The 72,089-nt window shown below is 35.6% G+C and overlaps 3 protein-coding genes across 3 annotated transcripts; 1 reads left to right on the forward strand and 2 right to left on the reverse strand.

Annotated features, from left to right (window-relative positions):
- Positions 1-10,040: 10,040 nt before the first annotated feature.
- On the forward strand, positions 10,041-11,384 carry LOC131029003 (uncharacterized). Its single transcript, XM_057959383.2, has 3 exons — positions 10,041-10,563; positions 10,676-10,891; positions 10,994-11,384. Exons 1-3 carry the CDS (start codon positions 10,059-10,061, stop codon positions 11,236-11,238), a joined length of 966 nt encoding a protein of 321 aa, XP_057815366.2. The 5' UTR covers positions 10,041-10,058; the 3' UTR covers positions 11,239-11,384.
- A 963-nt stretch (positions 11,385-12,347) lies between these two features.
- On the reverse strand, positions 12,348-19,045 carry LOC131068476 (uncharacterized). Its single transcript, XM_058003656.2, has 4 exons — positions 18,732-19,045; positions 14,374-14,651; positions 13,557-13,950; positions 12,348-13,425 (listed from the first exon to the last, which is right to left on the reverse strand). Exons 2-4 carry the CDS (start codon positions 14,540-14,542, stop codon positions 13,047-13,049), a joined length of 942 nt encoding a protein of 313 aa, XP_057859639.1. The 5' UTR covers positions 14,543-14,651; positions 18,732-19,045; the 3' UTR covers positions 12,348-13,046.
- Positions 19,046-33,040: 13,995 nt separating this feature from the next.
- LOC131068462 (exocyst complex component EXO70A1-like) lies at positions 33,041-34,219 on the reverse strand. The gene has a single exon (XM_058003645.2). The coding sequence runs from the start codon at positions 34,217-34,219 to the stop codon at positions 33,041-33,043; it is 1,179 nt and encodes a 392-aa protein (XP_057859628.2).
- Positions 34,220-72,089: the final 37,870 nt, after the last annotated feature.

A 72,089-nucleotide genomic window follows, 5' to 3' on the forward strand; every position in this document is an offset into this window, starting at 1 on the left:
ATCTTAGACTTCACAAAACAACTCACCCAAAGTGATAGGATGAATCAACAAGTGTCACAACAACCTGATGAAATACTTAATTCCGAGCAAATCCCCACACAATTTAGCCCATTAGTTAATTAGGACTTACAGCCCAAAACTTGGTTAAAATCTGAGGAACCTTTACCTATACAATCTGCACATTAAACATCATGAGCAACATTTACTTCCACAAATTGTTTTCAATATAATATGCACCCCTATGACAAACAAACCCTAACAGGAGATATTGGAAAATACCAAAGAGTGAAAATTATGCAATACTCACAACTATTGAATCTGTATATCTACACTCTTCTAATCTCAATTCTTCGAATTTTCAGATATAATGTCTCAATGCTTTGATATCGATATAACCAATCCTGAATTTTAAGGAAGATTGAAAACCATATAACCATACTTATGCATAATCATAAAAATGTAATTACATCACATAAAAGAGAAATGTCGGCGTTTCAGCAATTATAGCAATCAAGGACTCGATGTGTCCATACCATACTAGAATTTCAAATTTCCAATCAAGTGATCCACATTCAATAACCACTGATACATTGGTTATGGTATTAATAATTTATTTGTAAGATATAGTATATATCTAATAAGAAAAATTTAATGATAAAAACAAAATGATATTTTAATTAGTTTTTTTATTACGATAAGCAACAAAACGAGGTGTTGAAACTGTATACAAACAGCAGATAGATGACATAAAAGAAAGGGAGCAAAACAAGGGTGCTGACCCTATACAAGCTTAGGTCAAGCAGGCCAATAACAGCATGATCAGAAGACCACTATTAAAAGGCCTACCCAACCAACAACAGCACAAAAGCATAACCCACCTCAAGAGTGGGGAGAATCACCCAAAACTCAACACAAAAGAGTTTTTTGGGGGGGGCCTTGCCTTTACGCCTATGAAAACAAGTCCAAACAATACTATTATTAGGAATATCATTACAAGAGGGAACAAGCGGGGAAATCCCCTCAGAGTGTCTGTTGACACCTGGAGCATATTGTAGCTGCAAAACAATATTGGAGCAAACTCAACAAGAGCAGACTGTTGCTATAGAACAGGAGCAACAAAAGTAAAACCCTTAAGGCCTGAGGAAGCCACACCGGTAGGATCCAGGGTAGCAATAGAGGCCAGAGCAACAATATGAGGCACAACCTCATCCCGGGAGGAGTCAATATTAGGCATGTGAAGCGTCTCAAAATCAAGAACCTTGACACTCAAATGATAACACTAGCATTTTTCCACCAAGTAGCAGCACCTTTCTGACGAGAGAGAACAATCCGAAGCTAGGTGACCAGTTGAGAAGCATCTACAACAACGAAAGGGGGTGCCCCTCATAATCCAACGATTCGAGTCCATGGCCTATCCACAACCATAAGAACCACATCTCCAAGGAGAGGCATAAAGATGTCAATGTCAATTAAAATGCAAGCAAAAGTAGAATAAATCATGAAAGACATGGAATCGTCAACCTTCAAGAATCGGTTGATAGAGTTGCCAATGGCCTCGTAACAAGAATGCTCCTGAAAATGAAGAGGAAGATTGGGAAGGCACCCACACCGGACGCACATTGAGTGGTTTAGTAAGAGGGTTAAAAGAAGCTATCCAGGGTTTGATCGAGAGAGTTAACTCCCCGAGTCCATAGCTTACCCAGCACCAAATCACAATCATCAAAAGAAGCAAAGAAAAAACTCCTAGCATGAGGGAAAAGCTTAATGTTACCAACAACCAACAGCTTCCAAGAATCACTCACCCAACGATGAATATCAGGAAGAGAAGGCCAGAACCCAACAAATCTGCACACCAACCCACAACATTGGTAGAAATCAACATTTTCAAGCACATCTTGGCCACAAACCACAACAAAAGAGGTTTTAACACAGGGAAGAGGCTGAAATTTTCCCATGGGAGGACGAGCAGCCACAAATCTGGCAACACGGGCAAAGCTCCACCAACCAGCAATAGAAAAAGGTCCAGGAGGGGCCTCAGCACCCATAGCAGCAGACACAGGCAACATGGGCAAAGCTCCGCCCACAACCATTAGAAGCCCTAGCATGACCACCATTTGAAGCAGCAGGAGCAGCATCACCGCCCACGAAAATTGACGCAAAGGACTCAGGCCCAGGCCCCGCCTCACCTGAAAGAGGCACCCAGGTAGAGCAGGCCCCGAACCAAGCAAAGTAGCTGCTGCAGGAGCAAACGCAACAATCGCAGGAGGGGCTGCAGACTCTGCGAAAGCTGCAGGAGCTGCGATCGCTGCGGGAGTGGCAAGAGCCATTTCAAATTCTAATGATATTTTAATTAGTTAGATGAGCTATGTTGCACGCTAATAAAATAATTTTAAACCCACTCCATAACATTTATAATAAACTTTTAAGTTTTAACCTTTACTGGAACAGGAGATCAAAAAATCTGCTCCTTAAGACCATCTACCTGACCACTATAATCATATAATGCAGTCATAAATTATCAAACTCACAGCATATACTTGAGCAGAAAATTACATTGGAACCATGGCAGGCTCACAAACAGCACCTAGCAGGTACTGATAACAATAAACATAACTAAACAACCAATTTTTGTTCTAGTCGGAGCTTTGAGAACACAGTTGCAAGTATGAGTGATAAAAACATTGATGTTCGTAAAAAGGTCTAGCTAGCATCTCAAGTTGCTACCTCCTTTCATAAACATTGTTACACCTACAAATTTATTTTTGCTACTCCTAGTTCTGCCTAAATGCAGCAAACTATAATTAAATGGTTTTCCCGCCACTGCTTTTTCCCAGACAGTACATATTTGTTTAGAGTAATTTCTCTTAAATTAAAAAGTTCCAAGGAACATTCCTGAGGTTAGGCTAAACCTTGTGACTTTTAAGTGCAAATGGTTTCCACACCACTCTTCTTTCCAGACAGTATATATTTGTTTTGAAGGACAATCCTGAGGTTAGACCAAACCTTGTGACTATAAAGTGTACTAGCCCTCTTACTTCTTGAAGGTGCGGTGTCTGGAACAGAGAAAAATAGCTGTACCTATAAATTGCCTCTTGGATTTGATTATTTCCTGAATTCTTCATTATCTATATCTGTCTAGCATCCCTCACGTTAACAAACTTGATATCACACATGATTTAATTAACATTCTTTTCATTGCACTTCAATGCAAATGCAAATGTGTTTCCAATTCCCAAAACATGCACATGATAAAAAGATATCTTAATAGAAATTCCCTTTGGCGCATCTCAGGACCAAAACATGGTCATGATAAAAAAATCTTCTTTGGAATTCCCTTTGGCACATCTCAGAAAAAGGAGGAATCCAGTTCCATTTCCACTGGGCAGATGCATTATACCATGGTAGAAAAAGAATCGAGGGATAGAAAATGAACCTGAGGCGAAGGAGCTGATAAACAGATTTATCTTCGAAATGAACTGAGGAATTGTCCATTACAAGAGATAGCGTGCAGACAAATGATTGCCTTCAATCAAAGTTCTTTGTAGTCTTTCAATTCCTGTAATGAAGATAAAAATCAAAACTTCTCACTTCCCACAGTAAAATGGTCAGCATAAACTTGTGAATCGTGCAAACAAATGATCGCATCCTAAAGAACCATAGGTCCATATGACTAAAAAGTAACCCCTCAACAAGTTCAGAGTGCACAACTACAATATGGAAGCAAAAATCAGTACTCAAGGGATTTTTCACTTCAATGATTTTGTCAACGCACTCTCTAGAACTTGACCATTGAAAACTTCATCACAACAATTACTTCAAAAGAACACATCAACAAACCACATTCCTACATTCCACTCTTCACCTTGAATAACAAAAACATAATCTACACTCTACTTTTAATTATAGATAGGGGAGAGGACCCAGTAGTTGAACACCCTAACTTCATGCTTCTCAAAATACTATGTGGAAATTTCAAATCACTCCCAATTTTTTACAGCAGCTTACTTGGCAAGTGCCCTGCTTATAACTAAGGTTTCAAGGCCACGTCATCAAATATGATGTCACATCAGCATGCTTTTTGCCAATGTGTCCAAAACAGCACAAAAAAAGGTGAGACCAATGGTCATGCAGCTGATGTGGCATCACATGATTGGTTGCTTTTAACAACTATGGGTAGTTATCATTATCAATAACAACTTTAAAATCACAACTATTAGTGCAATATTGCTAAAAAAATGGACATTGATTCAACAAATGTGGGTATTAAATTAACGACTAACTATCACAGCCATTAGAACGCGCTCAAGTACTAGGTCCCCTCCCCTACTCTAACAATCTTTCTTACAAGTTTAACCACTCGTTCTATGCAAGTTTCTCTCACTTGGCCAAATTCACTCTTCTAATTCAAAAAGCCACTCGCTATCTCTAACAATGTCCCATAATATTATATTACCTTTGTTACAGGAGGGAAGATACACCTTGCGGTAAGGTGGATTACAAAATTCCAAGAATTGACTTGATTTACAAGCTACACCATTGTTGACAAATGAATTCAAGCATCAACGTCCGAAACATAAATGGCTAAGCAATTTGACAGGAGTTCACCATATGGAAAGTTACACTTCATGAAACATGTCTCAAATTTGACACTAATACAGGGAACAAATTGTGCAACCTTATAAAACCATATGTTTGAATCCAAATTAGCAGGAACATTTTCCATTTTTTCTCCTTGAAGCTCTCTTGAACCATACAGTGGTGAGATTTTGATTTGAGGCATCCTACACTCTGAGCCCTAAGGAACCTTCCATTTGCAATAGATAATATATTGACATATGATAGTTTAAAATAAAGAAAAAGACGCTTATTAGAGAGCTTCAGAAAAAGTAACTCTCAATTTGGGAGATAGTTTTGTCCATCCGCACAAGATATCTATGAAATCTCAACAAAGATAAGTTATTGTTTTTCCCACTAGAGAAAATGTATGTTAAATATGTTTCTTTACAACCAAGTAAGCATAGGGGCAAGCAAATACGGATAACTTCGATTACCGTAGGAAATATCACATATTTCCTAAACAAAGCCTCAAAATCATATGTTAACTTTAATGATGTCTTATCACAAGAGGCACACAGACAAGAGTATGATGGATAGGAGCTCTACAAAAAGTGCATCATTGATATGATATTTTGGAACATGACAATCACAAGACTGCGGTTCCTGTTCTTGTTCCAATAACCCCCAGAACCTGCAGCAGAGTTACTTTCATTAACTTTTCTATTCCAAGTTTTGACAGCATCATATCACCAATACTCAGAAAGACAAAATCATAATCAAACATCAGGAATACCCACATATGGTTCAGTCATGACAAACTGCACAACATCTAAACATGAAAATAACGCAATCAAAACTCAGAAAACATTCCGTATGCCTCAAAAAGATCATGTCTTAACAAGTGCAAACTGCAAAATCAAAACTCAGAAAACATTCCGTATGCCTCAAAAAGATCATGTCTTAACAAGTGCAAACTGCAAACAGAAGACCATGTTTTATTCAACGATTGCCATAATTTTTAACTTTTTACTTTTCAAAAGCTACCAAAGGACTTTGGGGTTTTGGCTATTTGTAAATTTGATATTATTGAATATCAATTATTTTTGTCTTTTGACCCATTACTGGCATTTTAATCATAGATGCTATAACTTTAATGTCTACAGACCATATTTGGCATTAGCTAGCACAATCTTTTATTTTATTTTTTGTTATTTTTATCAATACTATCACTTCTTAATTTGTGATGTTTTGATGTGATTTATCCATTTAAAACCAAGGTAATTGAAACACTGACATTTCATCACGTAAATGAGATGTTATTATTGACATCATTCTAAATATCAAGCAACTCGATCTGATTGTTTTGCAGTCTTCAATCCTAACACTATTTCCAATCTTGGCAATAATGTAAATCTCAAAACAGACACTTAGCAGCTTGGCAAGTACCTTGATTTGCACTAATGTTAAATTCAAGACAACAGACTTTCTCCATCTTGAACATACAGACCAACTCAAGAAACATTGTCTACATATACATTAAATTACTAAACAGAAAGTTTCACAACGTATTGGTCAATTAAACACCTCCATCAAATAACAGATCCAAGATCCTAAACATATACTTCAATTGAAGTTCACTGTAGATTATTCACGCAACTTCAATTTGCAACAAATCTAGCATCAAATGATTATTTAGAAAATTATTCTAGTCTGCCTCGAATATTAAAATTTCAAAGCAATTTAAAGAAGAAAGGCAAAATTCAACAAAAAGGGCTTTCCAAAATATCCATCATGATAATATCAAACTTCTTCTAGTTAGTTTAGTCTAGGTTACCGGGTTCGCCTCTGGGCCCCCCTGGTACAGGTCCGGGTTCGACCGGGTCCGTGGTAGGGGTCCAGTTCGACCTGGGTTCGACCTGGGTTCGAAAAACCCAGAGTGGGTTCGACCCTGATTGAACCTAGGCGGACCCAGTCGAACTCAGGCGGCTGGACGGCCCGTAAAGTCAAAAAACAATGCAAATTTAATTTTTTTTTCAATTCCACCTTGTAAAAAGTGAAAGTTATAACCTAAAATTGACTTCTAAAACATTTTATTGACTCATTTCACCTCATTTGTGTTGCAAACAAAAGTTTTATGAGAGCAGGTTGAAGAAAGGGTGAACAAAATTATGTTTGTTTTGTTGTTTATATGATGCTATGTGACATGCAAATTTTAATTCATGCTTATAGGCTTCACAAATATCAAAATATATATATATATATATATATATATATATAAATTACATGTTTTTGTACTAACGAACCCAAACGAACCCAAACCCCTTTTCAAAATTTTGCCGTACCGACATACCGGGTTCTTCGAACCCGAACCCGTGCCCGAACCCGTGCCGGTAACTTAGTTTAGTTATATAGTCTCGTGTGCCAAAAGATTAAAAAACAATGTAGTTATCACAAAATACATGGGCATTCAAATCACAAGTATTCAAAAAAAGCAAGTGATTTTGATTTCTGTAAAGAACATGGCATCACTTTTAAGGGTAATTCAATGGCCACACTTTTAACCTAAATTGCCGAGTCGGAATTATAATCGGGTACATGGGTACAATACACTGGTACAGCAAAAAAAACTGGTTGGGTACGTTTGGTTACGTCTGTGCATAAAATATAAAATATCACTATGTTATATATATAAAATTAAAAATAAATATAATTTATATTTAATAATGTTATATATACAAGTTTTAAATTTATAATTTAAAAACAAAATTAATTATTTTTATTATATAATCATTAATATATAATTAATAACATTAAAATTATAAAAAACTATATTATAATATCAATTATTATAATATTTTTAATTATATATAAAACATAAATGAAACCAGTGAAACAATGATCGGGAAAAAATCGCGATCGATCGCGATTAATCGGGAATCGCAGAGGGTCGCGTTTTTTTCCCCGAAAAAATCGCCAAATACGCGTTGACCGCGGGTCAACGATTTTTTCCCGTTTAAACGCGATTAAGCCCGATTAATCGACAGGTATTAATCGGAAAAAATAAAAATCGCAATTATTTGCACGAAAACCCTAAAAACACGAAAAAGGTGCAAAAGTTTCGGAAAAAAATCTACAAATGGACGCCGCCTCCCTATTGTTTTTCGTCCAAAGTTTGCAGGTGGGAAATTTGAAGTCCGTTCGTAATTATTCGGGCTTCCGATTTTCCGAGATTGATTGTCCGAGAAGGAGATCACCAAGCCGGACTGTTTCTTACAGTTTAGCGCGCCATCACTGCATTCATCGAGCCTTCCAGGTAGGGTATTTACAGTTAAATTTTTGTTTTACAAATTTTGTTTTTATAGATTTTATTTAATATTATGTTCGTTTTATTTAATTTCTTAGTTTAAACTTTATTTAATTTCTTAGTTTGTTTTAACAGTATATTAAATTTAACTGTTAAATATACTGTTAAATTTAACAGTTAAATTTAATATACTGTTTTATTAAATTTAACAGTTAAATATATTTAACAATATATTAAAATTTAAATATACTGTTTAATAATTTAACTGTTAAATTTATTATACAATATACAGTATATTTAATAGTTAAATATTAACTATTAAATATAGTGTATATTGTCTAATAAATTTAACAGTTAAAGTTAAACTATATAATAAATATTAAATATAGTTTAATTTAATTTATTAGTTTGTTTTATAGAATTATATTTAACAGTATATTAAATTTAACTTTTAAATTTAATATACTGTTACATTAAACTTAACTGTTACGTATATTAACATGCTGTTAAAATTTAATTGTTAAATTTATTAGTATATATTTAACAGTATATCAAATTTAACTGTATATATTTAACAGTATATTAAATTTAATATACTGTTAAATATATACAGTTAAATTTAATATACTGTATAAATTTATTAGTATATATTTTCAGTATATTAAATTTATTTACTGTATATATTTAACAGTATATTAAATTTAACTGTATATATTTATATACAGTTAAATTTAATATACTGTTAAATATATACAGTTAAATTTAGTATATATTTAACAGTATTTTAAATTTAACTGTATATATTTAACAGTATATTAAATTTAATATACTATTAAATATATACAGTTAAATTTAATATACTGTATAAATTTTCAGTATATTAAATTTAGTAACTGTATATATTTAGCAGTATATTAAATTTAACTGTATATCCCTCAAAAGTTTAAGATTGAGTGTAATGTTTTTACAGATCTGATTCTTGATAATGCCGCGTCAAAAAGACTTTGCATGGACACATTGCACAGCAGTTCCGGGTAGCACGAAGGTCAAGTGCAATTGGTGTCTAGAAGAGATCAGTGGTGGAATTTATCGTTTCAAATGGCATTTGTCCAAAGAACGAGGAAATAACACCGTGATATGCAAGGCATGCCCTGCAGATGTCTCGTATCAGGCAAAGCAATCTCTTGACGGGATTGCTGAGAGTAAGGCCAAAAAGGCAAGAATTGGGGTTGAACTAGGTTCTAGTTCTGCAGATCCCAGGATGAACCATTTGGGTGAGGAGGATGGTGAAGATGGGAGTTTCAAGGAATCTGGGTCAACACATAATTCTATAGCACGTGGACCAAACACAGGTGGAGGAAACACTAATGCTTTCTTCCAACCTCGTACCACAGCAGGATCACAAACCACTTTGGAGAGTACAGGATGGAGGAAAACTGTCACTGAACAAGCAAAGAAGGCAATTGCTAATTATTGGTACTCCTCTCACACGGCATTTCATGCTTCCAGAAATCCATATTGGCAACCCATGATAGATGCTATTGCAGCTGTAGGTCCTGGGTTTCAAGCCCCATCTTGTGAATCATTAAGGGTTGGTATGCTGAAAGATGCAGTAGAGGATGTTCAAGATGTTGTTAAACAACATCGATTGCAGTGGGCTAGAACTGGTTGCAGCATCATGTCAGATGGTTGGACAGATAGAAGGAACCGAACTCTCATTAACTTCCTTGTCTCTTGTGAGATTGGCACTGTTTTTTTGAAATCTGTGGATGCATCTAATATGATGAAATCCACAAATGCATTGTTTGAGATGTATGACGTGGTAGTTACAGATGTAGGGCCACAAAATGTGGTTCAATTTATCACAGACAATGCTGCTGCTTGTGTTGCTGCAGGGAGACTTCTGACAGATAAATATCCTTCCATGTTTTTTACACCATGTGCAGCACATTGCCTTGATCTAACCCTAGAGGACATTGGAAAAATTGAATGGGTTAAGGCAGCATTTCAGAAAGCTCACAAGGTTACCAAATTTATTTATAATCACACAAGGGTTTTGGCTATAATGCGCTCTTTCACAGGTGGCAAGGAGCTAGTTCGACCAGGAGTGACAAGATTTGCAACATATTTCCTTGCATTACAAACATTATGTGATCAAAAAGGTAATTTGAGGCGAATGTTTGTTTCAGCTGAGTGGATGGAGTCTAGTTTCACAACTCAAGCAAATGGCATAGCAGTGGCAGAGTATATGTATTCTACCACATTTTGGGAATCTATTGAACAAATTGTAGAATTTTCAGAGCCTTTAGTAAAAATCTTGAGACTAGTGGATGGAGATAAACCCCCCATGGGATATGTGTATGAGGCCATGGATAGGGCCAAGGAGGTGATAAAGAGTAAGCTGGAAAATAACAGGGATAAGTATATGCCGTTGTGGGACATAATTGATAGGAGATGGGATGGACAAATGCACACTCCTCTCCATGCTGCAGGATATTTTCTCAATCCTCTGTTATTCTATAAGACTGACTTCCTAGAAATTGATGCTGAGATCAAACAAGGCTTCTTCAAGTGCATGGAAAAAATGTTTCCTGACTTGGAAAAATTTGATGCGGCTACGATAGAGCTGGAAATGTACAAGCATGCTAAGGGCTTTCTCTCTTCTAGGGCTGCTATACAAAGCAGAAAGACAATTCAACCAGGTAGACTCTATAAACTTTTGACAATCTCTTTATTTTGCCAACCACTAAGTTTGTTAAGATTATAAGATATTCTTAGTCTTACAATATCATCTCCATATAATGTGTTTTTCAGCTGCATGGTGGGCTTCTTTTGGAGATGAAATACCAAATTTAAGGTGGATGGCGGTGCGTATTTTGAGCCAACCATGTAGCTCATCAGCTTGTGAGCGTAATTGGAGTGTGTTTGAACACATACATTCTAAGAAACGCAACCGCCTATCACAACAACGGCTGAATGACTTGGTATTTGTTCATCACAACCTCCGCTTGAAGATAAGGAAAGCTCAAGGTGAGAATATTAATATATAGTTGCAGTTTTTTGAATTGTATTCACTATTCATTGATTTTTCATTTGTAAGGGAAACACTAATTTCTACATGGGCAAAATCAGGAACTATTGAGGAATGCTTGCCAATTGACCTCGATGAGATATATCCAGAGTGCGAGTTGATTGCTGCTGATGATGCTGATGATGATGATGATGATGTTGATGATGATTATGTTGTTGCTGATCGTCCGCTTGTGTCTGAAGATTTTGATATCATGAGGCAAGCCAACTTTCGTCCTGAATGGGTTGAAGGAATTAGGACAGGCTCTTGCCCAGGAGCTTCATCATCAGGGCCTCCTGCCCTCTAGCATGTCATTGCCTACATTTGAGATTTTGGAATTTTGTACTTAATTTACAGGTTGACTTTGTTCAAAGTCACAAACTATATTGTAATTGACATTTTGACATCTATCACCATCTAGATATTATTTATGGTGTAGTATATTTTGTGGAACGTAATCAGTGATATGAATATAAGCAACGAAAATCTATTTCTTGCAATTCATGTTTTCAAGTGTCTATTTTATTTGCCTACAATATCTCTATGCCATGGAAATACCCTAAAATATATTAAAAAAGTAGTTTTTGATTGTTTTTCTGCAATTTTTTATGTTTTTTTGTATATCCGATTTTTTCCCGATTTTTTCCCGATTTTTTGAAAAAATCTTATACTTTTGTTTTGCCGATTAATTCCCCAAACGATTATTGTTTCTATGAATGAAACTATTATTCTTATTTTGACATTGCTTATTCGAATTCCTTCATAGTTTTCGATAACCACCCATACCTATTGATGTGTCTATAATTTTTAATTTTACATAGAAAAGGAGAGGCTTCAATAGAATATATTTAAGGGATGTGCAACTGAAAACCTAAAGGTTGAATCAAATGAGGAGCAGCCCAAACAAAGGCAACGTTAAACTTACAAAAGAGGTGCAGCTCAACCCATCACGAACTTAAGCAATCAATTCCCTCTCTCCCTTAAGGCTTCGACTTTTCACTCCTTCGACCTCTTCTACTTCAGCCGTCTCCCGAAGCTAAGGGGACGAAAATAACAATCAAGATGCAATTATTTTTCAATTTATATTTTTCGTCTGAAACAAAATGAGATTACATTTAGGCTTCTTTTATTTTCGAGAATAAATAATGTTGTTTAGGGTTACTCAGAGGTTAGATGGTTAACAAAATTTAGGGACAAAAATTTTAAACCCTAACCAATTATGTGCCGATTCCAAGCAGACTCCAATTCCGGGATGTTTGGTACCTGAAATCGGCCTCATTTTCGAATGATTTGGTAGCATAGCTTTAAACTGATAAATTTAATATGCTATAACAAAAAAAGTTACATGAAAATGAAGGTGAAAGAGTGATAAACGACTGGAAAAATATTCACATACAGAAAGAACAGTAATTGCAATGAGCACTGAACCAAAAACTTTGTTGATCCCAGAGATATGTACAATGCTACCAATATCTGATTTCCCCAAGCAGATGCTGTTTTTTATATACCTATGTGGTAGGAAATGAAACTAATAGAAAGAGAAGATGAAGTACTAATTTGCCTCAAGAGTCTGAAGAGTTATCAGATGTGACTTGTCTGGAAGCAATGAGTAACTGCAATGATATGCCAGATAAAGACAAACTGCTGGTGTCAAGTTGGCACTGAGTTGGAAATACTGTTAGAGAGCTGTTCCAAACAGTCAACTTATCGGGCCATACCCTTTCATCTGTAGCTCAAAATGTGATATGTTTGAGACCTAAATTTGGTTTCCAATAAGGAGGCCTCTGGTGCCATTTCCACTGGGCAGATGCATCATACCATGAAAGAAAAACCCCTACGTGAAAAGTTCATTTATGGGATTATCAAAGCAAATAAGCGATCAAGAGTTCCCTCCATTATTTGTAAACCAATATTTCTCTTTTTGCTTAGTGTTTCTTTGGCTAAATGTATTATAGAAGTTATTCTATAGTATAACATTAGCTAGGAAAAATTGCCAATATGTTAAATTTCGCCCATAAAAAATCCCCAAAGTGCAACCCACATTCATTTCAGATGCTGCAAGGCTTCCCTGGTAAGGCACAGATGCACAGATCACAAGAAAAATTAATCATTAACTCATTCATCATCCACTTTCTTCTTCCTTCTCTTCTTTTTGCTTTTTTCCTTTTTCACCTTGTTTCCTTTACCATGCTTTTTCTTTGATTTTTTAAACTTGCTCTTTCCATCCACATCACTGTGCATTCTTGAATGCCGTTTGCATTTTTCCTTGCTCTCTTTATTTCTAGAATTCTTACTCTTAATTTTATCTGAACCTGCAAGAGCAACATCAGTCCTGCTGGAAGATGGCATGCTTGGTCCAATAATACGCTGCTCCCAGTCCTCCTTTACTCGAACCTCTGAAGGCCCTGCCAAGGATGATTCCCCTGCAGGAGACATGAGGTAGGGACCTGGTTCATCCATTCGTGACCCTATGGCTCCCCTACCTCGTTTGGTTCTGTGATTCACAAAAATGTTTTCTTCAATCAGTTAAAATGAACATATCTCCAGTAATGGCCAGAGTAACACTGAACATTCTTATGAAACAATCCTCTAAAAACAATCATTGGGAGAAGACATGCTACAGACCTTGACTGTAAGAAGGCCTCAATCTCTTCATCACATAGGCCTTCATCTCTAAGGCCACGACGATGCATTTGGCAGTCATGTGCTGAATCTTCTGAATCTATTGCATTCTTACAAACCCTTTTCCTCTTAGCTGAATAGTATTGCTCATCTTCATGACTTTCTGACAAATCAGATGAATGAACAAATTCTGAGCTACTGAACTCCTTTTTGCAGCCCTTGATCTCTTTAGAACTTGAATATGCTTTATACTTTGAATCCTGCATCCTATGCTCTGAACTCTCGGATGGCATATTTTTCTGATATTTACGTGATTGGTTCTCATGTATTCGTTGCTCAAGTTCCAACTCTTTTTCCCTAAGGCGCCACATTTCATTTACATCTGCCATGCGGTTAGCTGCAATTGCATACAAACACATATTGAATACAAAGTTCAAACCAAAACCAAATTTGCTTTAATATAATCGGGCAAAACAGAGTAGAAAATGCAAATAAAACAAAGTTATATAATCATCTGAAAACTGGACTTTATCTTGGTTCATAGTTCTGAATAATACAATTAGAACTGGTCAAAGACATACTATGCAACTAAGTTACTAACTACAGCTATCGAGAAAATAAAGTGCTTCAGTACAAGAAAGTGGATGCATATGGGTAAGTAGGATTAAAGAAACAGAACCATGTTATAATTAAAAAATAGATTTATACTAACAGCAACAAAAAAAGGGTCATTAATCAACATGAAACTGCTGCTCCTACAATGGCAGACACATACTCAAACACAAGTATCCTTAAGGGCATCAGGTGAATGATGACAAACCTTGTTGGACACCACGCACTGTTGCGGTTAGAAACTGTGAATTGGGTCGTCCTCGGACCTTTGGTTTGGCTAGATAAGCATGCACACCTTCTTTATCAGCTTGTAGGCGTAACATTTTTGCTTCCTCCATAATCAATGCTGCTAACTTTTTCTCAGTGTCAGGGTCCATAGCGCATGCAAAGTGAAATGTCTATACAAAAAGCTTCAGGTAATTTTAAAGGTAAAGATCCTTTTATCCTCTATGACTACCATTGCCACAGTTTCTCCATAGCAGGATCCTGGTTCAATTGAACCATCCAAATCAGTCTCAAAACTTTAGATTGCTTTGCCAATAAAAAACCACACTACTTAAGTCATATAAACTTATAAAGACTGGAAATATTTAATTTCTATAAAGAAAATCCAAGAAACAAGATTCACTCGCCAAAGGCAAGGTAATTATGTTCACAGTTTCACTCATGCTCACGAATATAGATAAGCATGTTCTAATAATAAGTTTTCCACTAAATATTTGATTGATTAAGTTTATCAAGCACACACACAAGAGGAACAGTCGTCCCTATCATTTTCACTCATCCTCTAGCACACAAATGCATGCACAGATAGAGGAAGCCAGATATAAACTTTAAAATCCTTTTACCAATGGTGTGGAATAGCATTCCTATTGTAAGAACCAGATAAAGAGAATTTGAGAATTTCAAAAGCAAGGAAGAATGTCAGATTTCACAATAGTTTCTACCTCAGCAAAGTAAAAAATAAGCAGCATAAAAACAACAAAAGAATTGTGGCCTTACAAAACATTCCTTATTGAAAGTGAATGCCATTACTCTAACAAAGAGAAGTAAAACTTACAAATGATATTAAAACATCACCTTGCAATCAAGAATAGAATCCAATCCCTAGGTCACCACCTTCATGGATCACCAACTCAAAGTTTTAACAAAAAACAGAGCCAATTGATCTTATAAAACTCTCTGCAGTAAGGCAGCTCAATGTCCCAGCAAAGATGTAGCAACGTTTTTGTATAGCAAATATGGGTTGCACTGGAGAGAATCCCAAATTTAATGCAAATGTCCATGCACAATCGAGTTTGAAATCTAAAAGTTGCAGCTTGAACTTACCATATTCTATGAAACTATCCTAAACACAGCTCACAAACCTAAACAAGATGTACTTAAAGAAAGAATCTGCACTTTGAAAACCCTGTTAAGTTCAATAAGAACGGCTCAAGATTTTATTAAAAAACTCATGACAGAAGGATTATTGAAATAAACTAGAACAAACTCATATCCAGTAGTCTAAAACAAGAAAAAAGGAGGAAAAGAAAATGGTTTTTCTTAGTTAGAATTGGTGAAGCTCAAGGCACAAATGTGGGTCCATGCTTAAAAGCCAAGCCTACCAAGTCCAATGCTTAATGAGAAATTTGTTAGAACTACTGTTGAGGTTATCTTTAATTTGATTTGATCTTTACATTCTGAACTAGTGAGGCTCAAGAAGAAAACATGACTCTATTCTTATTTGTTTCCTGAATGAGATGCTTGGTTTTCAGAGAAGCTCTGTATCAGTTAATACACATCCTTTGCCTGGCAAGCGATTACTGTGACCTGGGAATGCACCTGATCAAGAAGGAAGCAACCCAGCCCTAAAAACAGGTAAATCCCAATAGTATCATCAATACATACCCAGCAAGTGAGTTTTCCATACCCAAATTGTCTACCAAAAATTAAGTAGCCCTTGGAAATTAATCAACTTTACCTGTCCGACACCTAACCCTAATGTGTGCCCCTTGAGTTTATGTCTCTACGTAAGAATAAGAAAGGAAACAATTCTGACACTTTTTGACCAAGTCTCATGCATACTCAAAGCCATATCAGAATCAAAATAACATTTATATCTCAAACTAAATTACATTGAATAATATCTACAAGGCTATTCCTGAACAGATGATTAATGATAATAAAAATTGATATTGTTCAGGTAACTAGAAAGAATGGTAGAGCAGAGTACTTTTTAATAAACATGGTTAAGATTCTCCTTACCACAATAAACTGGCAAAGAAGTCCATTGGCATGCACCTGGATTAACAATTATGGGGTGTTCTAAATTGTGATCCATCTTTACAATTCTTTAAAATAAAGTCTAAAGCTACCCCATGGCATATTAATGTCGACCTCTGACCTTGCTCAAGACACCCAAAAAAAACACCGACAGCCAAAAACCCAAACAAGATGACAATAGAGGAAGAACAGGTCAAATTGCGTCTATGAAAGCTTACAACATAAAACCTAAATTAACAGCGAATAAAATAATTTTCAGCTCAATTTCCAAAGCCATAGAAAGATACATCAAGATCTCAGCAAAGTATCCAAGTTTCACAAAAATTAGGATTTCATTTTCTCTATATGACACTCAAAATAACAAATAAAGGTTTATCATTTATGTACTACAAAGTGTCAAAAAAAAAGGTTTCAGTGGGAATGCATACCGACCAAGAGACATTAGACTGCATAACATTTGTAAGTAAGCAGAAAGTATATATGTTATAGAGTGCTCGGCCCACTGCAACTTGCTTTATCAGCAACTGCTATTTCTTAACTTACACACCCAACACAAAAGTTTCGATTAAAACCCAAAGACATAAATGTCTCTGCATCACAGACAAAGGATATGCAGGCAACAGCAGCACAATTTTATATGCTAATTTTATTTATACTAACACTTGCACTGAAAGGAGGTCTGCCCTTGGACCTGGGTTAGAGGGTCTCTAGGGTATCCTATCAACTCACCCTATCCAAGCTTATCAATGGTCAAATTTATGCTTTCAAAAAAAAAATATATATATATATATACTTGCTGAATGAAATTATTTGTTTTGATAAGTTATAAATATAGAACAATCTCCAACTTGTTTGCAGGACTTTCACCAAAATTAGAGGTACTCTCTAAACCCTTCCTTGACTAGAACTTGGGATCTAGGGCAGAATCTAGACATTTATAATTTAGGTACATTACAGCTGGCAAGAACGGTGCTCTAATACCACTTGTAATGTACCCTTTTGGGAGGACACTAAATCTTGCCCACTAGACTTGTAGAATTATTGCAGGTTATGTATTTTCAGTCTACTGTGGTAATTTGGACAGATTCAATTCGATGTCGTTTCCTTCTTTGAAAGCTGAACACTGCTCTCTTGGATGACTGCTATTGCTGAATGGTTCGATCTGTATTTGATTTCTGAAGGTTCTTTGCTCTATTAGGAAAATTGATGTTAATTGTAATGATTTCCTCCATTGATAAGTCCCCTTCAATGCTTGGAATGAATTCTCCTTTATACTTTATTGGTGGAAGGGTCACCACCTTTCATAAGAATTGAGTCACCTCTTTTCATTGTTGCCCTTGAAAATAATATATTATTCTTCAAATTGATCTCCCCTTTTATCTCCTCAAATGAAAACTTCTCCCTTTTATATCCTCCAATGTGAGGGAGAATCACACCTCTTCATAACAGTCACAACCTTTTACAATTACCACCATTCAAAAGGGTCACAACCTTCATCATTGCTGCCCCTTTAGAAGAGTCACTTCTTTATCTTCTTCCCATTAATGCTTTTTTTAATTCCTTTCTTCCTTCATCTCTTTTCTGCTTAAATGAAGTTCTCTTCTCTCCCTTTTATATCTCATGCTTAAGGGAGTCACAACTTTTCATTTCATACCTTTTGACCATTCATTAAACTTAACTAAATTTAATTTAGCATATCTCGTGTCATTTTCTATCTCTTAGAGAAACAAGCATACTCTGGTTATGGAAGTGGACATTGTTTTGTGAGTGAAAACAATAGTCTTGTCTAACATTTCACCAGCTTTACAAAGCAGAATCAAATTACATTATACTTCAACTTCAATGCTACAAAATACCCAATTACTAACATGTAGAAAAAATTAGAAAAAAATATTTTTTCTATTTCAAATTTGTTTCTGATCACCTCATACATGAAAATAGCCATATATAAAACCATGCCATTTATTTAACAGATAGCAATAGAGTTGTTTTGGATTAAATAGAGCACAACCAACACAATCAGACCGCGAACAGATTCTCCCAACAAAATCACTGAACCGAACCCTACCAGATCAGAAATTTAACCAAAAAGAGACGACCCAAAACCAATCTCTATAAAGATGCTGCTTCAATCTATTCACAATGAACGAAATGTAGATCTAAAAATTACGCCATAGATAAAACCACAGAACCAATGCCATTATTTAACATTTAACAACAAAATTGTTTTCGAATGAAATAAAACACAACGAAAACGTTCCGCCCGCGTATAGACTCCCCCCAAACTGGCAGGTGACTTACCTCAAGATTCCGCACAAATTGTGTTACGCTGTCAACGATGCCGTTGAGAAAAAATGAACTAGGTTTGCAGGAAAAATATTACGAAACCCTACCAAACCAGCTGCTATTTTGATCTATTCACAAAATCGGGGTTTCAGAGCTTCTAGATTCTTGAGGTCGAGAAAAGATTTTTGCAGACTTTTAAACGAAAATTTCGAGTTCTGAGAAATGGTTCAACTGAGCCGACAAAATTTACAGGTATCGGAAATACTTTGAAATTCTACTCTCCTTCCTCCCTTTGGCGTCTTTAGCCACAGGGTTATATAATTAAAAATTAAAAAATTAAAAGGTTCTCTAGGAATAGGGAGATTTCCCAAAAATATCACGCAAAGCATATAATTAAACAAAAAAAATCCTACCAATTTAGAGTTGGGACAACAATAATTAACAAGTGCCACATAGTGGCTAGTACTTGCCTTGTTTTTAGTATAGTTTTAATATTAATTATGATTTAATTTTAATAATGATTATATTTTAAAAATTATAATAATTAAGATAAAAAAATTAAGCAAAATTATTTCATAATAATTAAAATTTTACTAAAAAAATTAATATAAATTAAAAAAATCTTAATAAATTTTTAATTTCACAAAATAAAGTTAAATAATTGAATTGATAGGGTTTTTTAATAAGTGAACTTGCCATGCTTGTCTCACTGGAAAACTGCTCAAGTCGGAATTTGTTTCATATGAGAATTCTAACCTAAAAAAGTTAATAATCTTTATTATAGTATCTTTATTTGTTTTAATCTAGTTATAATATATTATTGAGTGTTGTATATTAATTTATTTAATCCAGTTTAATTATAATGATGTCTCCATTATTTATAAATTAGGTGTGATAATAGATTAATATTGTAATTGTAATAAATTAAAAAAAATTGTGTCTTTTAAATATAGATATTATATTTTTATTAAATATTTTAAATTTTATTATAATAACATTGAAATCTAAATAGTAAATTTATTCTTTTATTATGACTCTCATGATTCTAATTATATTTTACAAATAATTATCATTAATAAATACAATTTCTACATTCTACAATTTTGTATTAAAATATTTGATCTATTTTTTTTAATAGAAAATATTTGAAGTAAATTTTAAAGTTGATTTTTAATATAAATATTTAATATAATTTAAAAAAAATGTATTGTTAATACAATTTAAATTATTAAATATATTAAAAAATATAAAAAAATTTAAATATGTATGTTTATTAAAATTAAAATATAAATTAAATATGTATAAGATATATAATGAATATCAAATAATATTAACATCAATAAAAAATATTGTTTAATAAACATACATATCTAAATTTTTATATTTTTACTTGATAAATCTGAACAAATATTGTTGTTAAATCTGAACAAATATGAGTTTACGATTTTCCTAAATTTACATATATTTCTGGCTATACACTAAAACTAATTATTTTGGATTTCCTAAAAATCCGCTTATAACAACTAAATTGTATTTAGCCAATAAGTGTAGAGAAAAATAATTTTCATAATTTATAATGTTAAAAATTGTACAATTAGACTTTGTAAATAAAAAGATTGAAAAAACTAAAAGTTAAAATTTGTTTGTGATTGGTTCAAATTAATTTTTTTAATAACTAGTTAACTAGAAAAACAAAAAACTCATTACAATAGTATTGCCTAATGGCAAGTACTAATAATAATAATAACAAGTGTCACATAGTGGTGAATACTTGCGGTGTGTTAATCTTATAGTGCAAACAATAAATTTAATAAGATAGCTATGCAATCAAGTTTCAATGTGGTAAGGTGGATTACTTTGTAGTATTGTAATTTATTACTATTTAAGTGAATATTATGGTTATTTGGACTAACATTGACCTTAAATCCAATTAACACAATGTAATTAATTGTAATTTTAGATGTAATTATAATTGATTAAAGTCAGTGTAAAGAAGATTGGATTGGGAATTATGTACCTTTATTTTCTATAGTGATAGTAGCTATAGTCAAGCTTCCTCTCTTTCTTTTTTTTATTGTGTATGGATTGTAGTTTAGCAATATACCTATTTATATTTTTTAGCCTTATATTATCAAAATTCAATGGTGTTTTTTTGACATCATTAAGTTTTTCATTTACCATTGCATGTATAAAAGAACATTAGTTATATTGTAGTCTTGAAGACAAGGTTATAAGTGTGAGGATCCGGACTACAAGTGCAATCTTAATCAATTTTCATGCATAATTTGAAAACTAGTAGAGCACAATCATTACTTGAGTTGTCTTCTTTGAGATTCCTAATAATATTTTATTTTATTCTTCCTTTTTACCTTATTGCTTTTCATTTTGACCTTTGGTTTGGATTTTGCATTTTTTGTTAAGTGCTTTGTATTATTGTCATAGTTTTGTTTTCCTACATGCCAATTATTCTCTTTGAGTTCAATAAGCCTCCTAACACCTCAATACATCATTTGTGTCACATTTTCATAAAACAAGTATGATTGTGAGACCGTAGTCACTTGCTAAATTAGATGTCTTATTTGGTGGAGGATCCTAGTAAATTTATCATGGGTGTTTGCATGTACATAGTTATCATTTTTCAAAGGTCCTGTATTGTTAATCATCACATTTATTTTACTTTGACACTTTTTACACCCATGGAGGAATAGTATACTTGTTCTTCAATTTGTTGTACATAAAAAAAAATAGTTTTATTGGTTTGGCAATTTATCCTTCGTTTTTTGGGTCTTATGTGCCTCATTTAATTAAAGGATGAGCTATTTGTATAAGCATGACTAATTGTGGGTTCATTAAGAGTTTTCTAAAAATAATTTACACACCTTGACTATGAGAGAGTTATTAATACCATGAGAGTGACGTTTGAAATTGTGTGCTAAAAAGTGTGTTATCTCCAAAGAGAATCAAACAACATCAAACACACACATGAAACATTATGTTAGAGTTAGAAATCAAATATAAACTAAACTAAGTTAGCTTCAAAATCAAAAACCCTAAGCAAGTCTCATGTTCCTCTATCTCCAAGGATCTTCAAGATTCAAGGTGGCTCTCACTTGGAAGAGCATTTGATCTTTTAGATGTCAACCTAAAGAACGAGATTGAAGGATATGCCAAGATCAAAATGAATGCAACTAAAATCCTAGCTAGATGATCAAATGATATGAAAAGATGAAATGCAAGATGGAATGTAAGATATGAGACTAAGATTGATTCCAAATTGAAAGCTTAGGTGTGCTAATTAAACTAACATGGAGATTGTTATGAAATTGATATACAATGGCTATGAATTAAGCTAGCATGAAAATGGGATTAGCGTGATAATACCAACGTGATGAAAGCTAAACTAGCATGCAACTAAGATGATCTAAGTGCTTGAAGATGACAAATTGAGCTCCTTGATAACCTGCAAAATGACTATAAGTTTTATGCATAAGATGAATGATCTAGAATCAAAAAGGCATTATGAAGCTATGATAAAAAGTCTCTCCTTGATTGATGGATAAAGGCTCATTTATAGAGTTGGAAGCTTGAAAACTGATGGTCAAGATTGAAGATTGATCAAGGGCTAAGATTGAAAGGGGATGTGGTCCCAGGTTTGAAGGCTTAGCCTTGTGACAAGTGTCATAAGGAGAAGTGGGTGAAAGGGTAAATATGCTCACACATGTGTGAGCAAATCTTGGGAAGTCTAAGAGGTGACAAGTGGAAACACTTGTGGAAAGGTCTAAGGGCTAGTGGAAGAGAGTTTATGACACACGGGCCAAAAGGGGAAAGAGTAGGGTGGCTCTGTGGGGAAGAGCATCCTCACACATGTATGAGAACCCCTTGGTCAAAGGTGATGTGGACATGTGAAGTGACTTGCGAGTCACATGTGGGTTTGGGTAGATGTGTAGTATTTTTAATTTGAATAAATACTAACATTGGTTAGGCTTTGGATTAATTAGGATAATGAGTGGTTCTAGAAGAATATTAGCATGCTAATAGAAAATGTAGGAGAATGCAAGTGGAGGGAAATAGGCATTTTTAGATAAAATAAAAGATTTATTTTAGCCAAAAAGGGGTGCAACTTGCATTTGTAGGATTTTGCAAGTGGGGGGATAGTCACAAATAAATAATGATTTATTTAAATGCATAGGGATTTATTCAAATGTAAATTCAATTAAAAGGGGAAAAGGGGGTTTTAATTAAATAAATAAGATTTATTCAATTAAATGGCTAATGGGTACTTAATCCAACCTTAGTTTAATTAATAGGTTGGGCTAGAAGAAAAGGATTTTAATCAAATCTTTAATTTGATTAATAGGTTGATTGGAGGAATAGGGATATTAATTAAATCTTAGTCTAATTAATAGGCGAATGAATATGATTAAATGAATAAAATTCATTTAATTAGTTGCGCAAGTTTTAGGTGTCTATATTTTGCCCTCTTTGAAGCGACGTGTGACCACATGTTGATTCAAAGAAAACGTTCGATATGTGGCCAAAATTCTTGATATGGTGTTGTCATCAAAATTGTCAATATGAAGCCCTGGATATGAAGAATTGATTCGATATGAGATTCAATGATAGAAATGATGCCGATATGGAATTGATGTCGATATGCCCCCTCAAGAGAAAAATTATGATTTTTGGTGCAGTGTCGTGATGCACGACGATTTTTGAAATTTTTGGATATGTATCTCTCGATAAATGTTATTGAAAAGAATAGATTAAAATGATGAAGAGACTAGGTGGGCATAGCGCGTACATGCCCCACATGTCCACCAAGGCATCACTGTCGCTTGCGTCAACATGGGCTATATAAACCCTCGAGGCCCATTTCCACCTGATGTTTTGCACCTTGTCGATGTGTTGATATGTGTCGATTGCGTCTGTTGAGATGCAAGATGTCGAAAAGTTGGTCTAGGGTCGATATGAGTCATTGTTCGATATGAGTCAAATGTTGATATGGGTCAAATTCGATATAGGTCAAGTTGGTATGGATCTTGATTGTCGATATGAGTCAAGTGTCGATATGATTCAATAGTTGGTATGAATCAAATTGATTGTCGATATGGGTCAAACTTTGTCGATATGAGTCAAACTTTGTCGATATGAGTCAAACTAATTTGATATAGGTCAAACGTTGTCAATATGGGTCAAACTTGTCGATATGGGTCAAACTTTGTCGATAGGGGTCAAACTTGTCGATATGGGTCAAACCGATTTAATGTGCGTCAAACTTATTGTTGATATGGGTCAAACTTGTCGATATGGGTCAAACTTTGTCGATATGGGTCAAACTTGTCGATATGGGTCAAAGTTATTGTTGATAGGATGCTTGATATGCGTCCTGGATTGATTGATTCAACTGATTACGATATGATACTTGATTTGATATGATTCTTGATGTCGATATGTTGCTTGATTTTGATATGAGACTTTGATTTTGATATGATACTTTAATTTCGATATAAGACTTTGATTTCGATATGAGACTTGATTTCGATATGATTCTTGATTTCGATATGATTCTTTGATGTTGATATGAGACTTTGATTTCGATATGAGACTTGATTTCAATATGATTCTTGATCTCGATATGATTGTTTGATGTCAATATGATTTTGTGATTTCGATATGATTCTATGATTTTGATATGATTCTTTGATTTCGATATGAGACTTGATTTCAATATGATTCTTGATTTCGATGTGATTCTTGATTTCAATATGAGACTTGATTTCGATATGATTCTTTGATGTCGATATGATTCTGTGATTTCAATATGATTATGTGATTTTGATATGATTCTTGATTTTGATATGATATCCCAAACTCTAAGAATGAATGAGTCATATTTATGTTAGAGTTTGGGATATTAATACCAAGCCACTTGGAATGGTAGTGATAGGCTGAAATGGATCTACTCAATGATTCTGCCATTAGGATAAAAAGAAAAGGAGATAAAGGGTTCCCTTCCCTGACCCCTTGCAAAGAAATGAAAAAACTTTGTGGAGAGCCATTTACCAATAATTAAAATTTTGCTTGAGAAATATACAATTTAATCCATTTACACTATTTGTGAGCAAAACCTAGTTTGCTCAGGACCTTGAACATGAAATCCCAATTCAGTTTATCATAAGCCTTAGCCATGTCCAATTTGATCACCATTGTTGAGATTTTCTTTTCTTTTATAGAATGAACAGTTTCATGGGCTATAATTGCACCATCTGTTGTTTCCTTACTAGGAAAAAAACCCTCTCTGTTCATCTGAAACTATATGAGGAATTACCTTTGCCAATCTCAATGATATTGCTTCAGAGAATATTTTGTAAATGGTGTTACAAAGGGACATGAATCTGAATTTTGCAAAAGAAGATGGAATCTATTGTTCAAGAATAAGAGCAATGGAGGTAGTATTCATTTCCTTAAGAATGGTTCCATTTCTTCTAGACTCCTCTAAGGCCAACCATAACTCTCTTCCCATGAAATCCCAACCCTTTTGAAAAAAGGATGTTGTGAAGCCATCAGGGCCTGGTGCTTTGTCAAGAGGCATGGAAAAGACCACATTTCTGATTTTATCAAGTGAGAATGGATGAAGGAGAAAAATATTGTCTTCATGAGTAACCAAATTAGGAATGTGTTGTGTTAAATATTCTATCACGTTGTCATGAGAAGTGAGTTGTTGTGGAGCTAATAGGAGCTTAGCGAAGTAATCTACTGCCTCCAGACCAATTGAGGATTTGTTAGATAACAGGACACCAGTGGAGGATAAAATAGAGAAAATTGCATTTCCTTGTTGCTTGATTTTGGATGAGAGCTGAAAGAATTTAGTGTTTTTATCACCATCTTTAAGCCAAGACTCTCTGGATTTTTGCCTCCAAAAGATTTCTTCTCTAGCAAGAATTTCTTCCAACTCTTGTTGAAGATTAGACTGTATGCTAAACGAGGAAAGATTCATCATGTTTCTGATGATGTCTTCATTAATCTCATCTATTTTAGCTTTTATGCTTGCCTTTTGTAAGAATATATATTTTGAAATGGTCCTCACTCCACTTCTTTATTTGGAGTTTGAATGATAGCTTTTTTACTAGCTGGAACATTCTTGACCCAACAACAAAAGGGGCATTTTCCCACCAACTTTTCAAGAGGGGGAGGAATTTTGGGTCTCTCAACCACATACCTTTAATTAAAGGAGGATTTAGGATGATAGGGTTTCTCTTGAAATTCCAACTGAATGGGAAAGTGATCCGACCCTAAGAAGGGAATTGTAAAGGTATAATTTGGGCAACCCAATCAATAGATATAAGAAATATGTCAAGTCTTTCTACAATTAGGTAGAAGTCCTTGCGTTTGTTGGTCCAAGTAAAGCTACCATTTTGAGGAGGCCAATCAAGTAAATCATTATCTGAGAGAAAGTCTCGAAAATCCTCAATCACCTTGGAAGGTGGAATAATGCCTCCATGTTTCTCAACATGGTTAAGAATTGCATTAAAGTCTCCACCTAATAGGACATTTTCCTCTCATAAGTGAGATAGCATTGCAAAAATAGTGTCCCACACCATTTTTTTTCCCACTGTTGATGAAGGAGCATACACATTGAAAATCCAAAAGGAAAGATCAAAGGAAGAGACTTCACCAACATCCAATTGTGATTTGAAGCAATAAGTTCTTCTTGGGAAAGCTTTTTATTCCAAATTATTTATAGCCCTCCTGAAGCTCCTAGGGATGGAATTTGAAAAGATTGTCATTTTTTCCATTTAGAAAATATTTATAGTCCTTGTTTCTCTGAGAATTTCATTTCTTGGAGGAGGATGATTTTATTATCTTCCAAATCAAGCTGACGCTTGATCAACCACCTTTTGTTAGGGGCATTTAGTCCCCTAACATTCCATGATAATATTATCATTGTGCTAGAGAAGAGTGGGATGCTCTTCCCGCAACAGTGTTTGATTAAGAAGGGACCTGAGTGAACTTATTGGATTGGAAGCTCTGCTCAAGTGTTGTTTGGATGCTTGCCACAATTTTTGCTTGAGTTTTCTTGCTATTAGTGGGTCTACCTCTTATTGGTTGCAAGGAAATTGTTGGGAAGGGCTCTTCACAAGTAGATTGTGATATAGATAAAGTTTGAGAGAAGTCATACTCCAGACTTTTGTTGATATTTTATTTTAAAAATTGGTTTACAAGGTTCAAATCACCTTGGCTTGAAGGATGAGCCATCTTTGCATCTTGCTGAAATCCTGATATCTTGATCTTGGAAAGCTTAAGTGTACGAGAAAGATGGTTGTCTTTAACTGGAGATTATGTCGGACAGTCTCCAATTGGGAGTAAAGGAGTGACCACAAACTTTGGGGGAGACTGATTGTCCAATCTTTCAGCAGACTCTCAAGCTTTCCCAACATTGGAGATGTTGACTTGAACACTTTTCTTGACTGTATCTTTAGATTTTGACCCATTATCTTTTCTAGCTAAGACTTTCAAAGAGTTTTCTTTAGATTTGCCCTTTCTTAAAGTTCTACCATCTGATGGGAGAGAGGGAGAAAATGTTACAACAAGAGAGCTAGGAGGATCATGATACTTTGTAGATAGTAAGGTTCCTTCATGAAGTTGCACAACCTCAATATTAGTTGTAACAGACAGAGGCTGAGACAAAGGTATGATGTTTCAAGGGGGTCCAATCGTTGGACTCTCAATGGCAATTTCATCGGCAATATCTTCAATAAATCCCTCACCAACCTTCTCGAGGAGCTCATTAGCCATGTGATCTAACCTGTTTTCCTCAAGAAAGGATGGAAGATTTGATGGGATGCATCTTGAGGGTCTTGAATCTCTTTCTGACAGAATCTCTAAATTTGAAACATAACCTCTGAAACTCATTTCAAATGGACCAAAGGGGTCAAGAGGTGCAGCACTAAAACTGATTTTTGGGTCAGATCTTTAGCAAATGGGGGAGGAGGCAAAAAAGGAGGAATCAAATGGAGGATTTCTCAACCCGTGTGAGGGGAGGGAAGATGGCATCTTAGGATTTGGGGGAGAAATCTTGGTAGGCTCATTAATGGAGAGAGTCTGAAGCCATTGAGGATAGAGGGAAACTTCAAAGCCTTGAGGCAAATTCACTAGAGCAAAGTGAACACATTGGGGTTCCAAGGAGAAGGATGCAGAGCATCTGACAATGCTAAAGGCTGGAGATCCTGACAAGAAAAACCATTTGGAAGAGAGCCAGGAGAGACCCTAGTATGAATATCTTGATTTGAAACCACAAGGAGCTTAGAAGAAATTGATATGGCCCGATTTTCCTCCAAGGTTCTATAAATCCCAGTATTGGTTGCTTGCACTTGCAAGGCCAAAGAATCAGAGCACTCCAAGCTCACACATTTTTGAACAAAAGTGTCAGTGTTGCTATGATGATAATGATTTTTCCAAAAAAATATTTTTGGAAAGAGGTCAAGATCCCCTTGACTGAGGATAGTGACCGAAAGAATAGATTTACAATAGGGGGATGAAGAAGTCAAAATCACATCATCCTAAAAAGGGCACTCCTTAGCAAGGTGGGCCTATGAATGACACTTAAAACAAACCGTTTCTAGAGATTTGATGAGAATCTGCTGATCCCATGTGCCATTAACTAAAGATATTATGAGAGATTTCAGGAAAACTTTGGATGTGTCTAGAAGAACATAGAGACGCACAACCATATCCACATTCTTGAAGAAATAAGAGTCCATATTGAGGAAGATCCCCATCTGGTTTCCCAAAACTTCCAGTAAGTGAGGTTCCCTATATTCTTGAGGAAGGGAGGGCAACTGAACCCATAAAGGAACAAATCTCATCGAATACTCAGAAAGGAAAAAAAATGAGCACCACATCTAAGTGTAGAGGCATGCGCCGTCTAAAAACTAGGATTTAGTCCTATGGGCTTTGTCTCTAAGCTTCTTTATTATAAAATATTACAATAGAAAACCCATTATTTTGATCTAACTAGGAAACTTGAACAAATTCATTCCAAACACTATCAATCCAATCAAAGAGAGTTGATAAAGCTGGAGTTGAGTTCCAAAACTTACCAAATAACACTTTGTCTCTGAGATCTGCAGATTGTTCCAACAATGATTCCAATGAGAAAGTCACCTTGAGAGAGGCATCTGAACTCTGTTTTGCAGTATTTGGAAGAATGTGGGCTTCTTAAAAAATTAGGGGATTAGGAGGTGCCATTTGAACCCACTTTTTGAGAACAACTTTCTATTTTGAATGAGGACAGGGACGATATCTTGCACTCCAATTACACTTCCTAACTCTCCGAAAACCTAGCTTTGGATTCTGAGACCTTTTGCAGGATCTGGATCTCTTGGGCCCATGGTAAAAAAACCCATGCTGGAGATGTTGCATCGAACCACACAAATCTATCTTTGGGACAAAAGGAGAGTTGCCTATCAGAATATTATTAGGATACAATGCAAAAAAAATTGGAGACAAGGTTGGGAAAATGACAAGGATGGAGTTGGGAAATGACAAAGGGTTTGGAAGACCACCCCACTTTCTTGGTTGTTTGATCCCACTAGCCTGAATCCATTAGAGTAGCGATGTTGAGGAACAACGAGCCATGTGCATATTTTATAGGGTGCCCTTGCTCTCGCAACCCACATTGCCCTCGCTGTGACATTTTTTTATGTAATTGTAATATTAATTTTAGATGTAATTATAATTATAATTATAATTTTAACAGATTAATTATAATTAGAATTTTAAAGTTATTTAATAAATCAATTATCATTATTATTATTATTTTACAATATATTAAGTTTACAAAATATCAATTTAAGGAAAATTTTATTATGTTTATAATATATTAAAAATTTACTTAGATTTTTAATTAATCGTAATTGTAATCTTAATCTTAGATGTAATTATAATTATAATTATAATTTTAAAAAATAAATCAATTATTAAAAATTATTATTATTATTTTACTTTTACAATATGTTAATTTGACGATAAATAAAGATTACAAAATATTAATTTAGAAAAAAATTATTAATTTTATAATAAAAAAAAATTACAATAAATTTGTTGTAAATGTAATATATAAAAATACATTCTTTTGTAAACTTGATAGATTTATTATAATATATTAATTTAAAATATTTCAAGTTTATAAAAGATTTATTATAAAATTTTAATATATTTTAAATTTAATATATTTATTAATATTGTAAACTTGATAAATTAAAAAGTAATAATAATTGCTTTTAATGATTGATGTATTATAAATAGTTATTAGTCTTAAAATTCAATTTATACAATATGTTAATTTGACAATAAATTAAGTTTACAAAATAATAATTCAGAAAAAAAATATTAAGTTTATAATATATTAAAAATTTAAAATAAATTTGTTGTAAATGTAATATATAGAAATACATTTTTGTAAACTTGATAGATTTATTATAATATATTTATTTACAATATATCAAGTTTACAAAAGATTTATTTCAAATTTTTAATATATTTCTAATTTAATATATTTATTGATATTGTAAACTTGATAAATTAAAAAGTAATAATAATTGTTTTTAATGATTGATGTATTATAAATAGTTATTAGTCTTAAAATTCAATTTATGAATAACCATTTTCAAATATGTAATTTTCATCATTAAAAATTTATAATAGTAATCTAAGCTCTATTAATAAATTATAAATTTAATATATTTATTTTTAGTTGCTAATTATTGTATTACTATTTTATATATTTTGTAAAAATAAAGTAATTATAAACAATTTATTTTTAAAAATTTAAAATAAAATAATATTATAACTATTATAATAATAATAATTAAATCTTAAAAATAGAAAACTAAACTCATCTCATTCTCAACTGAATCATCTCTTTCTTCTAAAGTAGTTTCTCTAAATCCATTTCTTCATAACTCTTTACTGGAAATTTTCCATATGAAATCTAATTCGATTTAACTTTTGCACTTCCCTTTCAGTAATTTCAACCCTATCCCCCAACATTACTAGTTTGAAGAAAATTTAAATTAATTTACAATGGGTTAGTTGAAATTCAAATTGATTTATTAGTTCCTGCCGACAGGCAAAAACTAACGCAATCATTGTATGCATTTTAGTTTTCAACCTCCTCCAATGAACGCTAAGAATTTTTAGAGCTTCAATGCTTGAGCAAAAGTTGAAATATATAAATTGGATTAATAGTTAATATTATAACATTTATATTAAATATGATTCGTCAATGTCGTTGAAACATTTGATTAAATGAAATAAAAAATAAGAAAATACGTACCGGAAAAAAACTTAGACATTATATTACTTTACTTTGGGAACTGTAGACATATGGTAATAATTATTATTGTAATTAAAGCCGAGCTGGAAATCTGCGTTGTTGCAAAACGTATAAGTAAAAACCTTTATACATTAAATGCGATTGAAGGAATTTGGCAGAGTTCACTTAATTTTTAACTTTCGAACAATCTGGAGTTCACTTAATTTTTAACTTTCGAACAATCTGGAGTAGTCATTTGCATTGTGTGTTTGGGCTCTTCTGCAACTGATCGATCGTTCATTTTCCTGCAAGACAAAGAAAAACAACAGTGACAACAGTGAGAATGTTAGTGACAAAGACATGTGACAACATTTCGAGCGATTAGCTAGGTGAGAAATGTAAATGTATGTAAATGTTTATGTGAAATCTGTCTCTAATTCAGTACTTCTTTCCTAGTTCTAAAAGATTTGTTACGGTTTTTACTTCTCAGAAAATATCTATGGTTTTATTTTAGGAACAAAATTCTTAATTTTTTCCCTACAATTAATTTTCTCTCTCTTAATCCTAGATACAAATCCTAGATGTGGGGACGCTGAGTACCCATTCCAATATTTAGCAGTTTTCAAAAAGCATCGGTTAAATCCTTCACTAAAAACGAGAATTCTAAACTCGGGGGCAATAGAACTTCCCCATATTTCTGTCAGAAATAGAAGGAAAATCAAACTTAAAAGAGAAAAAGATTAGGGTTAGGGTATGAGTTTTACCTGTGTATGTAGGCGGCAGTAAAATCTGATGGTTGTAGCTACAGCTGTAGCAGCCGCTACCAGAGGAAAACCAAAACTTGCCATTTTGTCTTTCGCGTTTCCTCGACTCTCACAGAACATGAAATCAGACAAAAAAACATTCTTCCCTTTTAAGCTCAATTCTCACAGAACATGAAATCATGCAAGAATTTGTAGCAATACGAAAAAGAAATATTATACAATGGTGAAGGATATTGAAAATTTTTGTACAGATTTTCAAGGTTATAATGGAATTTGTATTTTGGGAAGCAGTCCACTGCGTAGAATTTTGGGTGAAGTAAATAGAAGGCTTCTTTAAATTCATGAGCTTCACGCAATGTCACTTCTGCTATCTGCATTTTCTCTCGTCTTTGCTTAAACAAGTCCCTTGCCCCTCCTCTTCCACCACTGGACATGACCATTCCATTTCTATTTAGATGCTTCAACAGAGGCCCCCATTTCTCCTTCTCATAGCTCAAAACATGTTGGTTAGCAAGCCGCCTCCTCTGCTTCAACCAGGGTTCACCCAAGACTGATCCCAGCTCACTGTCTCTAGCTCTCTTGAATAAATACCAATAACTATTCATTAAAAATAGATCTGCCAGTGCGGTTTTGTTGTACCCCTTTGCTCTGGTTCTCAAATTCAACTCCAAAGAATCTATAACAAGACTAACATTTGCAACTCCATTCCGACTGATAAAACCCCCCAGGCCCAACACAAACATTCCCCCCTTTCTGTGAGCTCAACCCATGTTTCTGATAGCTCGGCCACCTCTATGAGCCCGGCACCTGCCAATTTCCCTTCCCCGACCTTCAAGATTGAGAAAATGCTAGTTGTTGAAGAGGCCAGTAGTGTGAAGGAAGAAGATCCCAACCTGACAGAGCTTGGGAAAAAGATAGAAGCCCTCTCTGACACCATGCAGGTGATTACTAGCAGACTGGAGGCGATGGAGTCCAAGATGCACGACGTGTCTAAATTCATCGTGAATGTCATGAGATGCTCGACCACTACTCTGTGCCTTTTGCAGGATAGCACAGACACAGGAAAAGCCAAGGAGGACGAGGACTTTAAAGGCCTGTTCAAGTTCCTCACTAAGGAATGGGCTAAGAAGCTGCTCCCTAAGAAGAGTCGTGGGAAAAAGAATTAACTGTCTGCATGTGGAGAAGTTTTTTGTCTATGCGGTGTAGTAGGTTGGATAGGTCTAGTTTCGGCTTATGTTTATATTTTAATGCTTATAGCCCTGCGTGGCACTGGAAGTATGCTCTGATTGGTAGTATTTTATTGCTGATAAACTCTCGTATGATGGTTTTTGTTTTTGATAGAGGTAAAAGGCTGCTTCTGTGCTGATTGTTTGTGGACAATGGTCCTTCCATTGTTCTCTTAATTGTACCCATGGGTCAGCCCCCTCGTTTTTGGTTGCTTTTATTATCAAAACAAGACTAACATTTTGTGCAAGACTTGTACTGTCCTCCATTTCCAAAGCCCCTGTCATCACTTTTCCATATTTGGTCACCATTAATTTTAGATAATTTACAACGTAACTAGCAATCCTTGGTGCAGTTCCATCTATGGAAATCCCTGCATCCTCCACAATTTTCCCGTTAAAGTCTCTCAACACTTGGCAAGCACTGTGCACCAATTTTTTCTCCAAATCTTGTAACCTAACCCTGATTTCCAAGCATCCTGACCCTTCAAAAAGATTTCCAAAATCTTCCTTCAGGCTTTGCAACCCTTCAATCATATCTAACAGTTTAAACAGCTTCTGGGGTTGAGTTTGGCTCAGTGCAACAACTTCCCCAAACTCTATCAGCGCACTCATACCACTCCTAAAAACCAATTTTCCAAAACACTCTGTCCATACCTTTTCCCCAAATGTATCGAAAATCTTGCAGCAGAGATCCCTCTCAAAAGACACCAAGACCTTCACTATTTTCTTCAACATCACCAACCAATTTGCAACATAGCCCTCTAGATCATGCCATTCTGTGGCATCAACACTCTCTACAGTATTATACCTCAGATAATGAGTCTCCATGCTTTTGAAACTGTCTCTCAGGATCTTAATCTTGACTTCCCAATACATTTTCAAGCACTTCTGACCCCTACCAAAGGTATTCAACTTCTCTGCAATTATGTTGATCAATCCAACAACCCTTAAATCCAAAGTTAAAACCAAATCCTCCTTCTCAGAAGATTTTTTACCATGAAGATTTATAGCAACACTGTTTTCCACAACAGACATGAAAGCTGATTCAAGCTTTTTCAATGCCGAAGCTTGCAGCTCTGAGCCATTTTCTATGAAACTCTGAGGACCCACCATCTCTAAACCCTCTAATGCTTCATTCAATACACGCATCTTATAACTATCTGATATCCTGCTCTCACCTGCAACATCAATAGTCATCCTCCATGTTTTTCAGTCAATGTTACTAGGCTCATGCACATGAAAGTAACAACCAATGTCCACGTGCAACATAGACAAGGTAAGCAAACAAGTTAAATGGAAAATGTAGAGGCATGGACAAGGCACGTGGATTGCTTTGCATGTCTATCTCAGAGTTCTTTTGAACACATGGATAATGAACAACCCTTGTAAAACAGTCAAACAATATGTAAGACTCAACCTTGACAATAACAATTTCACTTTATATACAAGTTTCTTGTTTTGTGCAGTTCCATTTTATTCATAATTGAATGAAGTATCGTATGCCTATTTTTTGTTTTCTTTAGTTTTATAATTGAATGATTGAATGAAGTATTGAATCTTTACAGCTTTCTCAGAGAAGAATGTAAAATATAATAATAAGAATAACATAAACATATAATGATATAATAATAAAAAATATAATAAATAATAATAATATAATAGTTAAAATATCACATTATATAGTAATATAGTAATAATATATTAACAATATAAGATTAATAGTAACAATATTATTATGAAAATGTTGATAGTTTTAATTTGATTAAAATTTAATTAATTATATTAGTGAAGAGAATTTATTTATTTTATTATATGAAAAATGAAGAAAATTTATACAATAGTTTTAATAGTGAAAAAATACAAGAATAATTAGAAATAAAATTTAGGTGAAATTAAATTTAATGTAAAACTCAAATTTAATGTATATTATATAATAGTGAAATTATTATTTTTTATTATTTATATGACCGGTTCAATAAATTTAAATTATTTTTATTTTAAACTTAGAAATATAAGTGTAAGGGAATATTTCTTTGATTAAGAAGTTGAAATTTGGATAAAATTATTCAATCAATGTCATTTGCCCAATGATTCTAACCTCATCTCTCATAGTATTTTATTTATGCATGCAATACAATCACAAATATAATTATCATTAAAATAGAAAATATAAATTTGATAAATATAAATATTTGTTCTGATTGATTGAAAAACAGGTTTTAAGGACCCGAAACCATTACAACATGGTTAGAAAGAAAGCTGAGAAAATAGAGTCCACATATAGAGTGACTGGTCAAAAGACTAGTGAACAGAAAAAACAACTAAACAACAAAAAACAACAAAGAACCCAAGGAGACACTACATAGTAATTTTCTTTAGCAGATCCTCTGCCTTTGTCACCAGCTCATCATAGGTCGCCCCAACTGCTTTTAGCTCCTCCAAGTCCTTATTCACTTTCTTTTCCTTCCTCTTCCCATGGGTGCGGGTTCTGGGACCTTGGGCTTCCCCTGTTCCTTCTGCATCCAGGTCAATTTCCTCGGTTTCCTTTTCATCATCAAGCTTGCTGATGAGGGTATGGGTGTTGTTGGCTAAGATTTTCAGAATGCTGAGGCTCTGCTCCACAATGTTCTTGAGGCACTCCTCTATCTTGTCCACTTTGGCGACTGTGTTCGAGAGCGTTTTTTCACTAGTTTCCTCCAGGGTTTTTCTGTCCTGTATCTCCTTTTCAATTTTCTCAAACCGGGGATTAAAGGCATCTCTGATGTCTTCCACTTTAGCAATTGTGTTCTTCAGATCCTCAATATAATCAGCCATAGTGTTCCCCTCTCCAATGTTAATGGTCTCCAGGATCAGGTCTCTGTTGTAGAGTTTTTTGTACTCATCCGCAGTTTTCTTATTCCCATCAATAAGCCATTCTATGGTTTTCATAAAACCATTCAAGGCCTCGGGAGGAGGGCCAGGAGAGGGAGTCACTTTTCCAGGGGTTATCTATTCATTTTAGAGATATGGAGGGCAGAAATAGTGTCAGCGGCCCTGAGAGTCTCCTCCATAGTCTCCATTTCCAGGCCGTGTTTAGCTTCTAGGGTCCTTGTTTGCTTGTCACCTTCCGGTTCCTTGTCGGTCTCCTCCGGATCTTTTCTAGTCTCCTCTGTTTTCTTTTGCTTCTTCCTGGTCTGAGCTTGGTTCTTACTTTTTTCCTTCAGCACCCCCTTAGGGTTCTTCTTCTCCTCAGGGAAATCAGAGTACTCTTCTTCCAAAGAAATACTAATCAAGGGTTTCCTTTGAGGTTTTTTGCTCTTAGAAGAAGAGGGTCTTGATTTCCTCTTCTTACTACTCTCATACTCTAAGTCATCAGAGCTTTCCTCATTATCAGTCAAGGAATCATTGTCTGATTCCTCCTCCTCCGAGAAATCAGAATCAGACATTTCTTCTTCCGAATCCACAGAGAGCTGCATCCGGTTGATTTTACTGGCCTTTAAATGGTCATAAATGAGGACCATAAGTCCCTGGTGCATTGCAGTATCACCCCGAGGATTTTCTTTGTAGGCTTTTAGGGAGGCATTCATAGAAGAAAGCAAGAAGTAAGGGAAATTCACCTTATCATTATGCCTAAAATGATTTAACAGGAAAAAATGATACCCATATACTTTTGTAAACCTACCATCTAGAGTTATATACCTCATTAAAACAAAGAGAATTTCCCGCTAGGGTTTTGCAAAAGCCCTAGGCGGGTAATAGGTTTTACTCAACTTTACAAGTCTTTTCTTCTCTTTCTCAGTGATCGGGTACCTTTCAATGGCTTCCCTGCTGACCTTCCTGTCTCTATAGAAGTTGCAGCCCTCCCTTTTGAGACCCGTAGCTTTAGCTATTAAATCTTCGTCAATTTCCACCAGTTGATCGCCCATTTTAAGCATGCCCTTCTTCCAATTTTTGCAGAAGAAGCTAGTTATCTTTCCATCACGGCCATGGAGTCTCTCAATGAAGCTCGAAAGACCACCCTTCTGCAAAATTTCCCACACCTCTTCTTTCTGTTTCCACTCCTTGCAATTGCTTGGCTCATATCTTCTCCTATTTCCGCCCATGGTGTCATTTCTCACAGCCAAGTTTAGATTACAGAACTCATTATAGAAGTAACTCGAAGTGCTTACTTCAGTACTTATCATAATTGCCCTGTCAATCAAGAGTCTTTGGGGTACTTCGATATCTTTCATTAATTATGATTTGTCTGACATCTTTGGGGAGACCGCTCTCACCTATCCACGTGGTAATAGTCTCATTCTTAACCGCCACGTTTGCAACCCAATCAGCAAAACAGTTGGCCTCCCGATAGATATGGGATATGTGGCATTTTTTGAAGGTTCTAATGATTTCAATAGCAGAAAAAATTATATTGTGAATCGACCAAGAGGACTTTGAGGTCCCATTGAGACACTTAATTATATTATTGGAGTCCCCTTCTATCCAGAGATAGGGACAGTTCCATTTTTTGGCTAGAATAATGCCTTGAAGGGCTGCCATAGCTTCCGCTTATGATTGGTTTGAGTGCCAACAGGGACAACAATCATACCTTTGCAAATGCCTCTGTAGTCTCTGAGAATAGCTCCATAGCCTGAGGGACGTGGGTTTCCTTTGGCTGCTCCATCAAAATTGATTTTGAGCCAACCTTGGGGAGGGGTTTGCCATTTAACTTCAAGCCTTTTATTGCAGCTGAGATTATGACCATCAGTGATCTTCATATTCCAAGCTCTTAAGATGTTTGACTCCAAGGAGTTGTTAGAGTAACAAGAGACCTCCATGGTTCCCATATTTTCCTAAATATCCCTTTGAATTTTCTGAAAAACAATGTCTTGATTTAAGGACACATCCCTGAATATTCGGTTGTTTCTTTCCTTCCAAAGACCCCACAAAATGTGTGGAAGAGAGAGCTACCACATACATCTCAAAAAAGAGTTGGTCCAATGAATTTGACAGGAAGAGAACAAATCTCTGATGTTACTGGGAAACACCCAGGCTATACTAAAGCTCTTGAGGAAGCTTTCCCAAACAGAGGTTGAGAAAGAACAATGGAGGGCAAGATGGTCCACTGACTCTTCCTCTTGAAAACACAGCACACACCTGTTTGGAAGGGCAAAACCTCTGCATTTAAGGTTGTCAACAATAAGGATCTTATTTTGGAGAATAGTCCAGAAGAACAAATTGAGTTTGGGAGTGAGACCTTTTAACCAAGCTTTAGACCAGAAGGGATTCATAGGAGGGGAGGGGGAAAGGATACAATACATCGAAGACATAGTAAAAATACCTTTGGGGTTATATTTCCAGATCAGGGAATCCTCTTCCTTATTCAGCCAAATAGCAGACAATTGGGTTTTGAGCTTAGAGAGACAGGGATGAATACTATCAATGTTCTGCCAGTTGTTCCCATCCCAGTAATCTGCCACTAAGGTACCAAAAGAGCCAATACAGGAGGGGGCATGGGAAGCCCACTCATAGAAATCCATAAGGGGTTTGTCAAAAAGCCAGGGATCCTCTCAAAATCTAACTTTTCTACCATTTCCAAGTTTCCATGTCACACCTTTAGCAATCACATCTTTACATTTAGAAACATGGTTCCAGATATGGGATCCATTTATGTTGAGATCCGAATTAAGAAAAGAAGATAGAGAAGAGGACAAAAGAGAATACTTACTTCTCCAAATTTTGCACCATTCAAAATCAGAGTGAAACCATCTCCAAGCTTGTTTAGACAAGAGAGCTTCATTTAAAGTGCGAATCCTCCTGAGCCCCAGACCGCCTTTGCTTTTTGGCTTGCAGACCTGATCCCATGCCACCAAGGACATTCTTTGCTTTTCCTCAACCCCAGACCATAGGAATCTTCTTTGAATTTTCTCAATAGCTTCAGCGTACTTGACTAGAATTCTGAATAGGCTAAGAGCATAAATGGGGATACTTTGAAGAGTAGCCTTAAGGAGAAGGAGCTTACCAGCTTGACTTAAGAGAGCCCCTTTCCAACCTACAAGTTTTTTGTGAAATTTATCAGCCAGCGAACTCCAATAGGAGTCAGGAGGGGTAATCCCCATGGGGAGACCAAGGTAGGTAGCAGGAAGGTCAGCAATCTTACACTCCAGAATTCGGTTGATCCTTTGTTGTCTTCTCTCCGGGGTATTAATGAAAAAGACATCACTTTTGGCCCAGTTAATAAGCTGCCCCGTAGCAGAAGCATATTTACACAAGGTACTCTTTATAACTTTAGCTTCTGAGATGCTTGATTCCCCCATAATTATTGTATCATCAACAAACTGCTGGTGTGAACAAATAAGGTCAGTAGAAGAAGGTTGGAGGCCCTTAAAGGATCCTTTCTGCACCAAGTTTTCCATGGTCTGACCAAAGCATTCTGCCATAATAATGAAAAGGATGGGGGAGATAGGATCTCCTTGCCTAAGACCTCTCGAAGCTTGGAAAAAAGTTGAAGGAGAACCATTGACAAGAACAACAAAGGACGCAGAAGTGGTGAGTTGGGAGAAAAGATCCACAACTCTTGGGGCAAACCCAAAGGAAGTGAGAACTTTCTGAAGAAGAGACCGGTCAACCTTATCATAGGCTTTGGAGAGGTCGAGCTTAAGGATGAGACCCTGCTTCTTCGCTTTAACAAGAGAGTGAATATTCTCATGAACAGTAATAATGGAATCGAGAATTTGTCTCCCAGGAACAAACCCATTTTGTTGGTGTTTAATTAAAGCCGGGAGAATAGACAAGAGTCTAGAAGTCAGGACCTTAGATATGATCTTGTAAAAGGAGTTGCAGAGGCTAATAGGTCTGAACTTGTCCAAAGAATTAGCACCTTGAATCTTGGGGATGAGAGCAATAAAAGTACCATTGATTTCCTTCAAGAGTTTTCTAGCCCCAAAGAATTCCTTAACCCCATTAGCAACATCAGTCCCGATAATGTCCCAAAACTCTTGAAAAAAGAGCATTGGGAAACCATCAGGACCAGGAGCTTTATTTCCATCAAAGGAGAAAACAACATTTTTAATTTCTAAGATGGAAGGAATGGAAGAGAGAAAGACATTATTTTGGGCATCAATGAAACGAGGAATGTTCTGAAGAAAAGAGGACTGAGCTTCAGCATCCAGACTTTGATCCCTCGTTAGGAGGTCTGAGAAATACCTCTTAGCTTCATTCCTTATTTCATCTTCCTTGACCAGCTCCCCACTGTCCACAACTAACTTGTTCATCCTGTTGGCTACTTTATGTTTGATGGTTGACATATGGAAGAATCTTGTATTCATGTCCCCTTCCTTGAGCCAAATGCATCTCGATCTTTACTTCCAAAACATTTCCTCTTTAGCAATGATGTCATGGTATTTCTTAAGAATCTCATTCTCCTCAGCAATAGAAACAGTGCTGAAACCATCCTTTTGGATCTGGTCCTGTATTTCTTTAAGGTTTTCCTGAATTTTACTCTTAGCCTCAAATATATTCCCAAAGTTGTTCTTATTCCAGATTCGAATGTTGTCCTTCACACTTTTGAGCTTCTTAACAACTTTGAACATTGTCGTTCCCTCCACTTGGATACTCCACCATTTTTTAATATATTTTTTAATGTCGGGGTGAAGGGTCCACATTTTTTCAAATCTAAAGAGATAGTTTTTCCTTCTATTGATCAGATCAGCATTGAAGGTGATTGGAAAGTGATCGGAACCAACCCGAATATGTGCAGATAAAGAACAGAAATACTGACTGTACCAATCATCAGAAAGAAGAGTTCGGTCAAGGCGCACTTGAATAAGGTCATTACCATTTCTTCTATTTGTCCAAGTGAAATTACAACTCTGTATCTCCAAATCATTAAGAGCTTGGGAATAAATAAAATCCATGAGGGCCATCCTACTTTCCAGCTGAGGAGGACTGCCTCCAAACTTTTCCTCCTCTTTCAAAGGCATATTGAAATCCCCCATAACCATCCAACTAAGATTTTTGAAACTTTCCCTAGCCTGTCTAATCCTTTTCCAAAAAGAGTTTCTAGCCTTTAAGGTATTAGGAGCATAAATATTTGTGAGAACCCATGAAAAACCATCTTTAAGATGCTCAAATTTAATACAAGAAAAATTACTTTCCAGAATAATGACCTGGCCTTTAACAGTGTTAAGATTCCAGATGGTTGCAATGCCTCCAGAAGCACCCTTAGAACTTCCCCCACTAATATTTCCATTTTTGAAGAACTTCAAAGATTCAACTTTTTCTCTACTCATTTTGGTTTCTTGAATAAAAAAAATGTCAGGATTGCTATCTCTTATCATATTCCTAATAATATCATGTTTATGGGGATTGTTTAGACCCCTTATGTTCCAAGAAATTATCTTCATAGCTACTTACCAATTCCCAGCTCCTTGAGAGTTTTTTGAGTTCCATCTGCTATGTTCTTGCTGGCCTCCATATCTCTAACTTTGTGGTTAGAGGGTCGTCCTGGGGAAGAGGAGACATATCCCACATCAACTTGAGCTATTCTGCTGGATTTCCTAATCAGGGATGTCGAGGGTGTTGCTGCTTTCTTACTCCTGTGTTTAGGCTGCTTCCATTCCGTTTCTGACACAGGAGCCGCTTCCGAATTGATGAGGATTTTGGAAATTTCATCTTCATTACCCCATTTAGGAGTTCTGGACTCAGTTGAAATAATGTTTGTTGTTCTTGAGTTCTGATCTGAATCCGAAAGACTCAATCCCAAAATTGCACACTTTTGGGCTTCTTGAATTTCAAAACTAGTTATGGCTACAGAAGAGTCTGTCCTTTCAACTTGTGGATCTGGGATTTCGCCTTCCTCAGGTTGATAGTCTCTAGCTTCCACTGCCTTGTTTTCATATGTGTCATCAACCACTTCACCTTTCGCTTTTGGAGGATCATTCTGATCGTTCAAATCCTTTTTATGAGTTGTTCTTATGGGACTAGCTTTGGTTGTTTCATTTCTATCTACTTCCTGTACCGTGGGACTGAAGATAGAGTTTGAGGCTTCCTTCTGTTCCCCCAAAGGAGAAAAGCGATTGGAATTTTCTTCCTTATTTTCTGTGTTTTTAACTTGCCACACCCGTTTCTCTAGCATATTCTGGCTTTCAATCTGAGGTTTTAACTGTTTAGGCTCCGCCTTTTGCTTTTTTGGGCAAGATTTTGCCCAATGACCTACCTTTTTACAGTGGAAACATGCAAAATGAATAGTTTCATATTCTATATGTTGCTTCCAGGTTCCCAATTTTGAAACTAGATCAATCTGTTCCAGCATATCTGCCTCAGGGGCTACTCCAACACAGAACCTTGCATGGGTTAATCTTCTTTTTGAAGCAGTGACTGGGTCTATAGAGAGCAGCTCACCAAAAGAACTTGCTATTCCAGAGAAGATGCTTTCTGCCCAATACTCAAGAGGCAATCCTGGGAGCTTTATCCAAACTGGAACCTGCACCAGAAGAGAATCATTCATGTTTAATTTCGGATGCCATTTTCTTAGAACCAGGGCTGTCTTTCCCACCATCCAGGGACTCCCGCACAAGATCTTAACCTTATCTTCTTTGCACGAAAAAGAGAAAGATAGAAGACCTTTGGGTAGTGTCGAGACCTCAACGTTTCCTTTAAGGGCCCATTTTCGTTTAACAAAGGCCCTAACAACTTCAATGTTTGGGTGCAGACCCATAAATTTCCCTACCAAGGAGTTCGACATACTGTTGATATTATGGTCCAGAACCTGGTCAGGGATGGAGATAGCAAACTTACCACCAGAAGGGTCAGAAATGTTCTTAACAGGAGGAAGGGAGGATTTACCAGTTGGTCTAGATCCAAAAAGGGAAGACCATTTTTTCCCCTCCCTCCCGCTATCCACGGGGTCAACTAGTGGCATGGGCCCCCCATTGGACCCTTCCCCCAGATGCCCAGAAGAATCCGCTATCACGGCAAACAGAGTACCATCGGACTGTGAGTCAGCAACAGGAACTAGGAAGTCCGGGGGCTTGTCCTTATCGTCAATAGGACCAACACCATTGATCTGGGCGCTCTCACCATTGGAACCAGGGTTCCCGCCTTGCTGGAAATTTGAAATTTGAGCTCCCGCTCCTGCTCCTCCCATGTCTTCTGCCCTTTTTATAAATATAAATATTTGTTTATTTTTAATAAATTTAAAATTTCAAAAGAATTGAGAATTTACTTTTTACATTTTTAATAGGTTTTATTTTATTTTTAACTTTTTAAATTTGATACTATTTGTAAGTTTTAATGTAAGAGTTAATATTTTAGCATTAACATTTTTAATATAGTTTAATTTTTTTTTACTATTTTATTTAATTAGGTTCAACTTTCTATTAGTTATAATTTTCTAAAATCGAATTTATCTTTCAACTATTGAATTTACAAACTGCAAAATGATGGCAATAATAGTATAATTTTTTACTAATTAACTTGCAAAATGATGGCAATAACACTATAAATTTTTACTAATTAACCATCAATATGTGATTGCAAATTTGTTTTAAGACAACAATAATATATTTTGTATACCGGTTTTTTTTTATTTTAAATAATTTTATTTATATATTTAGTCACAGATTTATAATTTGAATATATTAAGCATTTGTTTTGAAAAATTAAAAAAATATTTTTAGAAATCAATAATTTTAATAAGAAATCTTATTGTTGTATAAAATTCAATTCTTTTTAATGTTAATACTAATATATAAAAGATTCAATTGTTCCAGGATTTCATATACAAATATTCCACATCAATTGGCAATATTGAAGGTATGTCAAATACTTCCACAAAATAGTATTTGTTTCTCAAGTTAAATGGTTATATGCAAATTTATTACATTCTCAAAATTTTGTTCATTTGCATGCCATTGTCATACATATGACATATTTTTTGTTTCCTATTTGCATTCCATTGTTAGTCATAGAACATTTTAATTGTTACATGGTTTCACATAATAGTCTTTTTCCTAAAACATAGAGGCAAATTGTGTATTATGATCTAGGATTTTAAGGAAATATTGTTTTCTCCATTTGTGTTATATAAAGAAAGTTGTCTCAATTGTATTTACAAGTACTTTTTAGCTAACCATAAATGATTAAGAATATCTATATACACAAACATATCTCTGTAGAAGTATATTTACATACTTTACCATAGCATCAAAAACAAAGAAACTGTTCACCATTAGGCTACTTATAAGCATGTAGTCAAGTAAGTTTACGCTTAGCTTTACAAGAATTTTAAAATTTTCCATGACAATCTGCAATTTATTTGCATTGCAGGTAACAAACTTTGTAGCTAACAAACTTTGTAAGTAGACAATAAATTTAAGTGTAGTATATAGTGTTCAGTACTCATAGTGCCCAAAATCTAGAATTGAGCAATTGCAATTAATTCTAACTTGACAATTTTAAAATGGAAACCTCTGAGCAAAAGGAGAATCAACAAAAGTTAGAAGTCATAGAAGTCAAAACATCTCAACGTATGATGGGTGCTAATACTTGTGATATTGACAAAGTGTTAAAACACAATGGCCTATGTCGAATTACGAATTTCAAATACAACAGTGGCGATTGCTTATTCGATTCTCTAGAGTTCCTATTACAAAATCGATTCACCTCCATAGAATTGCGAAATGGTGTAATTGACCATTTCTTAAACTGCCTTGCAAGATGCGAAGCATAAGCAATCAATTCATACAATGATGAGATCAACCTTGAAAGTTTGTACGAAATGCACCATATTCGAGATAGAAACACTTATCTACAACGCATGCGATTGTTTGCGATGACAACCACAAACAACAAAGAAACAGGACTATGGGGAGATATTTTTTGCATCCATTGGATCTCAAACTGGCTCAATATACAAATATGTGTTTGGTCAAAAACAACGGGAAAAAAGTACTTGCATTTCAAAGAATTGTCAAGCACAAAATGCTATTCTTTACTCTTTCATGACACAAATCCACTTTCAGGGTATTTTGAGCCACTCTTAGAAATAGGAAATGAAAATACCAAATACACATAAAAGCTAACACTACACACATTAAAAAGAACACTCAGAGATAAGATTATGCCTTCGTGTTCTACACAAAAACAATTGGAACAAGTCCTAGCTATTAGTAATCAGTCAGGGCAAGATATTGAACCTCAACAAAGCAAAATGGGTAATATGACAATAAGTACAAGAACAAAATCAACCAATACAAACTCCTCAATGATCACACTTCGTCAACTAAAAAAAAATTAGAAGTGAAAAGCTTATAGATATTGAAGCTGCCAAAGATTACAATATCCCAAAACCAATAGCCATCAACCCATCATTTCAACGAAAAACTAATAAAAGGACTAGTTTACTGTCACCAGTAGGAATTTTTAAACAAATAATACAAAATACTCCTAAGTATACTTGTTCAATTTGCCTAATGTTACACTTTAAAAAAGACACTAGGGTATTTAAAGACAAAGAAAAGAACACTTATCAAACTCTATTGCATTTTGATGGTACTACAACAAGAAATACAATATGTCGAATTTGTAACAATGCATTACAACAACATATGCTGCCAAAATATTCAATACCACACAATATTCGCACTAATAAACCATTGCAACGTGTACAACATCTATCCCAACTAGAAGAAAGATTAGTCTCACTAAGAATTGCATTTGCACAAATTTGGGAACTAGGCCATAGAAGACCACAACTAGGCTTGACCGGCTCGATAATTAATGTCCTAGCAAATATGGACATAATACAAACAACACTACCACAATCTATTGATAGCACAACAACAATTGCAGTATCGCTAAAGAGGCACTTGGAGTACAAAAACGCATTCCAAAAAGGAATGGTGCATCCAAACCTTATAATGCAAGCTTTGTTGCAACTATCAAGCACACCGCTTTACAAATTACAAAATGTGCAAATAAAGCAAGATTGGCAAGCCATCCTACAACACAATTCAAATAACCAAGAAACAATAGAAATAAATAATAGTGATACTGACACAGATAGTGACACGGAAGAAGAACAACCATCAAAAACTCTGACACACAGATTCACTGAATCTAGGTGCATACACCAAATGTAGGATAAAATACTAGAAATCACACCTACACAAGACAATTGTCCCATAGGCATTTTCCAAGATAAATATGCTGAAGAAATGAACTTCCCAATACTTTTTTTTTGGCAACACGCGTGATGATGACATTACGAAAAGGTTTACATACCAAAAGATTGCACAATGGGAAATCTTAAGCTCACAAAGACAATTTGCATATCACACAACAAACCTGTTTTTCAAAACTGTCAAAGTCCTTATACAACAAGTCATCTCAACAATGTGGGTAAGAATACGGAAAGGGCAACTTAAAGGCAGAAAACTAATTGCAAAAGATGTCAAAGAAAAGCCAAACCTAGAAAGAATGCTAAAATCAAATATTGGTTACATTGACTTTAAAAGAATTAGAATTTCTCCAGATTACACACATCAGCTAAAAAAAAAAGTCTTTGCAATGATCCAACAGCTAGGGTCACCAACTTTTTTCCTCACATTCACTAGCGCGAAGCAAAATTGGGAACCCTTGATGGCAACTCTTCAACAATTGCATGATTTACACTACTCAAAAGTAGATGAACAAAGAGACATTACTCAAATTGGAAACCATAAATTCCAACTTATTAAAAAAGATCCAGTGACATGTGCATGATACTATAGGCATAGGATAAATGCAATGAAAAAACTAATACTCTCTGATAACAGTTTCTTTGGAGACATCACTGACTACTTCTCAGTAACTGAATTTCAAAATCGAGGAAATGAACATGACCATTTCCTCATATGGGCCAAAGATGCACCCATCTACGAGAAAGCCACAACTAAAGATATAGTGCAGTTTGTTGATAAGTACATTACTTGTAGCACAAAACATTTAGACAATGCAATAGCAAGTTTACATAAGCATCACCACACAAAGCAATGCAAAAGAAATAAAAAGACAAATTGTAGATTCAATTTCCCATTTCCACCAATGCAAAACACAATGATACTTGAACCATTATTAGAAAAAAATGAAAAAATAATTTCAAATTCTACGAAAATATATTCCACATTGCAAATAGAAAATTACGATGCTTCTTGCACCGTGCAAGACTTCTTACATGAAATCCAAATAACTGAGGATGAATACATATTAGCACTAAGGTCAATAATCTAGAGGCCAACGTTACTACTACAAAGAAAGCCCTCACAAATATGGAACAATAGTTTTGCCAGACAAATGCCCTTGCTATGGAACGCAAATACAAATGCACAAATTCATACTAAATGCATATGCAACGACAATGTATTGCAGTTTCTACATTGCAAAAGTCGACAAGTCAATGACACAAGCATTCAACAAAATACGTCAAGAGCATCAACATGAAAACATAGATGCAATACAAATGATAAGGAATCTTGGCAATGCACTATTAAACTTACAACAAATGTCATCACAACAAGCTGCCCACATTGTCCTCTCCCTCCCATTGAATAAAAGCTCACGCAAATGCATATTCATTGACACAAGGCCCGATGATGAAAGGACATTTATAATAAAACCTCCTAAACAATTAAGAAAAGAAGTAGATGACTCTGAAGATATTATTTGCAAATCTCTAATGCACTACTACATAGAACGACCACCCACAATCACTGCTATTTGTCTTGTTGAATTTGTTGCTACCTATAACAAAGATGGCACCAAGATCAAGCAAAAAGCAAAACCAAATATAATAAGGTTTATCAATTACAACAAGCATATTGACATTGAAAACTATTGTAGAGAGCAACCAGTGCTATATGTACCATTTACCCTCAACAAAACCACCCTAAAAGATCATTTCCTCTCATGGGAAAGTGCATACACACACCATGAGAAAACAATACTAACAAACCGTGCAAAATTTACATTTACTATTAACCCTGCATGGGGCGACATTGACAAAGCCATCGATGAACTCAATACAGAAAATCCTAACGATGTCCATGTACCAAACAAATTCAATGAAGAAGAGCTATACGACATAGGACCTGATATCAACAAAAAAAGCCTCAAAACTACAAATGCAGTTGTCCATAGTGCATTTGAAATTCCAAAGCACACACAAATCATTGATAACAATGAATACTACAAATTAAGACAAATGCTAAACATAGAGCAACAAGCAATTGTCAAAGACATTGCCATTAAAAAGGTGAAAAACATGCAAACGCCATTGCATTTATTCCTCACTGGTGGAGCAGGAACTGGAAAGACATTCATAGCAAAAGCTATCTACCAAACACTTCTCTGCCTTTACAGTGCTTCCATTGACAATGATCCAGATAAACCAAAAGGACTAATCACTGCATATACAAGAAAAGCAGCATTCAATGTTGGTGGAACTACACTACATTCAACAGTCCACATACCTTTTAACAAATCAAACTTTGTACCGCTTAGCACTGAGACTCTAGATACAATGTCAAAACACTTCAGCCAGTTACACGTCCTGCTAATTGATGAAGTATCTTTAGTTGGCTCAACATTCCTCCGTTACTTAGACAAACGTTTACGTGACATAATGCAAACACCCACAACACCCTTTGGTGGGTTGGACACAATATTTTGTGGTGACCTCTACCAAGCACTACTAGTACTAGACTCCATTGTTTTTGAAAACAAAACAACTTCTACAAAACTGTTGCCATACAATTTCTGGATAGACAATGTCAAGTGCTACCCACTAACAAAAACAATGTGACAAAAAGATGAAACTTTCATCTCTATCTTAAACAAAATGCGCGTCATTGCACAAACAAGTGATGACATTGACTATCTTAATCAACATTGCTTAAAGGAACCACTAGTTGACCCAACACTACCTCACCTCTTCTATAGAAAAGCTGACGTAGACAAGCACAATAATAAAATGCTAACAAAACTTCCAGGAGACACAATTGTCCTCCATGCATTGGATGAGCAAGAAACCAATACAGACACAATTCATTTGTATGACCACACAACTACTTTGCCTCCCCAAATTCACGTCAAACCAAATATACTAGTTGAAATATATGCTGGCAATTACAATACTCAAGATGGCCTTGTCAATGGATCTGATGGAATCTTCAAAATATATACAAAGCACAATGACATTGACATCATTTGGATTCATTTCAATGACCCAACAGTAGGAATACAACAATGCAAAAAACTTGCACCCTATTACAATCCCACCATTCAAACAAACTGGACTCCAATACTCCGTATAACTAAAGCAATACAAAAACTAAATAAACAACCACACACTACAATAAGGAAATCGTTTCCAATTCAAGTTTCATGTGCACGTACTATACATCGATCACAAGGACTTACAATGGATGCTATGGTATTTGACCCCACTGGCATTAAACAACATGGCTTAACATACACAACATTATCATGAACTAAAACACTTGATAAATTATACCTGCTACACCCATTGACTCCAGCAAATTTTAAAGTTAAAAAAAAGTGCACATAGAAATGTTGCATCTACTTTCAACTGCACAATGGAATATTGACAACAAACTTATTTTTTCCAACAACATTGACCACCTACGCATATGCACACTAAACACCCGTACCTTACAGGCACACACATTGGACATACTCAATGACAATGTCTTAATGTCTTTAGACATCTTGTGCCTACAAGAGACACACATACATCCATCTCAAACAAATCCTCTAGCCAACCACTTTAATATGTATACAATGTATAATGTCCATGGAATCTCAACATTAACAAATACAAAGTTCTCTATTTCCAAATCCAAAACACATCATTCCACTAATATCGAAGCAATTACACTTAACAATAATATTATCAACTACACAACTAAACATTTGCAACATTTATGCAAAGCTAAATACTCCAATTACACAAATTACAACAATTATTGATGAAATACTAAAACATCATAGATCTTAATACACTGCTCTACATTGTTGGCGACCTCAATATTGACATGTCCACACAAACCAAATCCAAACAAGTGCTTGAAAACATATGCAAAAGTACAATATACATTTACTCTTAAAAGAAATGCACACCATAAATAAGCCACTAATTGATCACCTATGGTCAAACTCAACTACTAACATATGCACAATTAATAGGATGGAAGCATATTGGACTGACCACCTCACAGCTATTCTAACAATTCACAATCCTTAAAATTCAATCAATCCGCCTCAAACAAGCAAAATTCAACTAAACTTTTCACAAAACTCACTTTTCCAATTCAGCACTCACAAATTACAACTTTTTTTTCCTTCCCAAAAATACCCAAATAACACGATCATTATTCAATGCTCTACTATTTTTCTGCAGCATTACGAATGCAACAACGTACAATAACAACACCAAAGTCTGAGATAATGAACACTAACACAGGCAAAAGGTAATATACATGCCCTATCTAAACATTACACATTCTCTTTTTCCTTACTACTATAGTACTAACACTCTTCATTCTTTGCACAAGTCCAAAATTAACAATGAAATTTCATTATCGATCGACGACCTAAACGCCAGAAAAGCTGGAAACAATTTTCAAGGAGATGTTCTTGTCGTCTACAAAGCAACATTGGACAAAGTGAACAAGACTAGAGAAGTTCTTCGTGCAAACCTCACAGATTTGAAGGGTGAAATGACAATAACTCTCACTATTAGCAACAACTTACTAAACAAATTCGAAGACAAAATCATCGTAGGCATAGGCCTCTCTATATTAGATTTTGACGTTGTTCCACGCATTGACTACGATAGAGGCGATTGTGACTGTGTTCTTCTCCTCAAGGACACAAGCACTCTTCAAGTAATTCCACGTATTTTACATGACTACAACTTCATCCCAAACACCACAATCAGGCACCTGCTAAATAACACAAGTGACTATCTTATTGGCACAATAGGCGCTTTGGTAGTTGTAGCAAAGAGATCTGGTGTACAATATACTTTGGAAATCAAAGACGCACACAATGATAATGCTCAGGTTCACAGCTCTCACGCTTCTTTCCCTTATCTCTACTTTTTTTCAAACCAACCTCCATCATTCTTTACTTTCCCTTTACCCACCATGCTTATCTATTTTCTCTCCTATTTTGCAGCTATGGATGAATGCCAACTTCACACAACACTATTTAGAAATAGAGAACAAACTACAAAGTAATGAGCTGCCACAAATGTTGTTCAAAAACATTGTGAAAAGAACTGATCTCAAAAATGCATTCCGCACAGGCATTGCTACATTCATTTGTAGACTCAAAGACAAAAGAACATTGCAAAAGCTAACTGCACTCATTGAATCAACCACCAAGGTAAGCAAAACCCAATTTTACATAGTCTACAACAAACCATCGTCTTGGCGACTATATAATTGTTTCCTTCTTATGGTTGCAGGTCACAGGCAAATTAACTATTACAAATGCATTCTCCAACCCCTTCGTTGCTTTTTGCACTGGCTGCAAATACAAGTTTGACACATTCAGCATGCTCCATGGCAACACTGCCTACTATCCAAAGTGCCAAAAGGACATCAAGTATGAATATTCCTTGCACCTTAAGTCAACTCTCACAACAGCTTCTGACCAGAAAATCAATTGCATCATAGAGAAGACTATAGCAATCCAGCTAATGCCCACTCTACACGAGTTATCGCCACAGGATTACATAACCAACAAATCAAAAGTGATCGAAGTTCTCCGTGACTTCTCTGCCCAAGGAGAGTTCACTCTCAACCAAACGAATACAATCATCCCCACTTCTGCCACCACACACTGATCCAGAAACATACAACTCAGGTAAGCAGCTACTCCTCCTTACGACACCTTCAACAAATAACACATTCCTCTCCCCTTATTCTCATATTTACCCTCTTACACTTCTCTTTCATATTGTTAAATTTTGTCTACCCACTTTGCAGGTCTCTGACTCTCTGCTACAATCTCAATACGAACACAACAAATGCCACTAGCTACAACTTTTACAGCATGAATTTTGACTCCACAAATTAAAAACAATCATATGTCTTCTTATTTCACAATTTCTATTTTGGAATTTCATCAGTTATGTAAAGCTGATCAATACTCATTCAACTAAATACAATTATGTCAAGGCACTAAAAAATTCCATTCTCATATGTAACTACTTAAACATATTACACAACGTTAGTATGAATACAATTTGATTTATGTGAATTAATTGAACTCCCCTTCTGTGAATGCCGAATTCGCACATATGTTCAGTACATAGAAAAATTTAAATGCCATCTTTAAGTCTGCTTTGCAACTCTTTGTCTGCTCACTAGTTTTTTATAATTTTTGGATTAACTATTATGTATGTTTACCAATATCTTAACTTTCATACCCCAAAATGACTCATGCTAAACTAGAAAACATTTCTATCCACTTACATTATGTTGGTCTCAATGCTTTACTGTCCAACATTCTGGCATTTCCTTAAATTTTGGTGTTAGTAATTGAAAGCATTTTGCAGCTTTTCCAAGGTCTCAATGCTTTACTGTCCAGCATTCTGGCATTTCCTTTAATTTTGGAATGATTTTGGTATATTAAATTTCTCTTCCACGAGTGTCGAACCATTTCTTTGCTAACAGAACAGATCATTTCACCCAATTCTAGGAGATCAAGGTCAAGCTATCCTTGTTAATTAAGGTTTCGAATCTAATTGAGCGGAGTCCAACAAATATCCAAGTACTTTAGTATTGCTTAAAAGTGTCTTTTGAATAATACTTCGATAACAAGATGAATATTCTGTGCTTTTTTCATTCCATTAAGTTCAACAGAGTTTCCTTTATAATTGTGATGAGCGCATCCTTGGCACCTATAGGTGCTACTGCTAATACGATTGTTTGTTGGATTATTGAATTTTGTTGGGTCTTTTCTGGTAGTTAATCATATGCCAATTTCTTGCCAAAGGTCGCTATTAGCAGGGTTCCATGACCTTTTTTACATACTTTATGGCAATAAGTTCTTGTGAACAACCCAAACATAGCAACCCCTTTATGGTGCCAATTTCATGCATGTTGGTAAGTTTTAATTTTTCTTTTGGAAGGAATTGATCAAGGAAGCATGAAGGTCTACAATTCCTACACAATTTGAACTGATTTCATACAGGATTTAAGGTCTTTAACTGACTTCACGATCAGAAGATTCCACAATTCAAGTATATCATATACTTGGAAGTTACTCTATAAAGGGTATCAGGCACTTTTAGGCCTATGGGAAGTCTAGGATCACTGTGAAGGCAGTTTACTAATACTTTGTACGTTGTTCTGTTTTTCACAAAATCAATAATTTGCCTTAGATTTTTGCATTTAATATATATACCATGTTTCTAAGAAGGCTATAAAATCAATAAATCTTTATTCGCTGTGCATTTTTTTCAATTTAGATATATAAATCTATTACATCAATGTAGAAATTAATATAGTTTTGTTTTTTCCTCATAGATTTACTATCTGTCATTCATCTCAAATTTCTATGCGAAAATTATTATACATTTTTCTTCAAAAATATATACAAATTCATTACAATATTATTACACCTTTGTTCAGTTATCTTTATAAATTTATTCCTGCAGATTGAAAAATGCAATGTTATTCAATGGTGGAACTTAAATGGTGAAACTCAATGAAAGTATAATGCTAAAATTAGTGGCTGATTGTCCTGGTTTAATCACTGGTTGAGCACCTGTATTGTATGATTCAAAAGATCTTTCATGATTATTTTCTGTAATGGGGACTAATTTTTCTACTGTTGATCACCTGTAACACACCTGTACTGCAATATTAGTAAGAAGAACGTGAGTCAATTAACAATTATATTTTAAGATTCCAAGTTATGTTTCACATTATGAGATGCTTAGCTTTAATGCATATTTAATTTAACATTTTAATTCCATCAATATTGGATATCACTTAATTTTACATTTATGCATTTGTTTATGTTAATGAATGTGCGTAAATACTAGAACTAACAAAATTCAGCTGAAAACATCACCACAATGATAGAATTTGCTTGGAAGATTCTCCAATCTTGTCAACAAATTCATTTCGTGCATATCCTACAATCATCGCATTCCATGGAACCACATTTCTTTGGAGCATTTTGTCAAACAGTTCGTGTGGCTTGTCTATCATTTCACATGTCCCATACAATCAGTGTGAACACATTTATCTCAAAAAAACCTCCATCTTTTATGCTTTCATGGATGTCCATACCCTGTTCCAAAGCTCCCATTTGGCACAAGCTACGAGGATGGTGGCAAAGATTGCAGAGTCTAGCTTAACACCTGCCAATTGAATTTGCTTGAAGTTCCTAAACGCTTTTCACCGAATCTACCTTGTACATATCCTGCAATCAGTGTGAACACATTTATTTCAAGTGTTTTGTCAAACACGTCTAAGCTTCCACATTTCACATACATTGTCTACTAGAGCATTTCCATGGTGTGAGTTCTCTTGATATTGCATAACATATGACATTCTTGAAAAATATAGCAAATATATGCAAACTGTGGAAGAATACAAAAGGCATGCCAACTATTTGGCAAAATGTCTCAAAGAAATATGGTTTTGTCGAATGCCATGGTTTCCCTGCTCTACTCTACCTCTCACATTCTTACATTTTCTCCTTTACCTACCACACTCTCCACTCTCGGCAAGAACATGACGCTCTGCGTCTCTTGTTCAATCTAGAACTCGTTAACTCAGAGATATTCTCCCACTACTCAAATATGTGGGCAAGCCTCCAAACTAGAAATTTAATTTGCTCAAGAAAACTTCACGATTTTAGTGTGTTTTACGTTAACGAGAAGCAAAGTAAATGAAAAATGAAACTGAAATATCCATTACCTATATTCCAGCCTAAATAGCTAGTTGCCACGAAAATTATTTGTTTTCAAATTTTAGGAAAATTCCCAATTATATTAGCCAATCAAGATACAAAAAATAATTTTCATAATATTACAATAGTATTTGGCGGCAGGTACTAATAATAACTAGCACTTCTATGTAGTGATATGTTGATATGATATTAAAAACTTAAAATGTATTTTAACATTGTATAATTAATTATACAATCAAAAAAATCTCAATATGTATAATAATTAAAATATTAATATTTTTGGAGTGTTTTTTTTGTGAAATATCTTTGGAGAATAATTAAATATTATTATAATAATATGTTTTTGATATTAAAAGTAGCCAAAACAAGGAGGCTGACCCAAGTACAAAAAAAGAAAAATAGTGGCTAGCCAACTGTGAGCAGAGCAACAACAAAATCACAGCCCCCCAAACTTTCATTTATCAAAAACTTTAATCATTCTATGCATATTAACCAGGAAAATAAAAGTCTTAATTAAAGTATGCCAAATAGGGCAACAGATAGTTAAGTCCAAGCATAACCAGAAACTAAAACTATAAGCCGATAGGCCACTAGGTCCAAACAAAAAACAAAAAACCCAAACCATAGAAAACAACTATTTCTTTTTTCCATGGCTCCTCTTGGGGAGGAGCTTCCTAGCCCATTCCTTGGTGAGGAATTTGAAGAGGTCCATGTAGTCTTCATCCTCCTTTGATTATGCTTTCCTGCAGAAGACACAGAGTGGTTGTCGAGTTGTACATAACATTCAGAGCAAACCTGGAGACGTCTTAGAGCTTGTTTTTAATGGCCTTCATTCTACTGGTGATTTCCTGCAAGTTTTTAAACATGCCCTCCACTTTCTTACCCAAGTCCACCAGTTTGCAATCCTCTTCCTCCTCTATGTTTCTCACTTCCTCCACCACCATCATCTTATCAAACCTGAGAGTAGGGGATGAAGAGTTGGTCTGGGATTTGGGGTCGACATCTAGACTCGTGGAATTTTTAGGACTCTCAGAAGCATGGGTGGAGCTGACAGAGTGGGGGGTTGAGGTGGACTGAAATGAGGCCACATTGTCAGAAGGGATGTAATTCCTAGTTTCATGGGATGAGGAGGGGTCCCTTAAGGATTTCTCAGGGGGTTTGGAGGTCAATCTCATAGAATGACAGGGAGTGTTAGCTTCATCCGTAATCTCCACATCAAAGTCAATTTCCTGAATTCTAACTTTCTTAAGGGGTTTAGCATCCTCTGAATAACTCTTTTTATTCTTCTTACTACAGGAGCCAAGTTCAGGCAGTCGAGGAGGGCTTATGTCAGGTTTATCAGCAACAATAACTAGGGGTTGGTTTTCAAGCACATTTTGGACAAAAATCGTGCGAGGGGGCAAAGGGCCAGGTGGAAATTGTAGAGGTGGAGGATAAGGCCTTGGTGCAGAATAGGAAAGTCCTTGCCTTTCTTCTTTGCTTCCGCAATAACTTTTATATTAGAGTCCATAGAGTGCAACAAAAAAAGGAATGGAGATAAGATCTTTATTCCTAAGATGGTTAAGGAAAGGAAGGTGATAATAATAGAAGACCCCATACCGTTCTTCAAGGGTGAAATATTTCATTATGATGTAGCAGACATCGTCCCAAGGTGGCAAAAGCTCTTCTCGGTTGAAGTCGCCTGCCCTCTTCATAGGGTTCTCCCCATCATAGAAAAATTGGTTCAGGCTGGTGGTGTCTGAAATGTGGCTTTGTTTCTTCCATTTCCTACCCTCCATGGATAGACCCGTCGACTGAGTGATCACCTCTTTGTTGATTTTGAATGAAATACCACCCATGGTAACCCTTCTATCCTCCTAGGAGGTGACGAACTACTTAGACAATCTCTCATCGTTTCCTTTCATGCTCTCCATAAATTTATCTATCCCACCTTCCAAGCAGACAAACCACACCATCAGCTTGGCTTTAAGTTCATTTGTTTTGTCGGGTTCCAGTCTTAGTCTGTCACCCCCCATGATCGTTTCTTCCAGCTTAGCAGAGTAAATGAGAAACACGGCAGCAAAGAAACAGAGCCGAACCAGAGCAGAGGCACAATCAAGAAGAAAACTTAGCCAACTCTATAATAAAATCATGCAATAAACGTTGTGATTATTGCAAGTAGTATTTAAATAGATTTCACCATCACAAAATTTGTTACACTCGTGTGAATCATCAATCCAACCAATGTGAGTTGGTCGAGCCCAGCTCTTGCCTTTATCGCCGCCAATGATATTTGTCCAGATGATAATTAGAAAATTTCCTTTCCCGATATCGGTCTTACATCGATAAATATCATCATTATCTAACCCCCTTTGTAACTGATGACAAGGCCATATGTAGCTACGTGGCAAGCCCAACCCATGATGGGCAGGTTTCCCCTCCAAATTTAAAATTTGAAAATTGGTTCTCTTCATCCGATGATAATTATACGAGTTCATTATTAGACTTGGTTTTTTCTTTCTCCAAGATCTCCTTAGTGATCATTGGCAATAGATTAGTGTTCCTCCAGCATCGTAAGCCATTTTGCAGCCTACCCACCGCAACCATAGAGTCAGCAGTCGCATTCCCTTCTCTGAAGATATGACGGATGGTGAAATAGTCAAATTTAGCCAAAAACATTCTAGCATCCCTCAAAATAGAATCTATTTTCCAACAAGCAATAAATCTACCACTGACAGCTTCCACAATAACTTTAGAGTCATCTTCAATTTCCAGTTGTTTAATACCAATAGTAGTAGCAAATATCAAACCCCAAAGGAGAGCCATTCCCTCAGCTTGAGTGATAGTATGGTTCTTCAAGCTACCCACATAGGCTGCAACAGTATTCCCCTGGTGGTCATGGATGACTCCACCTCTCGCTTGGCGGGTATTTTGGGCCGACCCATCAAAATTCAGTTTGTGCCAAGAGGGGTTTGGGGCTAACCATTTGGTCTTTTTTTTGTTGATTTTTGCTTTGTTGTTGAAGACTTTAAACTCCGGGGGGAGCTTTCATAGTTCATTTTTTTTATCAGTCGGGTTGGGAGGATTGGGGAGGGGGGTTTTCCACCTAGTCACTGATATATTATCCATAAGCATTTTGAAACAATTGTAAAAAACTTTATCCGGGGGGGTTTCAACATCTCTAAAGATTCTGTTTTTTCTTTCTTTCTAGACACCCCAATAGATATGGGGAGGGATCTACCTCCATAGCTGAAGAATCAGGGGGTGGTGGGAGGAAGGTGTCCATCTAGTAACAAACTGATGAATGTTATCCTGAAAAATCTATTAAATACCACATTTTTCGAGAGTAATGGTCCACAAGTGTCCAGCGAAGGGGCAGTGGATGAAAAGATGGTCAATAGTTTCCTCCTCAACTTTACATAAAATGCATATGTTGGGAAGTTGGAATCCCCTCCTTTTCAGATTGTCCTGAGTCAAGATTTTTCCATGCATAAGGGACCACCAGAAGAAGCTATTTTTTGGAATAAGATGTGAGTTCCATATCTTCCTCCAACATTCAACATCACCAGTGGGTCTCATGAGTTGTCTGTAAGCAAACTTGACCAAGAACTCCCCCAACTGGGTCCCCTTCTAAATGAATCTGTCCTCTTAGGGAGATAAGGGAACTTTGCACTCAAGTATAAGATCCTACAGATCAAGGGCAGTAGGTAACAAGTTAGGTCGATCAAAAAAGATCAGGGCTATGCTCTTCCATCTTCCTCTTCTCGGCACCATGTAGTCAACAATGTAATCACCAAAGTGCTCCTTTAGGGAATACATTATTTGGCAGAATTGAGATTCAGCCAGAGGTTTGTCATCCAACCAAGAGTCTTCCCAGAACCTAATCTTCCCGTCGTTCCCAATCTTCCACTTCAGTCCTTCTCTGATAACCGGCCTGAGTTTCAGGATGTTGTTCCATAATTTAGACCCATGAGGTAGGTCACCAGCACTCAAGTTATAATAATATGTTATAGAGATGGAACATTATTATTTTAAATTAACTTAATATTGGGATGTTCCCGTAGCGCAACGATGGCTATGATGTCCTGTTCATAGGGCAAGACCGGTTCAAATCCCTGCAAGTGAACGTATTTTAGTGGCCCCACACATTGAAGATTAGGTTCTTGACAGGTGTGGCAACAGATTGCTGATGAGGCAAAGAGGTTTTGATGAATGGTGTAGAGGGAGGCCCATGAACTGAAGGCGCTCAAAAATTGTCGAGGTGTTAATGCCCCCATCTAATACAGACATAGGCATGGTGCAGGATACCGAATTACGGAGGGCAGCAGAGTGACAAGGGAGCTAGAGACAGTACAAAGAGATAAGGAGTGATTTAACATAGTGATAAGGGATCGTTCTTAGTGCAATGGAGAGATAAGGAGAAATGGAGAGACAAGGGTGGCACAAGATATGGAGGGATAAGGAGAGAATGGAGAGATATAGAGAGTCAAAGACCAATACCAGCTCAAGACATATCATGGAGGTGTTAATGCCTCAGCAGGTCAAAGTAAGATCTAACCACGGGGATGGGGTCCCCCACTGTGACCCCACTAGTTCGTAGCTCCTGTCAAAAGCGAGAAAGAGACCCATTAACTGATAAAAAAAAATTAACTTAATATTTATATTTAAATTTAAATGGTGAATAAATTAATAAATAAATATAATATAATAGTGTATATAATAGTCTTCATGATTAATATAATTAATAGAGATGTAAGGTAGAGTGTATATAAATTGAGGGAGAAGATTAAAGGTTGTTGTTATAGGCTTAACAATAAGATGCACTAGGCCTGTTGATGGGCTTCCTAGGATAAATCCTATTGGGGGTGATGTATCTAACATTCCATGGAGTAAACCAGAGAAAGGATGGGTGAAGATTAACTTTGATGGTGCTTCAAGAGGTAACCTAGGGATTTTAGGAGCCAGTTGTGTGGCTCGTGATGATGGGAAAATTTTGATTAAAGGTGCCCAGAGCTTGCAAAATGGGATGAATAATGAAGCAGAGGTTAAAGTGACATAAATGATAGTAGAGTTAGCTCGTAACCTTAAAATTTCTAATCTTAATCTTGAAGGGGATTCTAAGATAATTATAGATGCAATTTCAAAGGGATCCACTCAGTGTTGGCGAATTGATAAGTTTATTTTAGTGATTGAACTTCAGAATTGAGTTTTTTTAAAGATTACAAAATTTCACATATTAAGCAGGAGGGAGATGGAGAGGTTGACCTCCTGTCCAATTTGTCTTGTGACTTGGACCCCCTAATGGTTCGATGGTGGGACAACTCGGATGTAGAGGTGTCTTGAAAGACTACTTGGTAGATGTCATTATTGGGTTTAGATCTTGTAGTACGACAATATCATTTTAACTCCTTGGTTTTGGCTTGGTGCATATTTTATTCCCATATCATTAAAATTCATGTTGCCACCTTACTTTGCCATTAAAATAGTGGTCTTTGGGTTTGGTCGTACTTGAGGTGGCATGTTTCACGACATGAGGAGAGGTTGTTGCCTTTATTTATTTAGAAAATTCCATATTTTTAGCATTGTGAGGTTGTTTCTCTATCGAGTGAGCAAGTTTGTTTATCAGTTATAGGTGTAATTGAGTTTTCTCGTCTTTGTGTGAAATAGAGGTGAATTTCACACTTCACTCCACCAAGCAGCAGTTGACCTTTCTTGGTGGCATTTCCGACAAGAGGCTGGGTGGAATTTTTTGGTACAATGAGGAGGAATTTCTCAATATTATTAAGCGCCTTATAGGGTGAGATTACCTTGTCTCTAAATACAGATACAGGACCAACATGGATATTGTGTCCATGGTGGTAGCTCGAGGGTTGAGTTTTGGCACAAAAGATGAGGTGGAATGGGTTTTAAAAGCCCGTGGGTCGGCCCATTCTTTGTGTGGACTAGCTTCATTACTGGCAAGGGCGGTTCCAGGGTAGGGACAAAGGAGACCCTTTGGGGAGGGAGTGATGTCGGACCGAATTGTTGTCCAATACAAATATTTTCTGTTATGGAGGGATGGTGTAGACCAAGTTCTAAGAAACAATGAAGCTTGCGAATCTTGGGAAGATCTTTTGGTCTTTGGCCGGTCTACAAAGATTAAAAGGGAAGCAACTCGTGCTACAAAGAAGAGGAATGACCACAACTTGAAGACCGAGACAAAGTCTGTAGATGGACCAGGGTCCGCGTCTGGTCTGGTTATGGATTAATGCTTGTAGGTAGTGATGGATGGTGCGTGTTGGGGATGCTTTGAACACATACACAATTTTGCCTTGGTTTTGATGTTCAAGGGGTGCCAAATACTCTTATTTCTTTTTGAGCAATGGTTGCCCTATTTTTGGTGGGTGATTTCCTGGTTTTTTTGGCTACTTTTTAATATGTTCATGTTTCTTATATATTTGGGGTTGTAATGTCGTATGTGTAGGTTGGGTGGTCAATATGGGGTCATCATTTTGAATTATAAATGAATGCAGGAAGGATGTTTGGGTTATTGGCTTTTTGGTCGCATGCCAGTTATATGTATGTAGTTAGGGGATGTTGGGGTGGCAAAAAATGAACATGGGGGTGGTGCCTATGGTTTTAGGCCTTTTCTATATGTATTGTTTATTTCATATTCAATAAAATATACAAATTATAGATAAAAAAAACCAATAAGATGCGCTATATACATAAATAAATTATATAATATTATTATGTATTAGATATAATAGTATATACAATATAATATAATTCTAATATTATATCATACAATATATTATTATAATGTTAATTTTATAAATATATGATAATTAGCTGTAATGTTATTATATCTATTATTATAATATCATATATAACAAGTTCCACGTATTGGCGAGTACTTGCCATCATAGTATTGTAATAAAAATATTTGTTCTAATTTTTAATTATTATAATTTTGAATTGTAATAAAAATATTTGAATTTTCAATTATTATAATTTGTTTTCATTGTTATTTTAAAATTATATTAGAATAATTATATTTATGTAATATTATCTACAACTCTTATTTTAATAAAATAATATAAACTAGTAATTGCACTTTGGTGTGCAATGGGAATGCCAAAGAGGTGTGGAAGGTCAATTGGTAAAAAATTGTTCTATTTTTTGGATAAATTTGTGTAGTGCATGATGTCAATTTGTGGTCATGATGTTGTTTGTACAACAAAGGACTTAATTGAGAGTTGATAGCTTAAATCAACTATGCATCCACTTACAAGGATTCAATCATAACTAGAATGAAACCTTTGAATTGAGAAGATAATCAAGTTTTATTAGCAACATGCTCATATTATCTTTGCAATAGGGCGAGCGCAAGAGTGAGGTTGAGATAGGGCTAGAAAGAGGGATATATAGAGGGGTAAGAGTGAGGGAGAGATTGGTAAAGAGATAGACATAGAGATAGAGAAGAAGAAACAAATATAGTCGGAGTCAAAGATAGAGATGGAGAATGGGGAGAGGAAGATGGAAATAAGGAGAGAGATATTAGAGAGACAAAGAGAGAGAGAGGAGAGGAATATATAGATATGGAAGAAAAAAAAGTTGGAGAGAGATGAAGATATAGAAAGATAGAGATAGAGATAGGAAGTCGTATAGAGAGAGAGGGAGAGAGATATAGTGGTACAAAGAGATAGAGATAGAGGGATAGATGAAAGAAGTGATAGGGAGAGATATATAGAGAGAGGAAAATAGATATGGATATATATGTCCAAAAAGAGGGAGAATGAGAGAGAGATGGATGGATAGAAGGAGGCATTTCTAGAGATTAAGGGGAGAGATGAAGATAGAGCAAAAGATGAGGGAAAAAAAGATAGAGCAAGGGAGATGGGGAGATAAAGATAGAAAGATAGGAGATAGAGAGGGAGAGACAAAGAGGAAGAGATAGAGAGAGATATAAATGAAGAGGGAGAGATTATATATATAGTGAGATAGAACTAGAGAGTTAGAGATATATAGAGAGGGGAAGAGGGAGAGATAAATGAATGGACAAATAGAGCCAGAGAGAGGGTGAGAGAAATAAGGGACATAGATATATATTGGAAGAGAAATATAGAGATATACAAGAAGAAAAAGAGAGAGGGGTAGAGATAAAGAGATAAATAGGGGGATAGGGAGGGAAAAGGGGTGGGAGAGATAGGGAGAAATAGAGAGGAGGGTAAGATAAAGAGAGGGATGGCCCAAAGAGAGAGAGAGAGTGGGGGGAGCTTGATATAGATAGAGGAAAATATAGATAGATAGAGAGAGATAGAGAGAGATAGGGAGATATTTATATAGAAAGTGATAGATAGACGAGCCGAAAAGAGATGGAGAGAAATATAGAAAAATATATATTGTGCAAGAGATATGGAGCAAATGAGAGAGAGGGGGGAAAGAGTGAGAGAAAGCAGCTGACAAAGACAAGTAATAGAGAGAGAAAAGTTTAGACTTTAGAGAGAGGGAGAGAGATAAAGAGGAGGAAAGATAGAGATAGAGATATATAGAGAGAGAGCAAGAAATATGGAGTGTATATACATTAGAGAGCAAGAATAGAGAAATATAAAAAGAGGGAGTGATGGGGAGATAGGGAGAGATAAGATAGAAAGAGGGAGAGAAGCGATATATAAGGATATAAAGAGATAGATATAGGGATAGAAAGGATCTAGAGAGTAAATATAACCTATAAAATATAGAGGGGGTGAGCAAGAGGGAGAGATAGAAGGAGAGAAAAGGGGGGGGGGTAGAAATAAAGATAGAAAAATGGTGAGAATTAGAGAGGGGGGGATAGAGAGATAAAATTAGAGGAAGTGATATATGGTGAGAGAGAGAGAGAGAGAGAGAGAGAGAGAGAGAGAGAGAGAGAGAGAGAGAGAGAGAGATTGGGAAGGATGGAAGGGGAAAAGAGAGAGAGAGAGAGGGAGAGGTAAGGAGATATAGATAAAGGAGAGAGATGGAGATGGAGATAATAATCAAATGACTGTGAAAATTCTATTGCAGTTACTGATTATTAATCTCCTAACTCATAAGATTATTTAACTGCGAAATACTGAAAAATAACACAGCTGCAACTTCACAAATAAAAACATGCGGAAAGATATATGCAACACAGTGATACAATATTTTCGGGCAATTGTCCTTGGAAAAACCCCGAAGGGAAAACCAGTACTGCATATGAGGAATATATATTAACTGCAACAAATCAAGAGATACAAATATTGCTTGCCTCTTACTGGCAGAGCTTCGATGACCTCCCAATTTCTCTTGCTGAGATTCCACCCCGCTACTATCCCAACGCTATCACTGCGCCCTTACTAACACTACAAGAATACTTGCTAACACTGCAAGTTTCTCCACAAACTTCATATGCTCCAAATGACCCTTGACCCCTTTTTATACTACTCTCGTTGGAAAACCAACGACCAAGATTAATTCTCAATCAACGACTGAGATTAATAACAACTAAACGATCCTAACAAAATTGGTTGCTAGAAGTTTCTAAAAGAGATCAAATAATTAACAAATAATTGTCCCTATCTAACAAAATTTGTTTAGAAAACAATTATTTACTAATTATTACATATGGAGAACCAGTTGTCCTAGCTAAGAAAACTAACACTCCCTCTTAGCGAGGAAGTTGTTCTGCATGACACTCAACTTCTCTCTGAAGAAGATGAATTTCGCCTTCCCCAATGCCTTTATCAGAATGTCTGCTACCTGTTGATCTATAGGTATAAACTGTAGCTGAACAATCCCCCGCTGTACACAATCTCTGATGAAGTGATACTTGATGTCTATATATTTTGACCTATCATGAAACACCAGATTCTTAGTCAACTTGATGCAACTCTGATTGTCGCACTGTATCACTGTAGTCTCCACCTTCTGACCAAACAAGGCTACTAGCAACTTGCAAACTTAGAGCCATAGACTTCCGCTTCCTGCTGAACCAAGAGACAACTCCTGATCCCAGATTGAAACAACACCCTGAAGTGCTTCTCTTGTCTATTGTACTACTTGCCCAATCTGCGTCAGTATAGCCCATCAACCTAATTCCTTCACCTTGAGCATACCTAATCCCATACTCGATTGTACCTTGCAAATAACGTTTCACATGCTTTGCCACTGTCCAATGTACACCCTTTGGCTGACTAAGAGAGTTTACTGCAAATGCTATATCTGGCCTGGTGTTGACCAAATACATGAGAGAACCAATCAACTGCTTGAATAAGGTGGGATCTACATCCTTCTCCCTGGATGTGTCTACCCTCCTCTAATTCGTGATCATAAGAGTAGACATGGCTTTGCAATCCTCCATCCTGAACCTTTTCAAGGTTTCTATGCAATATTTCCCTTGTCCAAGGAAAATATCTCCATCTGTCTGCCATACCTCCATGCCTAGAAAGTAGTGCATAAGTCCCAAATCCTTCACCTCGAACTTTGTTGCAAGGTCCCTCTTGCACTCTTCTATGAGCCCCAGTGAACCTGTTAGAAACAAGTCATCCACATATAGGACAAGAATGAGAATCTCACCCCCAACCATCAAGTAGTAGAGATTAGCATTTGCCTCACTCTTCACAAAGCCCATTTCCTGCAAGTAACTATCAATGCACTCATACCACGCTCTAGGAGCCTGCTTGAGTCCATATAAATCTCTCTTCAATCTACACACGTGGGTCTTTTTGTTGTGTGCTACAAAGCCTTCCAGTTATTCTATGTATACCTCCTCTTTCAACTAGCCATTTAGGAATGTTGTCTTGACATCCATTTGATGGATCTACCATCCCGTCTGTGCTAAAACTGAGATTACAGCTCATATAGAAGTATACTTGGCCACTGGAGCAAATGTCTCCTCATAGCCTATTCCCTCCTTTGAGAGAACCCCTTTGCCATGAACCTTGCCTTGTATTTCTTGATGCTACCATCTGCATCATGCTTGATCTTGTAGATCCAGAGCGATCCAACCACAACCCTATCTGTTGGTCTAGGAACTACCTCCCACACATCATTCTGCATTATTGAGGTATATTCCTCAACCATTGCATCTCGCCACACCTGATCTTGTGCAACCTCCTGATAGCTAGAAGATTCGCTATCCACCAACTGGCTAACTAATGCAACATAGTCATCATACTTGGCTGGTTGTCTTCGTTGTCTACTACTCCTCCTAGGAGTACCCACTAACTCCTGAGTATTCTTTTGTGTCTGTTGAACCTCATGGTTCCTACTCCCAACTATAGAGGATGAAATGCCAACCTCCATGTCTTCTTGATGCATCTCTTCCTGCACCTATTGCTCCATACTCTGTGAACTCTCACCACCTGAGCCTATACTGGTACTAGTGACTGTACTCGAGCTTTGCTACCCTTGACTCAGTTGAGCTATCCTTGGAGCTTCTGTTGGCTACTCACTTTGATACTCTGTTGGCAAATCTCTGGACCTCCTAAATGTCTTGTCCTCCATGAACTTGACATAACGCCTAACTATAATCCTCCTGGTCCCTGAAATAAATATCCGATATGCCTTTGAGGTTTCACTGTACCCCACAAAGTACCCCCTCTCTGTAGTCTGATCTAACTTGGTACATGTATCCCTTGGAATATGACAATATGCCAAACTCCCAAATATCCTGAAGTGACTGACATCTGGCTTCTTTCCAATAAGAACTTCCTCTGGTGCCATCTTCCTTAGTGCCTTATGTGGAACCCTGTTCTGTATGTATACTATCGTACTACGTGCTTCTGCCCATAAGTAGTGGGGCAGAACCTGATCATGTAGCATAGCCCTTGCTGCCTCCGATATGGACCAATTCTTCCTCTCAGCAACTACATTCTATTGCGGGTTGCAAGGAACAATCCACTCTCTCTTGATTTCTTCACTAGTACATAACTCTTGGAATTCATTCTCTTTGTACTCGCCTCCATTGTCTGATCGAAGAAACTTTATCTTCCTTCCTATTGAGTTCTCCACAAGAGCCTTGAACTCTTGGAAGCGACTAAAAACCTCATCCTTGGTCTTCAAGAAGTATATCCAGGTCTTGCTGGAGAAATCATCAATAAAAGTAACATAGTACTTGTATCCTCTGAGGACTTCGTCGAAATTGGCCCACATATATCTAAATGTACTAGATCAAGAACACCCTCAGATCGAGTGTCACTGCTTGGAAAAGATGCTTTTGCAAACTTCCCCAGCACACATCCCTTACATACATCATCGTGCTCTGTGCTCACCTCTGGAACACCTGTCACAGTCTCATGAAGCAATTTAAGTGCTCCATGATGTATATGGCCCATCCTCCTATTCCATAGCTCTCCAAGATCTCTAGGATTACTGCTTCTCATGAGTGCCTTAGGAGTATCAAACTGCAACCTATAAAGTTGACCACTCCTAACTCCAATAGCTATGGGTGATTTCCAATCCTTATGCTTGATCAACACATGAGTCCCTCTAAAGAGTACATTGTAGCCTTTATCCTGAAGGACATATATGGAAATCAGATTCATACCTAAGCTTGGCACATGCAACACATCATGAAGGGAAATCAACTTTCCATTCTCCCTCTGAAACTAAATAGTCCCTTTCCCAACTGGGTTGAGTTTGGACAAGTTCCCCATAAAGATCTGGATTTTGGTGTTCTCCTCCTTATAATTGGAGAAATACTCTCTAACTCCTGTCATATGAATGATGCCCCACTATCTATATACCAGACACTCTATGAGGTTGAGCTAACCATACAAGCTATGATTGCAAACTCATCCTCCATTCTACTAGAGAGCTCATCTGCACTTGCTGAAGCTGCCATCTGCTTCTTCCCTTTCTTCTCATTCTTCTTCCTTTGTGGGCAATCACTGACACAGTGGCCAGATCCATGAAGCACTTGATCTTAGACAAGTCCTTCTTCTTCTTCTCACTTTGTGGATTTGATCCTTTGCTAGACCCCTTCTTTATTTTCCCTTTTCTTGCTAGGGCAACCTTTTCTTGGTCCATCTCACCTTTCTGACTCTTACTATTGGATCCACTGACAAGGCTTAGTCTAAGCTCCTCTTGAGTGAAGTCACTCCAAAGTCGATCCCAACTTGGTAAGGTGTCTCGTCCATTAATAACTTGAACAAAGACATCCCACTGCTTAGAAAACCCATTTAGGGCTATCCGTACTAGCTCATCATCACTTGGTTTATCTCCAACAGCTGCTAACTCATCCTTGACAAGTTTAAGCTTGGTGAGGTAACTTGTCACGTCTTCTCCCTTGTTCATCTAAGTATTCCTCAACTTTTCTCTGAGAATCAACTTCTGGTTAGTGGTCGCATTCTGGTACAGATTCAGGATGGCATCCCACATTGCCTTCGCTGTATCCAAATCTGTGATATGCGAAACTATATGATCCTTAACACCATCAAGGATTATCCTCCTTTCTTTGACATCTTCCTTCTTATATGTTGCAAGAGGTATTGGATCTATAGGTATAGTCACAACAGTGGTAACATATTCCTTGATACCATTCTCTTCTAGTAATAAAGAAATTCTGGCTTTCCAAACACCAAAATTTGAGGCTCCATCTAATCTATCCCGATCTCTTAAATCTGTTGAGGCCATCTCAAGGGATAAAAGAAATAATAATTCTAAAGAGGTCAAACTAGGTTTTATAAACCCTCGATTTTCTTTCCTTTGCCTAGGATAAACTTTTTCAACTTATCTCTGATACCATGTGAAAATTCTATTGCAGTTATTGATTATTAATCTCCTATCTCATAAAGATCATTTAACTGCGAAATACTGAAAAATAACACAGCTGCAACTTCACAAATAAAAACACGCGGAAAGAAATATGCAACACAGTGATACAATATTTTCGGACAATTGTCCCTGGAAAAACCCCGAAGGGAAAACCAGTACTGCAGATGTAATTACAACAAATCAAGAGATACAAATACTGCTCGCCTCTTACTGGCAGAGCTTCGACGACCTCCCAATTTCTCCTGCTGAGATTCCACCCCGCTGCTATCCCAACGCTATCACTGCGCCCTTGCTAACACTGCAAGACTACTTGCTAACATTGCAAGTTTCTCCACAAACTTCATATGCTCCAAATGACCCTTGACCCCTTTTTATACTATTCTCATTAGAAAACCAACGACCGAGATTAATTCTCAATCAACAGCTGAGATTAATAACAACTAAACAACCCTAACAAAATTGGTTGCTAGAAGTTTCTAAAAGAGATCAAATAATTAACAAATAATTGTCCCTATCTAACAAAATTTATTTAGCAAATAATTATTTACTAATTATTACATATGGAGAACCAGTTGTCCTAGCTAACCAAACTAACAATGACATGCTACCATCAATATAACTCCCCAAAGATATATGACGTCCTTAAATTATTGGCATGAAATGAGTAATCAAAAGTTGGTTACTTTTTCTTTCTCTTTCGCTTTAAACATTTAATTTAGGTGTTAAGTTGAAATTTATTTTATTATATAAATTAGAATAAAATTCAAATATAATAATTCTATAATAAATAAAATTTAAATAAGACAAAATGTATAAATTCTAATATCTTTTAATTATTATTTGTAATTACATTAAAAAGCACAAATAATTAGAATACAATTTTAACTTAATTAGAAATCAACCCTTAAAAGAAGTGGAAGAATTAGAATAAATAAATAATAGAATATCTAATAAAAAAATATAACATTAAAAGAAAATAGTAAGAAAAGAAAGATTTTGATTCAAAATATAATTATTCTATCATAATTAAAATTTTAATAAGACAAATAATTATAGATTAAATTATAATATTTTTAATTATTATAAAAAGACATAAATAAAATAAATTTTAAACTTAATAAAAAATTAACTCCTAATAAATAATATTAAAATATATATGTTTTATTATAAAAGATCTCTTTTTTAAAATTAATATAATTTAAGCGATTAATTCTATAGTTTTCACTCTTATCCCCAATTTTAAACCATTGATTTCAATAAGTAGGTGGTTCACTTCATATAGGGAATGCTTCGACATAATAATTATAATATAATAAAAAAATTATAGTGAAAATAAATATTTTTCTTAAAAGCATAATCCTAATTTAATTTTAAAAAATATATAATTATAATTATAATAATTAAATTAATCTCAAATATAACTACTAATTTGTAGTATAATATTATATTATTTTTATATTTATGCAATATTAATTATAATTAGTTTTAATAAAATAACTATTAATAATTATAAAAGTGAAAATAGACATTGTTTAAATAACTTAATGAAATATATTTAAATTTATGACTAAAAGTTATTAAATTATTTTGTATATATTAAAAAATTAAAAAAAGTTCTATTTTCAAAAAGTATTAAAAAATAGAATGATTTCAAAAAATATTTAAAATATAATTATAAAAAATACATATAATAATTAGGTTTATTTTTTAATAGAAATACTTGTATTTAATTTTAAATTTAATTTCATTTGAACTAAATGAAATCCTTATAATTGGTTTTATTATCTATATTTTGAGATAATAAGAAATTATTAAAATTTATATATTTATTTAGAAAAAATATTTTATTTACAATATTATAAATGATAAAAAATAAATAAAAAAACTATTAAAAATATACATTTCAGTTTTTAAAATAGAAAGAAATCCAAAAAAAATCTAAAAAGTCTATCATCCTTAAAAATTTGCTCATATAACACCAAATTTTTTAAACCAATCATAGATAAAATTTTTTTATAATATTTTAAATTTAAAAATATAAATCTTCAAAAACCAAGTTTTTTTTAAGAAAAAATAATAATCACTTTTGATTGGTGCAAACTAATTGAATAAAGCAGCTTCACTGAATGCAATAGTATTGTCTATGACAAGTACTAATAATACTAAATTCATTTAATATGATTTATTAATATTGTAAATATATTATATCATGCATTATATTAATTATTATAATGTTAAAATTGTAAATATATGTAAGATTTTTTTTTTTTGATCGGTAAAATATATATTTTTATTTAATTAAACTTAAATTATTACAACTTCAAAGATAATGAACTATCAAAATTCTCCCAAAACAAGACATCCATAACTGCCATCACCACCCTCCCAAAAACTGGAATTCAAAACCAGTAACCAACAACCATACATCCCCTCCCCAAACTTAAGAGTACGAAAAAACTTATTACATATTGCCTGTCAAAAAATAGGCATTTCAAACTGAAATTTAAAGTTCAACTATGAAATTAATTGATAAAGAAAAGCAGAGATAATTGGCACCTATGGGTGTGTGCTTGTAGTGAACTATTCATGGTTCCTCCTTGATGCCTCTTACAGCCGAGGCACTCGATTCACCAGTCATCCAATTACGGCGAGAGTCTCTACTTTCGACATGTTGTCACCTCCTTCTTCCTCCTGCCTTCTTGCTCGCTACACCTCGTCGGCTCAGAGAAACCACCCTGCCATCCCTTCCATCATCTGCATAATCTCTTGCTTGTTTAGCTAGTTCTGTGGATAGTCTCATTGTTATCCTCCTCTTAGGGCTCACGATCTCCGCCGCTCTCCCACCACCCTCCTGCCTGATCACATCTTCTATGTCCATGATCTGGACGAAGATTAAAATCCCTTCCCACCCTCTCTTCACATCATCCTTAAACCACAATTTAACTTCCTCACGTCGTCAAAGAAATTGAATGCGTGAGTGACGTGCCTTCATTTCCTCATTTGCCTCCGGGATACCTTCTGCAAGATCAAATCCCCATCCCGACACCGCCCACTCCAGCAAAGACTCTAGGTTTAACAGATATTCCCTTGGGATTAGTCTCTGCATCACCTTCTGCACCACATCCACCATGTGTCCCAGCTCTAGACCCCAAGCTAGGAGCAGCGAATAGATGTCCACTCTGCATCTGTAGCGATGACCTACGACAACCACTTCTTCTCCTAAAACCAACTGAACCACTTTTAAAAGTAGCGGGTCTTTAGCGAGAAACATCCTCTCGAGTTTCTTTGGCAGAACAAGACCACGAAATGCTGACATCAGTTTGGAAGACTCCAAGGTGAAATTAGCTTCCATATTTGAGCTTTTTGAAAAAATGCA

Source organism: Cryptomeria japonica, chromosome 3 (assembly GCF_030272615.1).
Source record: "Cryptomeria japonica chromosome 3, Sugi_1.0, whole genome shotgun sequence".
In the NCBI taxonomy this organism is placed as follows: Eukaryota; Viridiplantae; Streptophyta; class Pinopsida; order Cupressales; family Cupressaceae; genus Cryptomeria; species Cryptomeria japonica.

Bases quoted from the DNA above. Each gene is read 5' to 3' on its own strand.
- LOC131029003 (XM_057959383.2), top strand. From the start codon at position 10,059: ATGGAGTCTAGTTTCACAACTCAAGCAAATGGCATAGCAGTGGCAGAG. The intron at 10,564-10,675 runs GTAGACTCTATA...TGTGTTTTTCAG, and splicing joins CAGAAAGACAATTCAACCAG to CTGCATGGTGGGCTTCTTTT. The intron at 10,892-10,993 runs GTGAGAATATTA...GGGCAAAATCAG, and splicing joins GAAGATAAGGAAAGCTCAAG to GAACTATTGAGGAATGCTTG.
- LOC131068476 (XM_058003656.2), bottom strand. From the start codon at position 14,542: ATGGACCCTGACACTGAGAAAAAGTTAGCAGCATTGATTATGGAGGAA. The intron at 13,951-14,373 runs GTTTGTCATCAT...ATGCAATTGCAG, and splicing joins AGTGCGTGGTGTCCAACAAG to CTAACCGCATGGCAGATGTA. The intron at 13,426-13,556 runs GTCTGTAGCATG...TGTGAATCACAG, and splicing joins GAGGCCTTCTTACAGTCAAG to AACCAAACGAGGTAGGGGAG.
- LOC131068462 (XM_058003645.2), bottom strand. From the start codon at position 34,219: ATGACTATTGATGTTGCAGGTGAGAGCAGGATATCAGATAGTTATAAG.